Genomic DNA, 72,089 nt, shown 5'->3' with positions numbered 1-72,089 from the left:
TGTTATAGTAACTTTTTTTCTACCTCTACTTCTACCTCTGTGTTTGCCTCTTCTAACTCAACCAACTCTATTTAAGGTTCAACTTGGGCTTCTAAAAAAGAATGTATATCCATGTCAATAAAATCTATCCAGGGAATGGGGTTTTGAATGTATTCCAAGGCATCCATTACTATTAACCTAATGATTCCATGATTTTCTAAGTAATTATGCTTCCCTTCCTTTACTTTTGTGCTCATCCCTTTCATGGACTTAAGGAGAAAATGTGGGATGTTAAGCCTCTCATGGACAGGTAAGTTATCTAGGAAATAGAGTTGATATAGGAGCCTAAAATGGTATGCATAGACAATATTTAATACACCTTCACAATAAATGTATTTAAGCATATGATATGCAACCTCATCCCATGTGTGTAGTAGGCTTTCCCTACTGATCCCATTCATATCTTCTTTAAGTTTCTCATCAAGGAGGAAAAATCCTATTTTTGCACTAATTTCTTCATGTCTCTCTTCCTATCCCATTTAATCCCCTCATGAAGGGTAGTGGCTCTACTAATTAGGTCTTCATCAATATATATGATCAAACCCTTAACTAATTAGTTCTTCATCAATATATATGATCAAACCCTTAACTGCAGTGAATATTTCAAGGCCTTCAGAATGTTGCAGTTTTAGATCAAATTATAAGGAAATCTCATCATCATAATTTCTTAATTTCTCAAAGAACCCTGGCCAATTATAGTTCTCCAAGATATCCCTAACCTCAAGGTTCTGGTGATTCCAATTTTTATTTGTGGGTTCTCTTCTATTAAATCCCCCTCCCATGGTATGTCACAATTTCTCACAAATTTGGTCAAGAAATGTTTTAAAGCGAGTATTGGTTCTATGTTGCTAGATGAATTAGGGCTTCCTATGGTAGCAATGGATCATGTAGCTTAGAGAAAATGTGCATTCTTCAAAAATAGAGAAGAAGAGGACTTTTCAAGTAATTAATCCATGTAATTCATCACCATTTTCCAATTTGTACTCTTTAAAAACAACAAACTACTTGGTTGCTTCTCTATTTGACTTATATGTCTAACACAAGAAACTCTACTTGTTAAATTGAGGCAATTTCCGCACTTATCCCTATGCAAAATGTGAGTGTGGGAATGTTGAGGAGACCCCTGCCTTTTAACACATTAGAGGCTTTTGTGGATGTTCTAGGCAAGAATTTTATACCTTGTAACAGTCAACCTATATCGTGTAGCAGTTTGCATAGAAACGTTTGTAGGGTCTTATAGAAAACAGTTTGGAAGCCTAATAACTATATCTTGCTCATGTGGCGATGGCAGGTATCATTGGGAATTTTAAATAACGTTGCATGCAAAACACAAAGTAATAAGCTTAGAGTGATCCTAATTTAAGTGGACTTATTATCGGTGGTTGATGAGATGGGGCTCAATGCACAATGCGTGATTTGATCCCCACCTACTTCTTTCCATCCTTTTCACTTCACGTCTTTTTCTATCAATAAGTGATAACCGTTTACTTTTCGAATCATTTCCAACTTTTGTTTTATTCTCTTCCACACTTGTGGGTGACTTGGAGAAAAGGTAAAGTCTATTAAATTTGGATGAGACCCCTACTAGATTAATTTGGCTATAAATCCCTCTGTCCTTTACACTTTTAACATTTTCTCATGCTTGACAAGCTAAAAGGGCTAGGTTAGGATATTCATACCTGGTGCCTTACCTTTGATGCTTATGCAGGTGATGTTGATGATTTTGTGGGTGACATTGATGCTTCTACAGGTGATTTTTATGCTCTTGTTGTTGGACAGGAGATCCTGTAGCAGCCTACATGAGATCCTGCAACTACTTAGCGTGATTTTCTTAAGCTGGGAGTTGTCATCAAAACTTCTCCTAGAGGTGTGGAAATTTTTATTGTGCATTGTTTTTCTTCAAGAGTGCTAGAGACTTGGTCCTGTGGGGTTTTTGAAGCATGCTACAGGATTATGTAGTCCACTATAGCAGTCATGAAATTTATTCATGCTCATAATTTTATTCTTCTGACTCATTAGAGAGTCTTGATAATTCAAGGAGAGGTTGGTGGTGAAGTTGGAGATGTTCTTGATGGTGACTAAGATGGAAAAGTTGAGGATTTTGAGTTGTTGTGGATAGAATAAAGGGTAAGATATGTTGGTGGAATGGATGGGTATCATGAAGCATTTGATCATTTTTCCTTGCTTGTATGTAGAGGGAATCTTCAATATGTATTTTTACCAAATCTTGGTGATCTTGTAAAATTACAAGACTTTCTGGTAGCAACTGAGGGGAAAAAAGACTTGGGTATGTTGATATGATGTTGTAGATGTTAGGTAATAAAGGAAAATGGTGTGGGGGTGTTTCCTGAGCCTTATGAGAATACATGACATGATGTTCTAGGCCAGATGTGCAGGTTGGCCTATTTATCCTTCCTTGCTAATGTCCCTCTCTGATACCTACACATACATCAAGGTGAGGTAAAACATTTTCTTCATTTTTTCTTTTATTTTTTCTCATAAAATATTTTCTTCATTTTTTCTCTATTTTTTTCTTTGTTTCTTTTTTCTTAAGGCCCACTAGTTGACTCATTGAGGATTTTAGCTATTAGATCTACCCTAGGTGCCTCAAGGAAGGTTTTCACCTGGGGATCTTTATTATTTTTTTCTTCTTAGACTCACAAGCTACCTCAGAGAGGTTTTCAGCTAATGAGCCTGCCTCAAGTGCCTCATAGGAGGTTTTCACTTTATGTTTTTTTCCTTTTTTCTTTTATTTTTGGGTTGTTAGAGGGCTAATGGATTGGGAGCTCTAATGCCCTCAATCAAATTTAGTTTATTTCTTATTTCATCAACAAATGCAACCCTAAAGAGGGGATTCTTATATAATTTCAATCAATGAACATTCACCAAAAGTGGAATCTACTCTTCCTCTATTTTTTTGATTTGGACTTAACCATTATCATAGAATTTTACAACTAGATAAGGTCCCAACCATCTATTCATGAGCTTACCTCAAAGTCTTTAAACCTAGAGTCATACAAGAGGACTCAATCTCCCTCTTGGAAGACCCTAGTCTTGATATGTTTATCATGCCAAATTTTTCTTTGTAAATGAACCACTTTAGTATGAAATAAGGCTTGCATCATGTATCCATAAAGTGCATTTAATCAAGGCAACTTTTCTTCATGTTCTTTGGTGAGATCCAAGTTAAGTTAGGTTTCCATACTTAGTGTGTTATACTCGAACTCAATGGATAAAAAGGCTTTCTTTCCATATACTAGCTTAAAGGGGGTGAATTCAGTCGTTGTCTTCTAAGTGTTGTTGTAGGTAAAAGTGGGCTCAACAAGTATTTTTTCCCAATCATTTATGTTGTCTCTAATCACCTTGGCTAGTGTGCTTTCCAATGCTTTGTTAGTCACCTCTACTTGCCCATTTTCCTAAGGGTGATATGATGTTTCTTCATGATCCCCTCAATCAGATTGGAGGTGAACTGGGAGCTTTTCTCTATCACTTATTCTCTTAGGAATCCAAACTTATAAAATATGTTTTCCCTTAAGAATTCAACCACCTTCTTCCCAGTCATTTATTTTACAACTTTCACCTCAGCCCTCTTAGTCAGGTAATCCATACACGCGATTATGTATCTCTTTTTTCTGGATGGAGGATCGATAAGACCAATGAATTCCATGCCCCACTTCTCAAATGGCTCAAAATTCATTGTGAAGGAATTGCATCCCTCTGAGTAGGTTTCCCCATTCTTTGGCATTAATCACATTGTGTTGTGTATATTTGGCCATCCTTGTGAAGGGTTGGCTAATAGTATCTTTCTTGCATGATCTTATAGGTAGTCCTCTTGGAAGCAAAATTCCCCCCATAGGGTCCATAATTACAAGTTGAGAGGATGTAAAATACTTCATCCTCCGTCACACATCTTCTCACGATTTTATCAAGCCCCAAATTGAAGAGGCTAACCCCAATCCAAATGTAAGAGACACTCTTTCTGACAATTCTACTTTTCTCATTCAAGGATAAGTGAGGAGGAAATTGGCCCTAATAAATTAACTATGTCAGCGAACCATGGAGATAAGAGTGAGAACGCAAATAGATGTTCATTATGGAGCATATCATCCACCATTTCTTCATCTTCTACTGGCAAGGCTAGTCTTAAAAGAAATTTTACAGAAGCGTTCTCTTTTCCTCATTTTTCGATAATAGATAGATCATATTATTGCAGTAACAGTAACCACATAATTATGCGATCATTCACATCTGGTTTGATCATCAAGTACTTATTTTTTTCATGATCAGTATGTACAAATACTTGATATTTAGTAATGTAATGCCTAAATTTGTTCAAAGAATGCACAAAAGCTAAGAGTTATTTATCATTAAATGTATAGTTAAGCTCAGATTTGGACAAATTCTTGATAATAAAATAAATGGCATAACGAATTTTACCCTCAATCTTCCCTAGTGTTGCCCCAACTTCTTTTCTGATGTATCTGTATAGATATGAAAGGACAAAGTCCAATTTTGGCTTCTAAGGGCTACTGTAGTCGTCTATTTTTCCTTGATTTCCTTAAATTCCTTCTAACATAAATTTTTCCAACAAAACTCTAAATCTTTTGTTAGTAAAGAAAATAAAGGTGAACCAATCTTGCTAAATTTTATTATGAATCTTCAGTAATATCCAACAAGACCTAGAAAACTTCTAACATCTTTCTGTTTTTTAGGAACATGAACTTTTTTATGATGGAAATTTTGTCCCCAAACCTGCACACAACTCCTTCCAAAACTTGGAAGTAAACTTGGAATCTTTGTCTGGTATAATCTTCTTAGGAACAATATGCAACCTAATTATCTCCTTGATGAAGATCTTAGCTACCTCACTCTACCTGACAACCACAACCATGATGGAATCATGTTGCTTCGATGTTCTTGGCAAACTTGTAATGAATTCCATGGAAATGACCTCCCATTTCTACTCTGGAATCGGAATAGGATGCAATAAACCAGCTGGGTGCTTACACTCTACTTTATAATTTTCGACAGTCCAAGCATCTAGCAACAAACTCAACCACTTCTTTCTTCAATTTCGTGCAATGGTATAACTTCTTAAGTATTGTCAATATCTTATGATATCTCAAGTAACCTGAATCCGACTTTACATGAAACTCACTCAAGATAATATTATTGAGCTCACTGTCATCTGGCACATAAATCTTGTTCCTAAATCTAACCAAGTCATTTGTCGTGAGGTGATAATCCTCATCCCTATCACCTACACCCTGTTGTCATAACATGTTCTTTAGCTGCTGATAAATGTCATCATGTTGTCCTACTTGCAAGATCTGCTTCTACAAATTTGTCCCATAATATCTCAAAGTTGAAATATGATTCACTTGCACTCTCCTACTAAGAGCATCTGCACCCCGATTCTCCTTGCCCTTTATGTACCTAATCTCAAATTCAAATTCAGTAAGGGTATCCAACCATCTAGATTTCCTAGCATTCAGATTAGGTTGGTCAAACAAGTACCTTATTCCACTGTGATCACTCGTCAGAATAAACCTCCTACCAAGAAGATAATGCCTACACATATGTAAGGCATGAAAGATAGTTGCAAACTCAAGATCATGAGTCACATAGTTACGTGCGTTCTCATTCAGCTTCCTTGACTCATAGAATACCACATGTCCTTCCTACATCAAGACTCCACTAATTCCTTTCTTTCAAGCATCTGTACAGAATACAAACTCCTTATTAGGATATGCAATCTTTAATACTAGAGAATTTGTAAACAATGCTTCAACTGCTCAAATCTAGATGCACACTCCTCAATCCATTCAACTGTCTTTCCTTTTCTCTACAAATATGTAATAGGATAGGAAATCCTTGAGAATTTATTGATGAACTTCTTGTAATAACGTGCTAGTCCCATGAACGATCTGACCTCATCCAAATTCCCAGGAGTTGGCCACTCCATGATAGCTCTAATATTTTCTAGATCCACTGTTATACCTTCCTTGGAAACAACATGCCCCAAGTAATGAACTTCGGTCTAAAAGAAACTGCACTTGCTAAGTTTGACATACAACTAATGTTCTCTCAACAATCTCAATAATGTTGTCAGGTGCTATGCATGCTCTTCCTCATTATTAGAATATACCAATATATCAACAATGAATACCATCACAAACGTGTCTAGATAAGGATGCAACACACTATTCATCAATCATGAAAGTAGTTGAAGCATTAGTAATACCAAAAGAAACCACCAAAACCACATAATGCACATACCTGGTATGGAATGTGGTCTTTTAAATGTCTTCTTCTTTGATGTGCACCTAATGATATCCTAATCTCATATCAATCTTTGAAAATATTGTTGCTCCCTTCAGTTGATCAAACAATTCATCAATTTGTGGCAATGGGTACCTGTTCTTGATGGTCATCTTGTTTAACTACCTTTAATCAATGCATAACATGAGAGTACCATTCTTCTTCTTCACAAATAACACTGGTGCACCCCAAGGTGACACACTTCACTTTATGTATGCTTTATCAATCATTTCCTTAAGTTGCTATCTCAATTCCACCAAATCTAGAGTACTCATCCTTTAAGGTGCCTTTGATGTTGGTGTTGATCCTAGTACCAACTAAATAGAGAAATACACTTCCCTACAAGGCGGTAACTCTAAAATATCTATAGGAAACGCATACTGAAACTGCTGCAAAACAGGATACCTCTTCAAGAATTCATCATCCTCAACATCCTTCCCTTTGTCACTGGAAACATGCACTGCAAATAATACACACCCTTTCCTGCAACTATGCTTTGCCTACATAGTTGTAACCATTCTCACTGATGTAGGATTATTATTTCCCTAGAAGGTTCTCTTTTATCCATCATCATCCAGGCACTCAATAGCCTTCTCATAACAGTCTACATTGGTCTTGTGAGTAAAAAACCAATCCATGCCCAAAATCATATTATATGATCCCAATGGAAGCACATTTAGATGTGTTGATGTAGGCATGCTATTCAGCTCAAATGCACAAGCTCTCATCCAATGATGAACTCTTTTCTTAGTCCCTGTAGCCAAATACACCAACCAAAACTCTGCATGCACTTATTTATTCAAGCTACACTTATGCACCAGGTCAGGACTAACATAACTATAATTAGATCCAGGATCAATCAAAATGAAAACAACTCGTTCATAGAGCTCACCTTCCATCTCAATAATGGATGCTTGATGATCTGCCTGCCTATTACAAGTGTTGCATAGATCCTAGGAATGTTATTACCAACATCCCCAATTTTATGCACCTTATAAGCACTATAGATCTGGGTTCTACCACCCTAGTACAATGGACAATCCTTCTTGTGATGATATTTTCCACAAATCCAACAATGCAATGGTTCTCTGCCACTACGTTTATTTTGTTGCTCTCTATCCCTTCTCAGCTGCATTAAACTTCTTGTAAGGAGCCACATTTTATTTATCACTAGCATCCTGAGGTATTTCTCACTTCTGACACCATTTCCCTTTAGCCTTCTCATTCCCTTTCAAATCATGCTTAGTCTCAAACTTACGCTTCAATTACTCATAACAATGCTTCAACTTCCCGATTACTTCCTCCAATGATCAAGGCTCATCATACTCAATCTGATCTTTAAATGCTAAAGGAAACCCACTGATGAATCTTTGGACCTTTGTCTTCTCATCCTTGAGGTAAGGCACATACCTAAACAACTGCAGAAACTTAGTCATGTACTCTTCATATGTCATAGAACCCATCTTCATCTCATTGAACTCCTTAGCCTTTCCATCATAGTATCTCTCAAACAAGTACTTATTTCTAAAGAGTATTTTAAACTCATTCCAACTCAACTCTTTTACCTTGATGCCTCTAACATGATTTACGTCTTCCCACCAAATATCTTCTTTTCCTATGAGACTAAAAATAATTATCTTGGATTTCATATACTTTGTATAATCATGCAAGTTGAAGAAATTCATCATCCCAAGCAACCATGCTTCTACATCTTCTGGTTTCTTCATATCTCCATCAAATGTAGGAGGCTTCTCTTTCTTGAACTCATCTAGAAAGTATTGCTTCTCACTCCTCCTATAAGGATGATGGTGGTGATGAAATTGATGTATCTTTGAACCAGAACTAGAATAGAACCCCTAAGCACTACCTCTCTTGTCATATGTATCCAACCATCTGCTACCTTTGACTATGTCATCCACGTCCAACCTGTATCCTAATCGATACCTACTACCATATGCCCCTTTAGTCCTTTCCTTTTGTCCATGATTGATCGATGGTTGTCCCTGTATATTTAAATTTGATAGACTATGAAGGATATTGCATTAACCTCAACTTGCTTTTCCTTAGCTCTGGCAAGTCTTTCTTGTGACTCAATTATCTTGTCATTATCTACCTTGCAACTTCTGATTTATGCCTTCAAACTTCTCAGTGTATCTACTATGTCAGGAGAGTACTCATCTCCTTGTTTCTCATCTAATCTATATCGAGAGTCACATGAGCTATAATCCACCATTTTTCTCGTTATCTCTGATCTTCTTTTTCTTACAAACATGACATGTTAGATAAACCAAATAGAAACATGATGAAACATACCTTAATGAATTTTAGGGGAGTTTATCTAATCTACACAAATTAGTCCATATTAGCACTATATATATATATATATATATATATATATATATATATATATATATATATATATATATATATATATATATCTGTGTGTGTGTGTGTGTGTGTGTGTGTGTGTGTGTGTGTGTGTGTAATTTCATCATCCTATCAACATCTCGCATCATGCATGGTAACCCAACTATAACACCGACTATATACATGACAACCATAGACACTACAATGCATGCTTAAGAATCACATCCAATCCAAGTGTTTGAACCTAGAAGCTTTGATACTACTTTGTAACCACCCTTCTCAACATTTACCCATTGTTACACAGTATTTTTTCACGCCTCCTGCACTTCCCTGTGTCATGCCCCGGAGTGCCCGAAACTTGGCCATTATGCAATGAACCCATCCTGATATGCAGTCCGGATCCTCCCTGAAGACTTAATGAAAACATGGTTAGAGCCTTCCCTAAAGAAGTAAGCTCAAAACCATAATTTCAAGACTAGCACAACTGTGACATTGGAAACTCATGCTGATGGAAGGTTGCACTATACTAGCCTCGCGCTGGTAGCATGGTTTTTACTTGGATACTCGCGTTGATCCCTAAAAAGAAATTTTTCCCAAAAAGGACAAGAAGCTTCGTGATCTAGAGGCTTCCAGAACGAAGAGCTGCAGGTTGATTTTTGTGGATGTGGTTGAATTCCCCTAATATTTCCCTTTGATCTTATCCCTATGAGCTTCCTCCTTGAGATGAGGACCTTCCTCTATATTTGGATAGATCCTAACTCCCTCTCCTTGCCTATATATTCATCCTCTCCCATTCCCAAATGGTTGGTATCTGATTATTTGCACCCTTATGCTGAGATAGTGCTTACATGCTATTCATTTTGGCTTGGAGAAGGAATGATTGGAGAGCTTGAGCTTGAGCTTGGAATTGGACATTCACTGAAGGAGGGCTTACTAACATCAAGGCCTAGGTTGTATGCTTCCTATTTTATTCATTAATATATACAACTATTGGTTCACTTTCCTTAAATGCTTGTGTTAATGCATCATTTATCTTAATGCTTCTTGATATGTTAAGTGGATTATATTCAATTATGCTAGTTGTACTTGTATGCTTTGTTGTGTCTTTGGCCTCTTATGTAGGTATTCAAATGATGTGAACAGTAAGGATTGAGCCTGAGGAGCAAGCGATCAAGATCTTCAACAAAGGAGTACATTATAGAATTAGAACGAGGTAGGTCTCCTTCTTCTTCTCCCATTTCGATTGTAATTTAGGAAAGTGTCTTGTAGATTGTCATGTTGGTTTCTAGTCCCACTCATTGGGATAGATGGATCGTCTATATTCGCAAAGAGGATTTACCTAGACAAAAAAATGGTGACTCCACTAGGGAAGCTCTAACAATTTCATCCATTCCTTCGATCAAATTCTCTGATGAGTTTGACCAATCATCGATTTCTTGGCTTGTATGCATTACTGTAGATTTATGTAGTCACTGTTTTTTGCTTAAGATTGTTGAGCTTGCTCTGATATTGAAGATTTTTTATTTTTTCCTTATTTTCCTCGCCTAGCACATTTTCTGCTCTGACAGAAGTGTTGTCAGCACTGATTTTATTTACAGTCATGATTATTTGCCTTTCATCACCCTTTTTCCTTTAACAGGCGTGTTGATCCAAAAGGATAGAAGAAAATTAGGGTTTCTTCTTGCTTTTAGTGGTTTTCAACCTCTGCGAGTGATTTTCCAATGTAATTACAGTGTGTTTGTCTTGATTGACATCCTTGTGTGATTGAAATTGTCTCTTGGATTTTGTTGATGTGTGTTTGAGGCTTGATTTCCTTGTAGGGTTTCTAGGTCTAGGTCACCATTCACTCATCGCTTGGCTTGTCTCTATGAGATTGATTACTTCCATTTAGGGGTTTTTCTGCATTCAGGACACCATTTTCAAGTTTCTTTCATTTCATGTTTATGAAGTTATTTTCATTAGTGTCAGATCATTTTCGTACTTTAAAAATTGATTTTACTCCATTTTCAAGCATAGATTACAATTATTTTCTTTGGTAGAACTGAAAGTGAATGCTTGTTTTGATTTCATTGTTTCGAAAAGAAAAGTGAGAGGATTTCTTCATTCAAGTATTTTTTAAATGATTTGTATTTGAAACCAAAAGTGAATGAAATTTTCATTTGAGTTGTTTTGGACTGCACTTTTCCCTTTACTTGTGCATTAGTTTGTGTTTTTTATTCAAATTGAAAGGAAAAGAACAAAAACATTAGTGCATCTTAGTGAAAGAAAAGCGATTTTTTCTCATAGGATTGCATTTTGGCATCGCATTTGTTAGTGAAAGTGAAAGAGTTGTTTTCATTTTTACATATTGCATTGGAAAGTTAAGGAGTTATGTTTTGATGCATTTTGTTTGACTGGTGCATTGTTTGGTTGTATCTCTTCCTTCATTAGTTTAGCCTTCATCGAATGAAAAGATTTCATTTTTCTCATTTAGCTGGATTATAGGAATTCAGGTGACATCGTTGAGCCATAAAATTGAAACCTAATTCAAGATAAACTTAAAATTTAACTCAATTAACCTAAGGAGCATTTGTAACCTAACACAAATATCTAGAGGTCTAGGCTAGAGATGTGTTCCGGTGTCTTTAAATATTGTAGTTGTCGTTAACTGCCTGCATTGTATCCCGAGCGTGAAATCCCATTCCAGTACGGAAGTATATCAAATTTCTCTAGTACTTTTGGGTATATAGGAGGCACTTCAGTATGGAAAGTATATGGGAACGCTCTCACCGAACGGTTATGCATTAGACAGCGCTAACACAGACTTGTGCTCCCCGTACCATCAAGTATATATTGGGAGACCCCACTAGGTTGCTATCCTTTAGCCACAGGTAACCGAGTCAGTCACCTTGTAAATGTGATACACCGAACTAGAATTTGGGGAGATTAGTCATCGTACATCAAGTCCTTGGTTTCGTTTAAGTTGTATATAATGGTTCATGGATACTCGGTAAACCCTCTTGCCTAGCATTACCCATTTTATTTATTTGTTGTTTCGTGTCATAAAATTAACTACCAACGATAATATGTCGAACCCATGCAGTTTCTTCTTGGCCTCACATTAAGTAATTCCTTATAAATTTTAATTTTAATCAGCCCTCAATGAAATCATCTCTTCTCCTTCTTCTCTTGATAGAAAGACATCGTGGTTGAACCATTACGTTCACCTCACAGTTACCCTTCATCATCTGATACTGAAGGAACTTCATAAGGAGTCCATCCTAAACTTTCATAGTCACTTGAAGCTCAAGGCTTTGAACTTGGAATTTTCCCAAGTATCCAACCCCTTGCTTCTCGTCCCCCACCTCGAGATTCATTTTATCTCAAGATTCTGATCCAGAAACCCCTGAGAGTCCATAGAGGTTTGTTTTATACCCTCTGAATCCGCTTTTTGATTCATTTATGATATCTCTTCAACATCCTTATAGTCCATACGATTGATTGGGTGTTCCTTTGGAGGTATCTCCTTGTCCATCTCGGATTCCTCCTCGCCAATTATTTCCACCTATGGCTTCAGAAGGTGAGATTCCAACCTCTCTTCAAGGTCCTCCAGAAGTCTCTGCTACTCACACTCCTCATGTTGATAATGATTTCAAATATGACTTTCCCCTAAAAGGCTTTCCTTATGACGAAAGAGTTCCATCTCAACCACCTCCTGTGAATAGTGGGCCTATGCTTACACATGGTTACACAACCTTGGCTTAGCTAGTTTCAAGAATTCCTAGTGCTTCTTCATTATACAAAAATATAATTTATTCATCCAATGTTATGCCTACGTCTGATCCGTTCATTCCTAACATTACCTCTCACATCCCTGTGAAAACTGTTGTTACTTTAGTTCTGATTCAATCAAATATTCCGACACAGTCGTTACCATTGTTTCAACTTTCCATTCTGATGCAACCGACAATTTCAGTTTATACGTCTGTAAGTTCCTCGATTCCCCCTTCAAGTGGACAGAATGTGCCACCACCTCATTCACAGCCTGAGGGAGGGTATCCAAATATACCTCTTGTCTTGAGTGGAGCCCATGTGAGTGGATCACAACCTCACATGGTTGGACTAAGTCAACCTGTTAGTGGTATTCCTAATCTCGTTGATTCATTTATTCCAGCTGGGGCAGGTAATATCCCATATCAACAGCCTTATTCGGCTCGGATACCACTCCAACAATATTATGTTCCATATGGTTCACAAGCACTACAAATTCCACCTTATATTCTGCAAATGGGTCCTCATATGCAACCTCGTCAAAATCTTATTCTCAATGCATATGGTCAAATCCAAATTGGAACTTATCAGTACCAACAGGGAATTCCTCAAGGAACTATTCAACAACCTTTACAACAGCAAGGGAAACCTTTGGAGCAGCAGGGGCAACCTTTGCAACACAAAACGTAGTTTGTACAACAACCCAACCAACCCTTGAATCAGCAAGGTCAACCATTGCAGCAGCAAGGTCAGCCCTTGCAGCATCAAACCCAACCTATATATCAACAAGGTCAAACCTTGTAGACACAAGGCCAACCCCCACAGTAGCTTTATTACCAGGGGTAGCAGTTGCAACAACCTTACAATCCATATGCCATGCGCAATGTTTATCTGCCTTATGGTTATCAACGGCATATGGCCGGTCAATATCAACCCTACCCTGAGCAGAATCCACCTTATGGTTAAGTTATCCCTCATTGGGGGCAAAATCAAGCCCCTTATGGTCAAAATCCTCCACTTTGGGGTCAAAACCCTTACCAACAAGGTTGGAACCAGCATACTTGGCCTTATCAAAGGCCCTATATGCCTTTTAACCCGCAATTGTCGTTTCTAGTGACGTTGGAACTGCCCTATGTCTCAACGCTTACCAATGATCTGATCTTCATTCACCTTATTGGCCTCCAGTTCCCACTAAGATTCTGAGTGATTTCCCCAAATTCGAAGGAAAAGCTAAAGAGGACCCTCAGGCTCATGTGATGACATATCACTTATGGTGTTCTTCCAATTCCTACGTTGATGATTTTGTTCATCTCTGCCTCTTTCAGCGAACCTTGACAGGTGATGCACAAAGTGGTACATCGAATTGCCTCGAGGTACCTATGCAGACTTAAATTCTTTGGCCATGGCCTTCCTCACCCACTTCCAGTTACCGGTTCGTTATGAAACTGGTACCCACTTGTCACATATTTGAAACAAGATACTACGACCCATATCTCCGATCACATCCATGAATGTTGACGTCGATGTCACCTCATCAAGTTTGGAATCCATGATTAGTTTTTAACCGAATGGTTCACCAAGTCATTCATAAACAAAATCGTTGCAGATATAGCAATGGGAGGTTGTGTTACCGAGGATCAAGCCATTGCTCGTGCCTAGTATTTGGATTTGGTTTATTCCCAATCTGGCACACTATATGAAATTTTTCCTGATGCTCCAAGTCCATCTTCAGATCCAACATCTTCAAAGTCTTTGGACGTACCACCTGTTGATGGTATAATTGGATCAGTATCTAAAACTTCGACTAGAGCTTCTTCAAAGAAAAAATCTATTTTTAATACTAGTTCCAATCCGCCTTCGAAAAATCCCTCGAATCCTAGTAAAACCTCTGAGGTTAATGTCGTCCAGTATCCCATGTCAGACAAATCCTCAAAAGGTAAGAAGAAGGGTAAAGGTAAAACAAAATCTAATACCTTGAAATAGGATACTCCTAAGCCATCTATTGATGATGCCTATAAACGTAAGCCGAAATAACCTTGCCTCATTTGTGAGGAAGATCATTACACCAAGGATTGTCCCCATCGTGTGGAAGTTAGTTGTTTATTAAAAGGGGTTTTGGTTGTACTGAAAGAGTCATTTCCATCTCAGTAGACTTAGTTAGTATACCAGCCACAATCCTCTGCCTCTTCAGGTTCTCATATTTACATGATGAGTGGCATAGCACCTATCTCTGTTGCCACCCAGTCGAAAGATTATCAAACTCCTCAAAAGCATACAATGGAAAAGGAATCCACTGAAACACCTTCTACTTTCACTCCACCCATTTTTGGTCCTCTTCATATTGAGAGACCTAATAATGAATCTGTCATCCGACCACCTCTGAAAGGTGTGCTTCGGAAGTCATCATATAATCTAAACGCTAGTGTTGCTCAACATTACAGTATTGTTGAATATTTAGCTCAAGCACCCTTTGTGATGTCTGCCTGGAAGTTCTCAATACTTGTCCAATGCAATGGAAATCATTATTGTCTGCTATAGGAGGCATTGATCCTGTTGATTCGAACTTGATCACTTTCGATCTAGAAAATCGTGTTCCTTGTATTCCTCATCAAATTGCGTATTTTATTCAAGTCATTATAAAATGAAAGATAATTCATCAGACTTTCATTGATGAGGGGTCTTCCACCTGCACCATGTCTATTTCATGTTGGAAAGCCATCGTCTCTCCACCTCTTAATCAGTCCGTAAACACCTTAGAAGCCTTCGACGGCAGAGACTCCTGTCGAGTTAGAAGTGGAGGTCGTATATGCAAATCTAAATTACAACCTTCTACTTGGGTGAAGTTGGAACCATGCCATGTTTTGTGTGGTTTCCTCTTTGTTTTGGGTGCTCTGTTTTCCTCGTGAGGGGAAAATTGTCACCGTCAATCAATTGTCCTTTTTCTCTTCCAATGCTTCAAATGGCAATGTCTCATATGTGGGAAATACCGATATTCCATATGAGAGCATGGGGGTAGGTATTTTCAAAGGTTATGCTTTAATGGGAACTTTTTCTCTCCCACCTCCGCATGTCGCTTCAATCAACATGATCTCTATCTCCAATGATCTGCGGATCATCCCTACTCTAGATCAGGTTGATTCTTTTGGTGATGTTATGCCACTAATTCCTTTAGATAAATCCTATCAAGAAGTTGTCTTGGCTTCAGCGGCTACTTTAGGAAGTCATACTCTTCTCAGCATGCACCTGGATACGTATTTGCAATCTCCTTGGCTTGGTTCTTGGGATTCTCCTGATACCTTGAACGAGATATTCCCCACCAATGAGAGTATTGTTGAGATTATCTCTTTGGATGAAACTCCTTGGAATGATGCCCATCATCGTTCCTTGTTTCTTCCAAGTCTTAGAGAGATTCCTTCGTTTCTTGAGGCTTTTTTTTCTCATAACCCGATGCATCCATTTCAAACACTTGTTTTGGTGCACGAAGTTTTTTCCGAAGTTAATATGGGAAATATTTTTGTTACCTTGCCCATTGACATTTTGGTCCAATCTGAAATTGTCAAAATATTTCAACTGGGGGCATCGTTTCCTCATCATGAGATCAAGATTTTCTCACCTCCTTTTATGAGACCGCCTCACCGAGTTTTTATCATTTTCCCATTATTGCAATGGGGTATTCATTCTATGAATTGTAACTATCATTCACTCGGGGGGCATGGGGGCATAGCCATTTATGTGCATTATTCCACTTTTTGGCCGAGTCGATGCTTACATGTCATGCTAACGATGAAACTTTGGTTTCATTCTCTATTGATTGATTACCCGAGTCTGAAAATGGGCTCCATATGAAATTTTTATGCATGGTTCTGTGTAATTACTTTTGTACATTAGCAAGTGAATTCATTGGTGTGCATCTTTTGATTTTTTGGTGTGATTGTTTGCTTTGCATACATGTTTTCTCTGCTTACGCTGTGTTCCACTCGATTTGCATATGTCGTCAAACCATTATGTTGGTTTTACTGATGTTGCTTGTCATAGCACACGGAACTTATCCTCCACAGCTTGGGCACTCTTTGCCCTTGATGGAGAGTTGATCAATTTACAAGGTATTTTCCTGGGACGAACAACTAATAATATTGTTGAGTACAGTGCAGTTATCGAACTGTTATCAGAAGTAGCTTCTCTCATAATTAGAAATTTGGTTTATAAGTTAGATTCACAACTCATTGTGCTATAGTTAAATGGTCATTACTTAGTAAAAATTCCACAAATTTTTGCGCATGTATCTATGAGTTCGATTGCTGGAAAGAAATTTTGATTATATCACATATCAACACATTCCACAAAATTTGAATACATTAACATATGCATTAGCAAATTATCTTTTAGATAGACATTTGTGTCACTTATAAAAAAAATGATCACATCATCATGATATATGGACACATAAGTAGACAATAGAAGAATGCATATGTATATGTGTGTGTGTGTGTGTCTATATATATATATATATATATATATAGATATCGAGTCTGTCAAATATTTTTCATCAAAATCTCAAAAAATGTGTTCTAAAACACATGGATTTCAAACCCTACAATAGTGAAGATAAACACGACTAGGAAAAGGTTATTCACCCACATGATTCTCGCGATAGCATGAGACCGCTCTGATCACTCAGCATAACAACCGATGCAGTCTCACAGACACTCCTATTCTATGTCTATTGTAGCATTTTTTGGTTTTGGTAAGTTAGCATCAATTAGTCAAAAAATGAAAATCATTCCAAAAAATGTTAAGTTAGGATATGGACAAAAATAATATTGAATCAAAAAATGTTAGGGATATTTTGATGAACGAGTCCATATCAAATAAAATGTTAGAATAGATGCCTTAAAAAAGGAAGGAAAAAATAAAAAAATGTTAGATCAGAGAGAAAAGAAAAAATAATAAATGTTGAAATTGTTGCAAATCCAAATGCCACTACTCTCAGTCAAATTTTATTTTTACAAATAAAATGTTGTGTGCAGATTGTTTAATTGCCACACTAGTCCATAGAATCCAATTGTACGATTTAATCATGATTGGATTTGATTTAAATTGTTTGTCAATAGGTAATAAATAAAAGTGGCTCAACAGTTTAATCTGAGCCAATGGCAGCAATAAGAGATAGAAGTAGATTATTCATTAAAAGAAAAATGTTGAGTTGCTAGTCTAAGTGCACTCGGGTAACTAAGATTGAAAAAATGTTAGGAGTTAAGAGTAGGTAGACAAATGAAATACAATTGGAGCATGAAAGGATTTTTATCCTAAAATATAACATTGGAAATGTGTGCATATGGTGATGGTTTTATTAACCATAAACTCTAAGTATCAATGTTATTTTTATCCAAACTTCATTCATTTATTCCGTAATACCCCATACATGTCACATCCAACAGAACTCTTGGCCCCACCATCACTTCCGCCTCGCGTTGTTAAAACTCATTCATTTTATTTTTCATCTCGCACACTCTCCCGAGGTCTGATGGCTTACATCGTTCTTTGACCCTCATTCACTGTCCGAACTTTATTAGTGGGGGGCAGGGTCTGAACTAGGAAATTTTGGAAAATGCCCCCCAAAATTACTTTCGCTCCATCCTAGTCTTTCGGGACTTAAAATTATGAAACAACTTACCGCCCTAACTTACTCCTGAACGCAGTTTTCATTCGACCATTCTCCATCGCTCCTACATCATCATCCAAGTCTGCTCCCAGTCACTTCATCTATCCAATCAGTTGTCATCTATCCGTTATTCATTTAATTTGCCACTCCCACGAATTTATCCTCCATAGATCTGTTTTAACAGTCCCGTTGGATAATTAATGAGGTTTTAGCCGCTCATCAAACAGCCTCGCTCCATTTTATTCATTATAAGCCATGTTCCTCCACAAAAATCGTTACACAGTACATTTCTGAAACTCAATTCATCACTGGAGATTTCGTGCTTGTAGCCTAAACGACAAATTCATCATTCAAATGAATTTTCAATTCTGTCAAAAACCAACCCGACATCCAGGTCCACCTAATCCATTAACAGTTATATTTTTTTCTGTTATTATTGTGTTTCAGACCAATCCTTCCCATTCCATCTAGTTCAGCCTGCAATTCGCCAAACAAAATGCCTCCTAAGGGAAAGGAAATTGCAGAAATCCCAAATCCCCGCATTCATCCACAAGTTGACTTACATAATACTGCCCATGTCGACAGAGACTGTAAAATCATTGATTATTCCTCTCAATTCGATTTATATGAAATCTATTGTTGGATGGAAGACCAGCTAGTTGATCAGATAGATGAAATAGGACTTTAGGACTCCCACCTTCCTCACTACATTTTCCCACAGATACATAGAGCACCTGAATTTGTTAGGAAATGCCACGAATCCTATGATCCCAGTCAAAGAGCTATCATTTCACCTACACGAGAAATCCTCTATTTTATCAATGCTCAGTCTATTGAACAGATGTTGCAAGCCCCAACTATTGCACCAACCCATCCTTTTTCTCATGAAAGCCTCATAGAAACCTATCAAAAGCTAGATTTTACTAAAAGGTCTCAAACTCTTGAACGTTTCCTTGTTGTAGATAGCCCTTTGCCTAGAAGAAACCCTCCCTATGATTCATCCATGTTCCCAAACAGAATCAAGAAAATTACCACTATTCTTTCTTATTTGCTTGGTTACAATTCTGATTAATATTTTAATGAAGCCATCCTAGGTTTCTTATCTATCTTTTCTACTGGTCCCAAACCTATTGTTCTCTATAAATTTAGCCAATTTCTAGCTAAAACCATCCATGAACAATTTGTCCAGTTTAATACTGAAGAAGTATTCAAGTATGCTTCAATACTTGTATATCTTCTTATATATTTTCAGGGAGACAAGTTTCCATTCGCCTTACAGAAGCTAGATGAAGAAGGCAACCAACAATCAGTGATATTTTGGACTTTTGGGAATGAAGGAGAAGGAATAATTTACATATAAACAGTTCATAGAATTGTTTGTTCATTCAGCTATTAATCTTTAGAGTAGCACTCTAGTACCAAGAATCAGTGAGGAAAATGTGAAAGTGTTGCAGCTGGTTGATCAAGCCACCACAGGAGATTGGTATATTTACCAAAACTATACAGAAATCAAAGTCTATGGTTGTGAGCTTCCACCCTACAAACTTCCTAAGTCCCTCCCTATCAGAATTTTTGGATTGGAATATATTAGGCAGAGGTTAAATGCAGATGAAGTAAATTTTGTAGCTGCAAAGAAGAAATCACAATTCAAGCTAAAGGCTCAGGTTGGTCCTTTCATCTGCAACACTAGAGCAATAGGAGAAGAAGCAGACAGGTTATTGAAGGAAATGAAGTTTGGTCTCAGCTTCACTGGGTCTTATGACTCAATGGGAGTAATTTCAAAACTCAAGGTTGAAAATAAATTTACTACATACCACCATACATCTAAGCATGAAATAGAGCAGTACCAAAATCAGTTAGAATGGAAGGATAACACCCTTCAAGAAGCAGAAGAACCGAAAGTCTCTACTTAAAATGTACAAACTCCACTTGCACAGGAAAAGATAGCCAAGCGAGGAAGGGAAGAATAATCATCCCCTACAACTGAAGCATCAAGCCATGGCTTTAGAATTGTACATAGAAAGAAGAGACCTAGGATCTTTGTGAAGGTTAGTGCAACAAATGAGCAACAAAAAACAAAATTTGATGGACTTGGGGAGACATTTCTTTTTACAAAGTCTGGTGCACAGTCTACACAGTCCCCCACTCATTCCACTACTTCTCAGGAACATCAGGTGATTCAGACTAGTGGAACCAGTCAGAAGGACAAAGAAGATGATATCTTACATATTTTCAATGAAATTAAGAAGAAGAATGAGGAATTGAAGCTAAACACTTATACTGAATTCTGGAAACACTCTTCCAATTCGCAAGCTAGACTTATTTCAGTCTTTGACTCTGAGAAGGGTAAGATGCAAATGGATTTCTTACAAGCTCAAATTCCACAACCGAGGACTCCTGCACATTATCAGAAGCAATCCTCATTTGAGTTTAATGTAAAAGATGTACATCTAATTGACCAAATTGAGATGCACAAACAGACTAGCCAGATGATCTCTTCCACTTTAACTCATACTGCCATGAGTTTGTCAAAGTTGCAGGTCACCTTAGCCAATACACAGTCACAACTCAAGTTGGAAAAATTTTCCTCGCTGGCAAAGGACACCAAGATCAAATCTTTGGAAGAACTGGTGTTGAAGATGGGATATAATCCCTCAAATATAAATGTTGTAGAAGAACTTGTCAAGAAGAAAAATGTTGAGCTCTTAGCATTAATGAAGTAGCTCAAACTGCTAGCTTCTGAGGACCCAATGACCAAGGAGATTGAAGAAACTGAGACTCAGAAATCTGACATGATGAAGCTCATCGTGGAACTAAATATGCAGATAAAACAGATGGAGGATCAAATGGAAAAATTGGTCAAAGAGAAAGAGGAAGTTGTGAAAAGGACTCAAATTCCAATAGATGTAGTTCCTTTTTCAACAGTCTCTATAACCAGAGTTTCTACTTTAGGCACAACACTAACTACAAGTACAGCAGAAGGAGCTGAATAACTTGTAGAATTTGTTTAGAACCTGTCCATTCAGACAGTTGAAATTAAGAAGTTGCAGGATGAACTAAAGGAATTAAAACATATGAAAGCAGTTGCAGACATATCACATGCAGCCAAGTTGCAAAGGAAAAAAATTCAAATTGAAGTTTTGTAGAAGGAAATCAAAGAATCTTACCTTGGAAACAAACTAGGTTTGGCAAAGGAGATTCTATGGGAAGATATTACTGAATCAGTCAAGGATATTTGGCCCTATATCAAGATAATCTTTGATCAAAAAGACTTGTTGGAGAAAGCTCAGGAAGCTATTGAAACTATCTCCAAGGAAATTAAGGACATGCCAGAAGTTGCCACTGAGGTAATCAAGTTTTTGAATTCTAAAGACAGTTATGAGCTCGAAGAATTGGTTATAAATGATAGGACAACGACCATAATTGAAGTGAATAAAATCATCACAAAGAAAACCTCATTCTTCAGTTGGAGGAAAAATGCAACAATTTTAATGTCATAGTTCAAATATTTTTCAGTAGGTTAGAACCCTTGACCAGCAAGGGTTTTCCCTCTATGCTTGTGATAAATGACAAATTAATGCTCATTGAAGATTATGTTCGAAAGCTTCCAGAGGTAGGTACCAATGCAACTTCAATTTCAAATATAAGAGGTGCAGCAACATCAGGGGTTGTGCTAAATGCACTCAGAGATTCCTTTTTCATTCTAAATGAAATCAGACATATATTTCCAGTAAAACCTACTTTTACTAAATATATAGAAATGGATGAAGTTTACCGAAGAGTAACTAATTTATTTATCCAAGATAAGAAACACTGGGAATAGTTAACTGATTTACTTAACTCAAAAGAGGATCAAACAGCATTTAGTGTTTCCAGCAACAGTTCAATAGTTTTCACTTCCAAGAACAGGTCATCAATAGTTTAGCAGTTTTCAGCTTTTCCAGGAATAGTCATCAACAGCTCAACACTAAAATAGTGACAGATTGACTATCAGTTTATATTCTTGATTTTGTGTTGATCTATTTTTGTAAATTTCTTTAAGATGTTTTCTCAACTTTAAGATTGTATAAATAACTCCCTTCCACGAGTTATTAAGAGTTGCACCCTTGAAAGAAATATTTGTAAGCATTAAATGTACTTGCCATTTTCTGAATCATTAATACAAAGGCAAAGGATTCTGAGTTTTGATTCATACAATTTTGTGTTCCCTGTAAGTTTTTCAGTTTTCATTCATTGTGTTCTTTCTTCATATTCTTAAGTTTTATAGAGATAAATAGGTAGGAATAATTGTGTTTCAATTCACTCCTATAATCTTATGAAGTGATCACCTTTAAAGAGAATGAATTATATAAACTATTTGTTTAATTAATTCCCTCTAAATCATAAAATCATCAGCATCTTTTGTAATCTTAGGCATATTCTGTTAAACTTTCTAAACATTGTTTGAATGTTTTCTTACTTATGATTATTTAATTTTCTATTTGAAACTTGTAATAATCACATCATCTTTCAGTTTCTGCTCATCACTAAAAAAGTTATATCACTGTGTGGATTTTAATAGCATCCCTCTGTTTAAATATTAATACTATTCAAAATTTTAGGTATGACTATTTTGTATCTGTTTCATACATTAGTCCTCCAAAATTAAAACAAAACCCCCTAAAACAAATATCTTAGATGCCCTGGCATGATAGCTGACCATTATCATCTCAGAGATACAACATCAATCTGGCACAGTTGCTAGGGAATCAAATTTCATTAAGTTTTACTGGTTCAACAATATAATTCCTATTCCTTTAAGGTGATTAAAGGTCTAGATAGGTCAAGATCCTTCACCTGGCGACTCCACTGTACCAAACTGGAACCTTTTAAGCACAGTAGATCCCATTCTGAATCTGACACAGTTAGTCCTCTGTCAGATCCAGAAAGACTTGTGAGAAAGGCCAGTTCTAGAAGAAGACATCAACCATCTTCTTCTACTTCAGCCTTGCAGTCTGAAGAGATATTACAATTTGATCCTTATAGTATCATTCCATCCAATCCAGAGTACGCTCACTTATCACCAAGGGTTGTTGAACTTTTGGATAGGGGAGTTGATTTCAAATCAGCTTTCCTTATTCATTCATTTGAATCTCATCCAGAACCCCCACTTCCACCGGGATCACCTAAATTTGAGTCTAACCTAGGTGTTCATTTACCTGAATAAAAACCTACAGACTTTATATCCCCCTCAACTTATTCATTTCATTCCACCTCTGAACAACCTGAATCTTCTACTTCTAAACAACCTGAAGGGACCTTTGCTATATATTCAAATCCACTCTTTGAAACTGAAGAGGATATTCATTCTCAGGTCCACAAGTTGGTTATTAAAACTCCTTTAAAATCATTCAATAAGTCTCCACCTTCTTTATCTCCTCCTTCTTCACCCCCACATAGTAATTCACCCCTTCTATCACCATCTTCCTCTTCACTATCATCATCTTCACAAACATCTCATACATTATCTTATACTATGGCATTCCAACCCATTATACAGGCAAGATATGCAGATTTAGTTTTACCTCCAGTCCTTGATGCATTCCCTAATGGATATTTAAAGCACCTTCCTAGATATAATGGAGAAACTGGTCCCTCATCTGAGGGCCATCTTCAAGCATTTATAGACTTTGCAAATAACATGAACATAGAACAAGAAAATGTTTACATGAGTTTGTTTGTTCAGTCTCTTGAGGGAAATGTGAGGACTTGGTTTAGACAGTTACCTGAAAATTCCATTAGAAACTGGGAAGAATTAACAAATATATTCAAAAATCAATGGGGGGTGAAAAAATATGCTCTTTACTTTTTGACTGAGTTTGAAGAACTTAGAAGAAACTTTGGTGAACCTGTCTCTGATTTTATCAAAAGGTTCATCAAACTTTATAATAATATGCCCCTGATTGGAAACCACCTATAGCAGCAGCTAAATCTAGGTTTTCGAAAGCTTTTGAAGATGATTTTGTTGTGATGTTAAGAGAAAGAACTTCAAGGACTCTTGAAGATATGCAAACTAATGCTATAGAGGAGGAAGCAAATAGGTCTGCCTCAACCACTTTAAAATCTAGAGAGGAAAAGGCCCAAAGAAAACTTAAATCAAGTCAAGTGGCCTCTACTTCCTCTAAGACTAAAACTAAAGATTCTAAAATAGATGAGATAAATTCACTTCTTAGAGATCTATCGAATAGAATTTCCAGGATTGAGAATCACCCTAGAACAGTTCAACAAATGGTCACTCGACCCCAAAATCAAAATCAAGATCAACACAAAATAAATCGACCATTAAAAAAATTTCAAAGGCCTAGTAATGATCAGCAGGTTCCGACTCCTTTACTGATAGATGATCAACAGCCTGATGAAAATAATATGACTATCACTAAAGATATTAACAATATGGATACCTCTTTTGGTGAGACCATTATTATTCCTCTCTCACAACAAAAGCAGGTTCAACAATATCAAGACTCCTCTCAGGATTCCAAATACCATGCCTTCTTTGAATTCCTAATTGCAGAACTAAATAAAAGATATGATCTTAGGCCTAGACCTGGTCCTGGAAGACCTCCTAAGGAACATCCAACAATTGGACCTTGTACCAATGTTGTTGAAACTCAAACATATATTACTTGACCATTAAATCAGTCAACTGATACTGCTCAAATTGAAAAAATTGTTTTAAGTGCATTTAATTCTGAAAATGAGTTAGAAAGAGTTAAAATGCCTATACCACTTTCAGAACTTTCCAAAAACCCTGGATATAAAAATCAAGTCTCCAAATGGATACAAAACACCTCAATTGATGTTGAAAGTGATATTATTAGTCTTCAAGATGAAAAACCAGCAGTTGTCTTTGGTCCTAGCTCAGATATGGTAGATGAAATAGTACCTCCTTTCTATGTGACTATTAAAACCAATGATTCTATGCTATACAATTGTATGCTTGATTCTAGAGCATCACATAATCTCATGCCAAAAACTATCATGGATCATTTAAATCTCAACATAACTAGATCCTATCATGATTTGTACACCTTTGATTCCAAAAGGGTGCCTTATCTAGGATTGATTAAGGATTTAGTAGTCACTCTCACCGAAATCCCAGTAAAACGTGTAGTGTTAGATATAGTTGTCACAGATATCCCTCCCAAATTTGGAATGCTCCTTCCAAGGTCTTGCTTTGCCAAATTAGGGGGAACTCTTCAGATGGACATGACTTAGGCCACTATTCTAGTTTATGGGGGAGAGAAACTAAGGTTGTATAGAGAGGTAAGATTTGTGCACACTGTCTTCAAAATAGATCAACCAAGGAACCATCCCATTTATGCAATTGATCAAGAGTTTGGTTGTCTCCAACTCTCTTCAAACCAAACACATGAAAATCAAGTAAAAATTGAAGATGTAATTGAAAGACCTGTAACAAACCAGACTTATGTCTGAAAGTTATTATTTGATGGTTCTTGTACAAAGGATGGAGCAGGAGCTGGCGTAGTATTAATCTCACCAGAAAAAAAAAAAAAAACATTACACAATCATGTCTCTTGATTTTGAAGTTACAAATAACTTAGTTGAATATGAGGCTTTCCTTTTAGGAATGTAGTTAGCCAAGAGCTTAAAAGTACAAAATCTGAGTGTTTTCACTGACTCGGAGCTCTTTGTTAAACAAGTTAGAAATATTTTCCAAACAAAACATCCTAGGCTTAGATCTTATCGAAATGAGGTTTGGGATTTAGTTGAAAATTTCTTAAATGCTTTTAATTTGACTTATATCCCAAGGGATTAGAATATTCATGCAGATTCCCTAGCTGATTCTGCTAGTTCATTTAAAATCCCTCATCAAACTAATGTGCTCTATCAAATACAAGTCAAATACAGGCCATCCATCCCAGATAACCTAAAATATTGGCAGATATTCGAATATGATGAGTAGTTAAAATATTTTCTACGAGTTATAGATGATTTTCGGTTCTACAAATTGATGAAAATGGAACAGAAACAAATGAAAATGATAATTCAGATTTCAATTCGAAAATTTCTAATCATGATATCATTCAGTTGTCTAACAATTTTATTCCCAAAGGTCTCATTCCTTTAGAGAAATTGTTTGATCAAAATGATGTCCTCGGAAACCCACTGTCAATCTCTCCATAAGATGACATAGAGGAAGTAAACATTGGAACAAATGATGACATTAGGAGCATCAAAATTTGTGCATCCTTAGATCTCGGAATTAAAGCTCAATACCTTAAGTTATTTGAAAAATACAAGGATGTTTTTGCATGGACCTATGCTGATCTAAAGACTTATGACACAACATAAGATTCCTTTAAAACCAGAAGCAAAACCTTTTCAATAGAAAATTAGAAGGATTAATCCAACACTTCTACCAACTGTAGAAAAGGAAATTAAGAAAATGCTAGATGCCCAAATTATTCTCCCTCTTAGATACTCTAATTGGGTTGCTAATTTAGTTCTTATTAGAAAGAAGAATGGGGAAATCAGACTTTGTGTGGACTTTAGGAATTTGAATAAAGCATCATTAAAGATAATTACCCTTTACCCAAAATGGATCAGTTACTTCAGATGGTTTCAGGAGCAAAAATACTTTCCATGCTTGATGGTTTTTCAGGTTACAATCAAATAAATGTTGATCCATCAGATAGAAATAAGACAACTTTTACTACACCCTGGGGTACATTTATGTATTCTATAATTCCCTTTGGCTTGTCCAATGCTGGAGCAACTTTTCAAAGAGCTATGGACATAGCTTTTGTGGGATAGGTAAACAAATTTGTAGTCATTTATCTTGATGACATAACTGTTTTTTCTAATTCTGATCAAAAACATCTAAAGCACTTGATGAAGGTTTTTGACAAGTGTAGGAAATACAGAATATCCCTCAATCCTAAAAATTCATTGTTTGCTATCAAAGAAGGAAAGATGCTAGGCCACATAATCTCTAAAGAAAGAGTGGCGATTGATCCCAAACGTGTTTTTGCAATAAAAACATTGTTCTTACCTAGAAATAAGAAGGAGATCCAAGCTTTTCTAGGCAAGATTAATTTTTTAAGGAGGTTCATCCCGAATTATGCTGAAATTGTGAAAGACATAACTGATATGCTCTGAAAGGATCATGAAGTTAAATGGATTGTCTCTTCTAGGTATGCATTTGACCAAATCAAAAAGGCTATCTATGAAGCCCCAACACTGGCTAGTCCTGATTATACCAAGTCATTTAATATATTTTCCTTTGCCTCTGAAACAACCCTTGTTGTTGTTTTATTACAAAAGAATGAAGATTCCCATGACCAACCTATAGCCTTTTTCAATAAGGTTATGAGAGATGTCGAGCTTAAGTATGACATAATTGAGAAGCAAGCCTATGCCCTTATATAAGCTCTGAAATCATTTAGGATGTATGTCCTACATTCACCTATTACTTCTTATGCTCCTAACACTACTGTAAACATTGTTTTAACACAACCAGACACAGATGGGAAGAGAGGTAGATGGATCACTCAAACACTGGAGTTTGATCTAAATATCAAAACCACAAAGTTAGTAAAGGGTCAAGGATTAGCTAAGCTTCTAGTTGAATCCAACTGTAAATTATTGGGCATCAACTCTGTTTTGGAAATACAAGGGGTAAATTCACAAGAACCTTCCCAAAATTTGAATGAAGAGAATCTACAAGAATCTCCTCACCATCCTGAAGAAAAGAATCCACAGGAACCTTTACTTTCAAATCAGAACATTTCTCTACACATTGATGAGAAATTTCTTTTGTCAAATTGGTATCAATATACTGTAAATTTCTTGATCCATTTTGAATGTCCAGCATCATTTTCCAAAAGTCAATGTAAAGCTCTCAAATTGAAAGCAGTCAAATACTGTATCATAAATGAAAATCTATACTTGAAGGACCCACTAAATATCTTGTTATTATGTCTAAAAAAATCAGAAACTGAAGGAATCATTGATCAGTTTCATACAGGATTTTTTGGACATTATGCTTGAAGAGAAACAACATATAAGATATTAAGGGTAGGATTTTATTGGCCCACATTGTTCTTACAAGTGGGAGCAAAGGTCAGAAGTTGTGTCCCTTGTCAGATGTTTGCTAGTAAGCAAAAGCTAGCATCTCTTCCACTTATCCCAACAATAGTTTCAGCACCTTTCTCCAATGGGGATTAGATTTTATTGGAGAAATTCATCCCACTTCAAGAAATCAACATAGATGGATCCTCACTACAACAAAATACTTTACCAAATGGGTAGAAGCAATTCCAGTAAGAAATGTTGTTGATTCAATAGTAATCAAATTCATTGAAGAAAACATTTTGTCTAGATTTGGTTGTCCAACCCAGATTGTTACTGACAATGCCACGGCATTTTCCAGTGTTAAAATGATTGATTTTTGCCAAAAATATCATATTTTGTTACATCATTCAACTCCATATTATCCTCAAGGTAATGGTCTTGCAGAATCATCAAATAAAAGTCTAATAAAGGTGATCAAAAAGACTCTAGCATTGTTGGCATTATGTTTCTGGTATGGCTATATGTTACAAATGTTGTACTTGATGGCAACTCCCGTGGCATGGCCCTCATTTTGTTGAAAATAAAGAAGTACGCAGGAAATCAGATCATAAGGTGTGTACCCGCAGGTTCACCATGCAGGGACTACGTCCAGATACGCAGGGTAGCCATTCAGGAGGTGCGTCCCCCCAGTGCACACATTTCAAGGCAGATAAAAGAACACATGGGGTTTCTTATGTTTTACTCTTGGTAATTAGCCGACGGTATTGGGTTATTATGGTGTCGGCTCGTGGTATTGTTCCATGATTTTAGGAGGAGCTTGCCTATATAAAGCAAAGGAGATCACTTGGCTAAGCATCTTTTGCAATTGAATATCTTTAGATCTGAAATATTGGGTTATGGTCTTAAAAGCTTGATCTATATGAAAGGGAAGTTGAAGGCGAATCTGTGAAGGGTGATCTCTCGAGCGCATGATCAGATCTGAACAACTGTGCCACTCTGGTGGACTGCCTATTTGGCCCTAATCAGAAGGACGCAGGTGTTTAACAGAAGAGTTGCGTGGGTACACAGTGCAGAAACAGGAGATCTGCGTCGGGATGCAGTGCAGAAACAGGAGATCTGCGTCGGTACGCAGAGCAGAAAAAGGATACATGCGTCGGTACGCAGAGAAGAAGAAGAAGAGCTGCGTGGGTACGCAGAGCGACTAAGGTTCAGGTGCGTCCCTGCAGTGATAGTACGCGGCGCGATAGTATCTTTGGGTGTGTCCCTGCAGTGAAAGTACGCAGCTCGGTTCAAGGATCAGTGCATGGGCACGCAGTGCGGCAGAAGGATCTCTGCGGGTAGACGCAGGAAAGCAGAAGGTGAACTGCGTAGCGACGCAGGCCACAGAAGGGAAAACTGCATACATGTCTTAAAAAAAAAACTCTGTTGATTGAATTTTTCTGTTGATAAGGTGTTCTGGGTTAGTTCTGTTATTGCTGATCTGATAACTGTAGTGGATTGTAACTTTCATGTACTTGATGTTCAATTGATGCTTCATGAAAAGAAGTAGGGGGTTGTAGCTCCCTTCCAGGAGAGACTGGAAAACGAGAGAGAGTTGTAGCTCTCTGCAGGTTGCAGCCTGCGTACTGGTAAAGGACTGCACCAGTACAAAACCATTGTAAAAGGAGTTTCGAATTTGAAAGAAGATAGAGACATATTGCAGCAGGTGGTTTTCACCCACATTGGGTTTCCACCTTACATCTTGTGTTCTTTGGCATGACTATCTGTTTTTTCTTTGTTCATGCTCATTATTTTATGGTACTGACATGCAAAAATAATTCAAAGAACAAATAAGGAAGATTGATTAAAAGAATTAGATAATACTGATTCACCCCCCCTCTCAGTATTATTTCCAACAATTGGTATCAGAGCAAGGTTCTTCAGAGAAGCTTGATCGCTTGAAGGTAGATCGTTCATCATGAGCAACTACGAGAGAGAAGCATCAATCAGGCCACCGGTTTTTGATGGGACAAACTTCAATTATTGGAAGGTAAGAGTTACTACCTATCTTCAATCTCTTGGTACAGAAGTTTGGGACATCGTAGAGACAGGCTATGCTTTTCCTTCAGCTACTCCTACAGATGCAGCCGAGAAAAAGAAGTATGAAACAAATGCAAAAGCAGTCAGTACTCTATTAGGATGTATATCTCAATCAGAATTCATGAAGGTAATGCACTATAAATCCGCAAAAGAGATATGGGACAAAATTGTTACGAGTTATGAAGGAGACGAACAGGTAAAGCGTGCTAAACTTCAAACTCTCAGAATTCAGTATGAGACTCTCAAAATGTATAATGATGAAAGTGTGGCTAACTATTTTCTTCGGGTAGATGAGGTTGTTAATTGTATGAAAAATTTGGGTGAAGAAATAAAAGAGGCTATTGTGGTTGAAAAGGTCCTAAGGTCATTGTCCCCCAAGTTTGAATCTAAAGTATCTGCAATAGAAGAAAAGGAAAATCTACGAATTCTTACTATGTCTCAGCTACATGGAATTCTAACTGCTTATGAAATGAGAAAGGGAGGTCCATCAGACAGAAGAGAAGCTGCTTTCAAGGCATCAGGCAAAGGAGATTATTATGAAGCAAGCCACGTCCCAGAAGAAGAGGAAGAAGAATCAAATTTTGTCAGAAATCTTCAAAGGGGTTCTGGAAGGTTCAGAGGTAAGTTACCTTTTAAATGCTTTGCTTGTGGAAGAGTAGGTCATTATGCTGCAAAATGTCCTTATAAGGATAAAGGAAAGGAACCTGCTAGATGGAACAAGAAACAGAACGCAAATAAGAAAAGCTACTACACTCATGAAGATAGTGATGGTCTATCAAACAGTGATGAAGATGAACAAGGTAATGAATATAAGTTGTTAATGGCATTTGAAGATGATGATTATATGGATGCTGTAGATGTGGATAACCTTTATGATGAAATTACTAGACTCAAGAGATGTATAGAAGAAAAGAACATGATCATTGATACTCTACAATTTCAAATTGATGAAAAGGAAAAACATCTTGAAAAATTAGAAGGTGAAATTGTTGGTCTTAGAAAAGAGATTGAGAAAACAAAAGCTATTAATCTCAAGTTTGTCAAAGGATCTGAAACTTTGGATGAGATTATCAATGTGCAGCGGTCTCCTTTAAACAAGACAGGTCTGGGCTATAATGGAGAAACTTCTCAAGCATCCACCTCAAAAAGTTATCTTGATGCAGCAAGAAGAAATGAGCAAAAGAACAATGAAGATCAACAGGTAAAGCAGGAACGAATTACAAACAGAAACTATCAAGGGCAATCCATCTTAAGGGTGAACAAAAGCTACAACCAGCCACAGGTAAAATCTTCTCAATTTGGTTCAAGAATAGATGAAAATAGAAACTACAATCAGTTGGCTGGTAGATTCAATAATCGCAGAAGTTTCTTCAATGGACAATGTTTTTCTTGCCATAACTTTGGTCACAAAGCAGCTCAATGTGTTGCATATAAAACGATCATGACTAGAGAAGCTCAAAAGCAAAGAAGTATGACAGGGATTACAAAAAGGACCTATAACAACTTTTCGGTTCTTGAAAATGAAGTTGAATGTTCTATTTGCAATAACTTTGGTCATGAAGACTCTGAATGCAGGAGCAGGTTTCAGCAGAAAAAGGAACAAGCCTCAAGCACCAAAACATGGAGAATAAAGGAACCTCAAACAGAAAGATGTGGGATAGCATTTTATGCAGAGGGACAGGAAAATCTATGGTACATTGACAGTGGATGTTCGAATCATATGACAGGTGATAAAGAAAAACTCGAGTCTTATTCTGCTCTAGAAAAGGGAAAGAAAGTCTCTTTTGGAAATGATACTCCTGCAACTATAAAAGGAAAAGGCATTGCTCAGTTAAAAGAAAAGGTCAAGGCTGGAAATGTTTTGTATGTTGATGGATTGAAGCATAATCTTCTAAGTGTCAGTCAGATGTGTGATCAAAGAACCGAGGTTATATTCAGATCAAATGGATGTCTTGTTCGTGATCTTGATACAGGTAAAACAGTGATCAAAGGCAAAAGAACTCCAAATAATTTGTACATATTTGAAGAAGGACAACAAAAATGCTATCTGAGCAAGGATGATGAGCACTGGTTATGGCATCGGAGGTTGGGGCATCTAAGCTTTTCACAAATAAGGAAAGCATGCAAATATCAGGCAGTTCGTGATCTTCCAGATATCAAAATTCCTGACAACACCATATGCAAATCATGTCAGTTTGGAAAACAAACCAGAACTAACTTTCCAGAGAAGGAAGGATCAGCTAGCATGCCTCTTGAGCTAGTTCATACAGATACATGCGGTCCTTTCAGGAAAAGAACACCTAGAGGAGAAGAATACTTGATATTATTCATTGACGATTTCTCCAGGTTTGTCTGGCTAGGACTTATGAAGCACAAAGATGAAGCATTCGAAAAATTCAAATCCTTCAAAGCCTTGGTTGAAAATGAATCAGGTCACAAAATTAAGTGCCTCAGATCCGACAGAGGTGGGGAGTTTACCTCAAATGAATTTTTCGATTTCTGTGAAGAACATGGGATAAGAAGAGAATTCTCTACAGCTAGAACTCCTCAGCAAAATGGAGTTGTGGAAAGAATGAACAGAACAGTCCAACAAATGGCTCGTGCTATGCTTGATGAATCAGGAACTCCCGCAACTTTCTGGGGTGAAGCTGCACATGCTGCGGTTGTTATTCTCAACAAAACAAATGTCCGGGTGAACAGCACTCAAACTCCTCATGAGCTCTGGAGTGGTAAGACTCCTTCGGTAAAGCACTTCAAAATCTTTGGGAGCAAATGCTATATCAAGAATACTGATGAGCAACTTGGCAAACTTGAACCTAGAGCAGATGAAGGCATTCTTCTTGGTTACTCTCCACATAGCAAAGCATACAAATGCTACAATAAAAGACTTGGCAGAATTGTTGACAGCATTGATGTAGTGGTTGATGAGAAGGGATACATTCCTAGGCAAGTACATCATGAAGAAGAAGATGAAGGCTACCCCCAACGACAGAATAATGAAGAAGAAGAACCTCAAGAAGAACCAGAAGAGCAAACAAGAATAGAAGAAAAGACTCCATCCAGATATGTTCAGAAGAACCATCCAGAATCTCAGATTATGGGGCAGAAAGAAGCAGGTGTACAAACAAGAAGAACAGTCGCAGAAGCTTCAAGCTATTTGGCATTACTCTCCTCTACTGAACCACAAAATGTGAAAGAAGCATGCAAAGATGAATGTTGGGTGAAAGCAATGGATGAAGAACTTGAGCAAATCGAAAAGAAAAACACTTGGGAGCTAGTTCCTAGACCAAAGGATAAGAATGTTATCGGAACAAAATGGGTCTTTAAAAACAAATTGAATGAAAATGGAGAAGTAATTAGAAACAAAGCCAGACTTGTTTGTAAAGGGTATGCGCAGCAAGAAGGAATAGACTTTGAAGAAACCTTTGCTCCTGTTGCAAGACTTGAGGCCATCTGAATGTTCCTTGCTCTCTCAAGTTTTCAAAACTTCAAAGTATTTCAAATGGACGTGAAATCAGCCTTTCTGAATGGAGACCTGGAAGAAGAAGTATACATTGAACAGCCAGATGGGTTCATTCTTGGAAATGATCCAAAACTTGTATGCAGATTGAAAAAGGCTCTCTATTGTCTCAAACAAGCTCCAAGGGCTTGGTACTACCGTTTGGACAAATATCTTCATCAACAAGGTTTTTCAAAAGGATCAGCAGATAGCAATCTTTATATAAAAGTTGAAAATGACAAATTGCTAATACTTGTTGTGTATGTAGACGATATTATTTTTGGGAGCAATGAAGAAGCTATGAGTCAAAGCTTTGCCTCGGTCATGCAGAAAGAATTTGAAATGTCTTTGTTAGGAGAACTGACATATTTCCTTGGTTTGCAAATCCAACAAAAGGAAGGAGGAATCTTTTTATCTCAAACCAAGTATCTCAAACAGATTTTGAAGAAATATGGTATGGAAGATGCAAAACCAGTATGTACACCCATGGTCACAGGATGTAGCCTCAGTGCAAATGATGAATCTGCAGCAGTACATCAACCAACCTACAGATCTATGATTGGAAGTTTACTTTATTTGACAGGTACCCGACCGGACATCATGCATGCAGTTGGAATAGTTGGAAGATTTCAGGCAAATCCAAAGGAGACTCATCTTCAGGCAGTGAAGAGAATTTTCAAATATCTTCAAGGGACTCAAAATTATGGCTTATGGTATCCTAGAGATACAGATCTTACACTTCATGCTTATACAGATGCAGATTGGGCCGGAAGCGTGGATGACAGGAAAAGCACAAGTGGTGGTGCGTTCTTTATGGGTTCTAGACTGGTATCTTGGTTCAGCAAGAAACAGAGTTCGATTGCCTTGTCTACAGCTGAAGCGGAATATGTTGCTGCTGCATCTTGTTGCACTCAACTTCTTTGGATGATGCAGACTTTGCAGGATTTTCAAATCACTTGTACACCACCTATCCCCATCTTATGTGATAACACAAGTGCAATCAGCATCTCAAAGAATCCGGTTATGCATTCAAAAACCAAGCACATAACAATCAAGTACCATTTTCTCCGAGAGCAAGTACTTGAACAGAAGGTCATGTTGGAGTATGTTCCTTCTAAGGAACAAGTTGCTGATATTCTCACCAAACCATTGCCCAGGGACACTTTTGAATACCTCAGGCAAAATCTGGGGGTTGTTGATGCATCATCTTATTGTTGAACCTTTTCTGATTGATGGTACAGGTTCAGGGGGAGCATATAATGCATTGTTGGCATTATGGAGGATGTGCAGAAGGAGATCTTGGAAGTAGCTGCAATATGTCTCTATCTCTTTCATGGTGGATTATGGTTCTTTGCTGCAGATCTGGTTCATTTTCAGGGGGAGCATACCCCTTTGCCCTTGATGTCAAAGGGGGAGAATGAAGCTGAGATTTGTGAGGTTGCCATCAAGTCCAAAGGGGGAGATTGTTGGCATTATGTTTCTGGTATGGCTATATGTTACAAATGTTGTACTTGATGGCAACTCCCGTGGCATGGCCCTCATTTTGTTGAAAATAAAGAAGTACGCAGGAAATCAGATCATAAGGTGCGTACCCGCAGGTTCACCATGCAGGGACTGCGTCCAGATACGCAGGGCAGCCGTTCAGGAGGTGCGTCCCCCCAGTGCACACATTTCAAGGCAGAGAAAAGCACACATGGGGTTTCTTATGTTTTACTCTTGGTAATTAGCCGACGGTATTGGGTTATTATGGTGTCGGCTCGTGGTATTGTTCCATGATTTTAGGAGGAGCTTGCCTATATAAAGCAAAGGAGATCACTTGGCTAAGCATCTTTTGCAATTGAATATCTTTAGATCTGAAATATTGGGTTATGGTCTTAAAAGCTTGATCTATATGAAAGGGAAGTTGAAGGCGAATCTGTGAAGGGTGATCTCTCGAGCGCATGATCAGATCTGAGCAACTGTGCCACTCTGGTGGACTGCCTATTCGGCCCTAATCAGAAGGACGCAGGTGTTTAACAGAAGAGCTGCGTGGGTACGCAGTGCAGAAACAGGAGATCTGCGTCGGGACGCAGTGAAGAAACAGGAGATCTGCGTCAGTACGCAGAGCAGAAAAAGGATACCTGCGTCGGTACGCAGAGCAGAAGAAGAAGAGCTGCGTGGGTACGCAGAGCGACTAAGGTTCAGGTGCGTCCCTGCAGTAACAGTACGCGGCGCGATAGTATCTTTGGGTGCGTCCCTGCAGTAAAAGTACGCAGCTCAGTTCAAGGAACAGTGCGTGGGCACGCAGTGCGGCAGAAGGATCTCTGCGGGTAGACGCAGGAAAGCAGAAGGTGAACTGCGTAGCGACGCAGGCCACAGAAGGGAAAACTGCGTACCTGTCTTAAAAAGCTCTGTTGATTGAATTTTTCTGTTGATAAGGTGTTCTGGGTTAGTTCTGTTATTGCTGATCTGATAACTGTAGTGGACTGTAACTTTCATGTACTTGATGTTCAATTGATGCTTCATGAAAAGAAGTAGGGGGTTGTAGCTCCCTTCCAGGAGAGACTGGAAAACGAGAGAGAGTTGTAGCTCTCTGCAGGTTGCAGCCTGCGTACTGGTAAAGGACTGCACCAGTACAAAACCATTGTAAAAGGAGTTTCGAATTTGAAAGAAGATAGAGACATATTGCAGCAGGTGGTTTTCACCCACATTGGGTTTCCACCTTACATCTTGTGTTCTTTGGCGTGACTATCTGTTTTTTCTTTGTTCATGCTCATTATTTTATGGTACTGACATGCAAAAATAATTCAAAGAACAAATAAGGAAGATTGATTAAAAGAATTAGATAATATTGATTCACCCCCCCTCTCAGTATTATTTCCAACAAGCATATCATAAAAAGAGTTGGGACTCTCATCTAATTTATGCAATCTGAGCAAACAGGATTACTCCAAAGAGGTCTACTGGAAAATCTCCTTTTCAGTTAGTCTATGGGAAAGATGCAATTTTCCCTACCAACTTAGCCTTCCCTGTTTTAAAGTTTCTACAGGATTCAACTGATGAACCTGATGATTTTTCAAGGAGAATAAACCAAATTATTGAACTAAATGAAAACAGAGATGAAGTTCAATACAAATTGAAAAAGTATCAGAATAAGATGAAGAGCCTTTTCGACAGAAGAGCAAGGGAAAGGGACTTCAAGGAGGGCGATCTAGTTCTAAGATGGGATTCCAGAAGAGAAGACAAGGGAAAACATGGAAAATTTGATAACCTATGATTTTGACCTTTAGCTATTGCTGAAGTAAAGGGAAACAATACTTTTGTGCTACAAAATCTTGAGGGACTATATGATACAGGAGCATTCAGCTCAGAAAAATCATTGTATTTTAGTAGACATAGGGGGTCTTGTGTTTTAAGGAAGTTGGTTTCCTAAGTGTTAAATTAATGTAATTATTTAGGCTTTTGAGTGATTTTAATAATAATAGGAATTACTTAAGTATTGTGAGGCATATCTGTAAATGTTCTCAAATGTTGGAGAACATGAGAGATATAAGATAGTTGAAATATTTGGGAATCAGTTGTAAATCTTAGATTAGGAGTTGGTTTCATGATTTTAGGAACTAGGGAGAAGCCTTAGGGATAAAGAAGAGATTTTAGGATTTTGTTGAGAAAATTATGGATCTAAACCAGGAATTGGTTATAGAATCCTTTTGTATAAATGTAAGCCTAAAAGGCATAGGAAGGGGTTAGTGAGAAAGAGGTTAGCTAGTTAGGGGTTAGCTAATTAGGGGTTAACTAGTTAGAGAGTTACTAGTTACTTAGTTAGAGGATTTGACTGTAAGCTTATGGGCAGGTAGGAAAACAGAGGCCACTGATTAGAAAATCAGCCCAGAGAGAGAGACTCTTTATGTAAATACTAATTTATCAATATAGAGAATTTGATTCCTAAATTGTGTGGTGTGTATTGATTAATGGAGTTATGAATTGTGTATGAATTAGAGTTTCTGCATAGTATATGTATGCAGGTGGAGTTCGAGCAAAACATAGAGAAGAAGTGAGGATGAAGGATCATGTCAGATTGTTGAATCCGACTGAAGGATCAACGTGAAGTTCAGGAGTGATAGTGTTTAAGAGTAAGCGGAGTAAGTCCAAGAGGGAATTTTGTTACAGAACAACCAAAGACTGGAAACCCTGGAGGAAACTGAAACCACAGGAGAACCTTGAGAAACCACGTAAAGGTGAAGAAATTAAAGGCATGAAGGAATGAAGTAAACGTGCGCAGGTTAATATTCTAAGCAGACCCGATGTGTTTATCAGTGTAAGTTAAATTTGTTTGAGTTCCGAAGGATGAATGGAGATCGTGCAATAGTCGTTGATCTGGTGGAGTGAAATCAATGGTGGAGGTTGAACGCGATAAGGTGAGCATCGGTAAATGTGCCAAGGTCATGTATTGGTGGAAAGGTAAGGCTTATGTGTGTTTTGTGGAGTATTTCTATTATACGAGGAATAATAGAAATAAAGCGAATTAAGGTTTAGACTATTGGATAGTTATTGAAACATTTCCGCATGAAGTTTAATTAAGAATCCTAAAGCCTTAATTTGTGAAGGTTTGATACTAGGCAGAGAAATTAAAACTCTTGGGACATAATAGATTATGCATACTGTGGATGAAGTCAGCTTAGGCTGGCATCATTTGGTATCAGAGCAGAATAAGGAAATTTTGTGTTATGTTTTAAAGATGTGTATGCAGGCAAGAGGAGATCAGGTTATTTGAATCTGATAAGTAGAAGGCATGACATAAGATGAGAGTAAGTGATACTCTTAAGAAGAGATTGCAGAAGCATAAAGAAAACACAGTGATGTTTGTTTTCTTGAGGAAAATGGAGATTCACTCAAATGTGAAGAGTGGATAGAGACTGCTTGTGAAGTCATACAAGTACTGTTTTATTTAACTCTAGTTTGAGTTTTGCAGGTTAAAGACAGAGTAAAGATTGATAGAAGCAAACAAACAAAGAAAGTTGTATATGTTCTAAAGAACAAAGTGAATGAAAGACTGGAAAAACAAGTAGCAATGAACCTGAAGAATCCAACAAGTAGACAAAAGTGTTCTCAGAAGCAAGCTAAGAAGCAAGCTTTTGAAAGCTTGGAATGATCTTTGGTTTAAATATCATTGTTATGCAGGTAACAGCAATTAGTGAAACATCTCAACAAGAATATCACATCCCAAAGAGTAGTGATGAAGGAAGCCAGTAAAGGTTTCTGAGAGAGAGTGGCAGAACCTAGTATTTCATTTGTGTTTGAAATACAAGAGGACAGTTGTGTTCTCAAAAGAGCAGATGAGTTGAAGTCTAGAGCATGGAGTGCTCATATGGTTCCAGAGGAGAGAACCAGAGAGATGCCAAAACACTGAGCTCAGAGAGAGAAGCTTAGTGAGGTATCATGTAGCAGGGAGGACTTGCTGTTGCAGAGACTTGTACAGCTCATAGTGAGTGAGTGAGGAACTCATAGAGATGGAGAAGAAGATGACTACTGATAGTCATAGTAGAGGTTCTGAGGAAAACCACAGCAGAAGAAAAGTGAAGAAGGAGGATGCCAAGGCAAATGGCAAGAGAATGAGTCAAGAGGAGCTTGACAAGGAGATTGCAGAGATAAAAGAACAACTCAATGTATGAAGGATGATACTGGAGGAAAACCAAAGACAAGGTTGGGTCTTGAGAAAAAAGGCAGTAAAGTGGCATAAGCTACAGAGACGGCTACAACAGAAGCAAGTGAAGTGGCTAGTGAAAAAACTTAGAGAAGCTGAGTTGGAAATGGGAGTTGCATTTGTGAACCAGAACAGGGTGAGGTTTTGGGTGACAATGAAGATTGGAAATCTATGAAAGATCTTGAGGATTCAAGATAGAAAGAAGTTTACTTTGCTGAGGAAGGAATTATTGATGATTTTCTGAACTGTTGGGCAAATTCAGATCAGCAGGAGGATGTAAAACCTTGTATATTTGAATCTAATAATTTTGATGTGATTACAGGTTTTGCATAGGATGAGCAATCTTTTGAAGCTGTCAAAAGTATGGAAGAGTATCTTTCAGAAGATAAAAACTCTAAAGTAAAGAATGATGGAGAATGTCTCTTGAATGAGAAAAGCAGTGAATTATTGCAGCAGAAAGAATTTAGTAACACATTGATGTTTGAAGTTGTGACAACACAGGAACAAATTCTTGTGAAAGAAGGAGATGAAATTCAGTCTGAAGAGCTGATATGCAAAGCAACAGTTGAGACTGTTGAACCTTGTAATTTTCAAACTGATAATTTGTGTATAAATGCAGGAATCATAAGTAATGATGAAGTACTTATGAAGTGTAACAAAGAAATTGAATTGTTGGAGTATTTGCTGGGAAATTCAGAGTATGACAATATGATTGTAGAGGAAGGAGTTCACTACAGTGGAAAAGAGCAAGAAGAAATCATTGAAGCAGATGGTGAGGAGGAGAGACTAGTTGACAGTCTCATGAATTCTTTTGAGAATTTAAATCAGCATACTGATGTGCTGATAGAGGAGGAGAAATCAGAGCAGCATACTGATGTGTTGCCAAAAGAAGAAGAGGCACAGAGGCCTTATGATTTTTATTTTAATAATTGTTTTGTGAGTGCAGGTTTTGTTGCAGATGCTGGAGAAAATTTGGCACAGATGAGCAGCCAAGTAAAGATGGAAGAAAAGGATTCTATGGAAAATTTTAATCCATGGAACAGAGATGTTCAATTGCTGGAAAGAATGTTGGAAAGTCAAGATTTAATGCAGAAAGAGATAATCATGAAAAAGGATAAGGATAAAAGGGTAGTAAGAGTAAGAATCTGACAACTTCAAAGAGAAGATAATGAACAGCAATTTGAAGAGTTAGTGGACAGCAGCAACAAACTGAAACAAAGAGAAAGAGGAAGCAGTAAATGGCAGAGTATGGACCAGCCCAAGGATATGTTGGAGACAGAGATTGAAGAATTATGGCAATTAATGATGAAGCAGTCCAGAATGAGGAGATTGACAGCAACAGGAAGTGTGATCAATCAGAACTTGAAACTGATTGACAAGGAGAGGAAGATGAAACAAAAGACAGCTGACATACAGCAGCAGCAAAGGTGCAGAGCTTTCAGACAACTACAAACTAAAGTTTGGGACCCTGGAGGTTTCCTATCAACATATGAAGACACATGATCAGGAGATCATGAATGTTTTCTACCTTGGGAGTCTGATGCAGGAGCATTCAGCTCAGAAAAATCATTGTATTTTAGTAGACATAGGGGGTCTTGTGTTTTAAGGAAGTTGGTTTCCTAAGTGTTAAATTAATGTAATTATTTAGGCTTTTGAGTGATTTTAATAAGAATAGGAATTAATTAAGTATTGTGAGGCATATTTGTAAATATTCTCAAATGTTGGAGAACACGAGAGATTTAGGATAGTTGAAAGATTTGGGAATCATTTTATAAATCTTAGATTAGGAGTTGGTTTCATGATTTGAGGAACTAGGGAGGAGCCTTAGGGATAAAGAAGAGATTTTAGGATTTTATTGATAAAATTATGGATCTAAACTAGGAATTGGTTATAAAATCCTTTTGTATAAATGTAAGCCTAAAAGGCATAGGAAGCGGTTAGCGAGAAAGAGGTTAGCTAGTTGGGGGTTCACTAATTAGGGGTTAGCTAGTTAGAGAGTTACGAGTTACTTAGTTAGAGGATTTTACTATAAGCCTACGGGCATGTAGGAAAAAATAGGCCACTGATTAGAAAATCAAGCCCGAGAGAGAGAGACTCTTTATGTAAATACTCATTTATCAATATAGAGAATTCGATTTCTTAATTGTGTGGTGTGCATTGATTAATGGAGTTATGAATTGTGTATGAATTAGAGTTTTTGCATAGTATATGTATGCAGGTGGAGTTCAAGCAGAACACAGAGAAGAAGTGAGGATGAAGGATCGTGTTGGATTGTTGAATCTGATTGAAGGATCAACGTGAAGTTTAGGAGTTACAGTGTTTAAGAGTACGCGGAGTAAGTCCAAGAGGGAATTGTGTTGCAGAACAACCAAAGACCAAAAACCCTAGAGAAAACCGAAACCACAGAAGAACCTTGAGAAACCACATAAAGGCAAAGAAAGTAAAGGCACGAAGGAATGAAGTAAATGTGCATAGGAGCCGTTGGATCAGCTAGATCAACAGACGAGATTGTTTGCGATAAGCGGCCAGGATTAAGTCACGTAGAATGGAGTCAAGAAGATGAGCGGTGGAGATTAAGCCATGTGTTGGCAGAAGGACGGAGTGGTTTTCATAGGCGGAAGTGGTTTTCGTGCGGCCTCAAAATCATAAGCGATAATTGAAAAATGGACCCGATGAAGTTATGAACGATAACTTAATCCAGTTGAAGTCCGAAGGTGATCAGACCATCCGTTGAAAGGGTGATCAGACACATATCGCGTGTAAACAAGCACAGGGTTTAATTTGGAAATCGGACCCGATGAGTTTATATAGCGGGGTTAAATCTTCGTTGAGTTCCAGTGATCAGGACCATCCATGGGTTGACGGATCGGACGGTAATCGCGCGAAAAAGTGCGTGCAGGTTAATATTCTGAGTGGACCCAATGTGTTTATCAATGCAAGTTAAATTTGTTTGAGTTCTAGAGGATGAATGAAGATCGCGTAATAGTTGTTGATCTGGTGGAGTGAAATCAATGATGGAGGTTGAACACGATAAGGTGAGCATCGGTAAATGTGCCAAGGTCGTGGATTGGCAGAAAGGTAAGGCTTACATGTGTTTTATGGAGTATTTCTATTATACGAGGAATAATAGAAATAAAGTGGATTAAGGTTTAGACTATTGGATAGTTATTGAAACGTTTTTGCATGAAGTTTAATTAAGAAGCCTAAAGCCTTAATTTGTGAAGGTTTGATACTAGGCAAGGAAATCAAAATTCTTGGTACATAATAGATTATGCATTGATTATGCATATTGTGGGTAAAGTCATCTTAAGTTGGCATCACTATATTCCACTTATCATGTTAATGGAAGGTTTCTTAAACATTATATTCAGTATTGAGAATATGAAGTAGTTCTCATTACTACCATTGTAAAAATTTCAGTTTATTTTATTTTTCAAACTGTCAGTGTGAGTTTTCACAGCAAAGACTCCAAAGCCCGAGGAGAAAGCACATGGATCTGCAAGTTCTCTGCATTCTATAGGAGAAAGAAGCCCCCAGTTGGAGTCGATGTTGTAGCATTTTTTTGGTTTTGGTAAGTTAGCATCAATTAGTCAAAAAATGAAAATCATTCCAAAAAATGTTAAGTTAGGATATGGACAAAAAGAATATTGAATCAAAAAATGTTAGGGATATTTTGATGAATAAGTCCATATCAAATAAAATGTTAGAATAGATGCCCTAAAAAAGGAAGGAAAAAATAAAAAATGTTAGATCAGAGAGAAAAGAAAAAATAATAAATTTTGAAAGTGTTGCAAATCCAAATGCCACTACTCTCAGTCAAAGTTTATTTTTGCAAATAAAATGTTGTGTGCAGATTGTTTAATTGCCACACTAGTCCATAGAATCCAATTGTACAGTTTAATCATGATTGGATTTGATTTAAATTGTTTGTCAATAGGTAATAAATAAAATTGGCTCAACAGTTTAATCTGACCCAATGGAAGCAATAAGAGATAGAAGTAGATTAGTCATTAAAAGAAAAATGTTGAGTTGCTAGTCTAAGTGCACTCGAGTAACTAAGATTGAAAAAATGTTAAGAGTTAAGAGTAGGTAGACAAATGAAATACAATTGGAGCATGAAAGGATTTTTATCCTAAGATATAACATTGGAAATATATGCATATGGTGATGGATTTTATCAACCTTAAAATCTAAGTATCAATGTTATTTTTATCCAAACTTCATCCATTTATTCTCTAATACCCCATACATGTCACATCTGAAAGAACTCTTGGCCCCATCATCACTTTCACCTTGCGTTGTTAAAACTCATTCATTTTACTTGTCATCCCGCACACTCTCTCGTGCTCTGACGGCTTACATAGTTCTTCGGCCCTCATTCGCCATCTAAACTTTTTCGGCGGGGGGGGTCTGAACTGGGCAGTTTTGGAAACTACCCCCCAAAACTACTTTTCCTCCATCCTAATCTTTTGGGACTTAAAATTCCAAAACAACTTACTGCCCTAACTTTCTCCTGAATGTGGTTTTCATTCGACCATTCACCATCGCTCCTACGTCATCATCCACATCTACTCCCAGTCACTTCCTCTGTCTAATCAGTTGTCGTCTATTCGTTATTCATTTAATTCGCCACTCCCGTGAATTTATCCTCCATAGATCTGTTTTAACAGTCTCGTTGGATAATTAATGAGGATTTAGTCGTTCATCAAATAGCCCCGCTCCATTTTATTCATTATAAGCCTTGTTCCTCCACAAAAATCGTTACACAGTACATTTCTGAAACTCAATTCATCACTGGAGATTTCGTGCTTGCAGCCTAAACGACAGATTCATCATTCAATCGAATTTTCAATTTTGTCCAGAACCAAGCCAACATCCAAGTCCACCTAATCCATTTTCAGTTATATTGTTTTTCTGTTATTACTGTGTTTCAAACCAATTCTTCCCATTTCCGTCCAGTTCAGTTTGCAATTCGCTAAACAAAAAGCCTCCTAAGGGAAAGAAAATTGTAGAAATACCAAATCCCCTCATTCATCCACAAATTGAATTCCATCATACTCCCCTGGTCAATAGAGACTGTAAAATCATTGAGTCTTCCTCTCAATTTGATTTATATGAAATCTATTGCTGGATGGAAGACCAGCTAGTTGATCAAACAGATGAAATAGGACTTTGGGACTCCCACCTTCCTCACTACATTTTCCCACAGATACACAGAGCACCTGAATTTGTTAGGAAATGCCACGAATCCTATGATCCCAGTCAAAGAGCTATCATTTCACCTACAGGAGAAATCCTCTGTTTTATCAATGCTCAGTCTATTGAACAGATGTTGCAGGCCCCAACTATTGCACCAACCCATCCTTTTTCTCATGAAAGCCTGATAGAAGCCTATCAAAAGCTAGATTTTACTAAAAGGTCTCAAACTCTTGAACTTTTCCTTGTTGTAGATAGCCCTCTGCCTAAAAGAAACCCTCCCTATGATTCATCCATGTTCCCAGACAGAACCAAGCAAATTACCACTATTCTTTCTTATTTGCTTGGTTACAATTCTGATCAATATGTTAATGAAGCCATCCTAGGTTTCTTGTCTATCTTTTCTGTTGATTCCAAACCTATTGTTCTCTATAACTTTAGCCAATTTCTAGCTGAAACCATCCATGAACAATTTTTCCAGTTTAATACTGAAGAAGTATTTAAGTATGCTTCAGTACTTGTATATCTTCTTATATATTTTCAGGGAAACAAGTTTCCATTCACCTTACAGAAGCTAAATGAACAAGGCAACCAGAAATCAATGATATTTTGGATTTCTATGGTAATGTAGGAGAAGGAAGAATTTACTTATAAATAGTTCATAGAATTATTTGTTCATCCAGCTATTAATCTTATGAGCAGCACTCCAGTACCAAGAATCAATGAGGAAATTGTGAAAGTATTGCAGCTAGTTGATCAAGCCACCATAGGAGATTGGTATCTTTACCAAAACTACACAGAAATTAGAGTCTATGTTAGTGAGCTTCCACCCTATAAACTTCCTAAGTTCCTCCCTATCAAAATTTTTGCATTGGAATATATTAGGCAGAGGTTAAATGCAGATGAAGTAAATTTTGTAGCTGCAAAGAAGAAATCACAATTCAAGATAAAGGCTCAGGTTGGTCCTTTCATATGCAACACTAGAGTAGCAGGAGAAGAAGTAGACATGTTATTGAAGGAAATGAAGTTTGGTCTTATGACCCAATGGGAGTAATTTCAAAACTCAGGGTTGAAAATAAATTTACTGCATACCACCATACAGCCAGGCTTGAAATAGAGCAGTACAAAAATCATTTAGAATGGAAGGAGAGCACCCTTCAAGAAGCAGAAGAACATGAAGTCTCTACTTCAAATGTACAAACTCCACTTGCACAGGATAAGACAGCTAAACGAGGAATGGAAGAACAGTCATCCCCTACAACTGGAGCATCAAGCCAGGGCTTTAGAATTATGCATAGAAAGAAGAGACCTAGGATCTCTGTGAAAGTTAGTGCATTAAATGAGCCACATAAAAAATAAAAATTTAAAAAAAAAAAAAAACATTTGATGGACTTGGGGAGACCTTTCTTTTTACACAGTTTGGTGAAAAGTCTACACAGTCCCCCATTCATTCCACTGCTTCTTAGGAACAGCAGGTGATTCAGACCAGTGGAACCAGTTAGAAGGACAAAGAAGATGATATCTTCCATGTTTTCAATTAAATTAAGAAGAAGAATGAGGAATTGAAGCTAAACACTTATACTCAATTCTGGAAACACTCTTCCAGTTCTCAAGCTAGACTTCTTTCAATCTTTGACTCTAATAAGGGTAAGATTCAAATGGCTTTCTTATAAGCTCAATTTCCACAACCCAGAACTCCTGCACATTATCAGAAGAAATCCTCATTTAAGTTTAATGTAAATTATGTACATCCAATTGACCAAATTGAGATGCACAAACAGACTGGCCAGATGATTTCTTCCACTTTAACTCATACTGCCATGATTTTATCAAAGTTTCAGGTCACCTTGGCCAATACACAACCACAGCTCAAGTTGGAAAAATTTTCCTCACTAGCAAAGGACACCAAGATCAAATCTTTGGAAGATCTGGTGTTGAACATGGGATATGATACCTCAAATATAAATGTTGCAGAAGAATTTCTCAAGAAGAAAAATGTTGAGCTCTTAGCATTAAGGAAGCAGCTCAAACTTCCAGCTTCTCAGGACCCAACGACTAATGAGATTGAAGAAACTGAGACTCAGAAATCTGACATGATGAAGCTCATCATGGAACAAAATCTGCAGATAAAACAGATGGGGGAGAAAATGGAAAAATTGGTCAAAGAGAAAGAGGACACTGTGAAAAGGAATCAAATTCCAATGGATGTAGTTCCTCTTTCAGCAGTCTCTATAACCAGAGTTTCTACTTCAGGCACATCACCAACTACAAGTACAGCAGAACGAGTTGAACAACTTGCAGAAGATGTTCAGAACCTATCCATTCAGACAGTGGAGATTAAGAAGTTGCGGGATGAACTAAAGGAATTAAAACATATGAAATCAGTTGCGGACAGTTCACATGCAGTCGAGTTGGAGAGGACAAAAAGTCAAATTGAAGTTTTGCAGAAGGAAATCAAAGAATCTTACCTTGGAAACAAACTAGGTTTGGAAAAGGAGATTCTATGGGAAGAGATTACTGAATGAGTCAAGGATATCTGGCCCTATATCAAGATAATCTTTGATCAAAAAGACTTGTTGGAGAAAGCTCAAGAAGCTATTGAAACTATCTCCAAGGAAATTGAGGACATGCCAGAAGTTGCCACTGAGGTAATCAAGTTTTTGAATTCTAAAGACAGCTATGAGCTTGAAGAATTAGGTATAAATGATAGGACAACAACCATACTTGAAGTGAAGAAAATCATCACAAAGAAAAACCTCATTCTTCAGTTGGAGGAAAAATGCAACAATGTTAATGTCATAGTTCAAATATTTTTCAGTAGGTTAGAACCCTTGACTAGCAAGGGTTTTCCCTCTATGCTTGTGATAAATGACAAATTAATGCCCATTGAAGATTATGTTCGAAAGCTTACAGAGGTAGGTACCAATGTAGCTTCAGTTTCAAATATAAGAGGTGCAGCAACACCAAGGGTTGTGTTGAATGCATTCAGAGATTCCTTTTTCATTCTAAATGAAATCAGACATATATTTCTAGTAAAACCTACTTTTACTATGTATACAGAAATGGATGAAGTTTACCAAAGTGTAACTAAGTTATCTTCCTAGATAAGAAACGCTAGGAGCAGTTAACTGATTTACTTGACTGAAAAGAGGATCAAACATCATTCAGAGTTTCTAGCAACAGTTCAGCAGTTTTCAGTGTTTCCAAGAACAGGTCATCAACAGTTCAGCAGTTTTCATCTTTTCCAGGAACAGTCATCAATAGCTCAACACCAAAGTAGTGACAGATCGACTATCATTTTATATTCCTGATTTTGTGTTGATCTATTTTTGTAAATTTCCTTAAGATGTTTTCTCAACTTTAATATTGTATAAATAAATCCCTTCCACAAGTTATTAAGGGTTGCACCCTTGAAATAAACATGTGTAAGCATTAAATGTACTTGGCTTTTTCTGAATCATTAATACAAAGGCAAAGGATTCTGATTTTTTATTCATACAGTTTTGTGTTCCCTGTAAGTTTTCCAGTTTTCATTCATTGTGTTCTTCCTTCATATTCTTAAGTTTTACAGAGATAAACAGGTAGGAATAATTGTGTTTCAATTTACTCCTATAAGCTTCTGAAGTGATCACCTTTAAAGAGAATGAATTATATAAATTGTTTGTTTAATTAATTCCCTCTAAATCATAAAATCATCAGCATCTTTTGTAATCTTGGGCATATTTTTTTAAACTTTCTGAACATTGTGTGAAGGTTTTCTTACTTATGATTATTTAATTTTCTATTTGAAACTTGTAATAGTCATATCATCTTTCAGTTTCTACTCATCACTAAACAAGTTATATCATTGTGTGGATTTTAATAGTAGCCCTCTGTTTAAATATTAATATTATTCAAAAGGTTAGGTATGACTGTTTTATATATGTTTCATACATTGGTCGTCCAAAATTAAAACAAAACCCCCCAAAACAAATATCTTAGATGCCCTGGCATGATAACTGACCATTATCATCTCAAAGAAACAACAATGTCTATGATACTGTAGTGGTACGTCATCTATAGTCACATATTTTTGAATTCCCTTAGTAATCACTTCCATATTTCATTCCACTTCTACCATAGGATTTACTCCTTCCTCATATGGAGCATCCTCTATCTGATGTGCTATTGGCGACATGCAAGGAGGCCTTTCTGGTCTTTGCAAAATTATCACAAGTAAACTCTCAGATAGACTTCAAACAAAAAAATCATAAAACTTGAAAATTTTCCCAAAAACAAGTTTTACCTTCATTGGTCCACTATGCACCCGGTGGTAGAGGAAGATTTGGATTTCCTCTAAAGTCTATGCCAACATAGGAATAGTCATCCACGACGTTCAGTTGTTGGCGTAGCCAACCAAATAATGGCAGAGGGAAATGCATCTATTGACCTCTCCCTCCTCGAGGAATTATCTCATGCCATATGAGCATCCTCTAATCTTGTGGAGATGGATCATCCACCTTTACCCACTGGTATTGAAATAGGGGCACATGCTCCAAAAATAAAGTGACCAAAATTGACTTGAAGCCAAACTGCTTCAAGTTTCCCAACTTGCGTTTGGTCAAATGTCTCTTCATGTTGACCAGTAGTCCTTCGCACCAATTGAAAACTGTCGTAGTAACACAATCCACTATGTAATGGAATTGTGATTTCGTTGCCTCATGCAATGCATGCACCCCAATTATATGGGCCATGGTGTGTAGAATTGTCCTCAAGGGAATATTATCAATGGTTGTTATCTTCACCTTACTACTCACAGTTTTCTCTACACCTAGACAATGCCTTCTGATCAAGGTGTTGGTGCTCTCACCTCCAGTACAAGATCCGAAGAGTTGGACCCTTTCCCCTCTTCTGGACAATCCAGTGATGAAGTAGATATAAACTACTTCCAGCTTTCGTTCTTTATCTCCAATGATGAAGATCTGTCGATCGACATCCCAGAGTCCAATGAGAAAGTGTAACAGCTCATTTTGAGCTCTAAGTCCTATGGTTTGAAATAACTTTAGTAATCATAGTCCTTCAAAGCATTAACACATTCAACACATTGGGAAATTGGTGATCTTCTTCCTCATGGCTTATTTCCTTCCATTCAATGACCATGATTGTTGAAGTATCCTGCAAACAACCCATAAACATTGTTTAGATGCCTTTCCATGGATCAAAATTTTGAAAACCTTGATTTAAAGAGAGGATGTTTCATTGTATTTTCTGCTATGTTTCCCACGCGACTGTATAAATTATTTTTGCGCTGGTAGTGTGAGATCCTTGTGGGCTCAAGGGTGATCAACGTGGATCCGATGATCAGACTCGCGTTGGTTGCCCCCGATTTTAAAAATGAAAATCCTCCCCTTAACCAACTAAAATTCCTATGAAATGGCATGAAATAAGTATGAAAAGCAAGAGAAAAGGAAGAGCTCTTACCTGCAGCTGACAGTTTGTGAAATGGTGCCCTAGATCTCCCACACTGCTTGCCTGAAGAATCAAGGAAAATGGGGTAAAATGCACTCTCCAATTTACTCCAAGTGAAATGGTAAAAATGTTTTTACTTTTGGTCTATTTATAAGTTTTTAAACACATTTTTTCCAATATTTTATTATTTTTCTCGATATCAGTGATGTGTGGTTGTCTTTGTGCAGTTACAGGATCTTTTTGGTGGTTATAGTGATCATTTTTTACCGATTCAACAAGTTTTTGTTTTATCTCTTTTTCGGACTCGTTAAAAATAAACGAAAAGGAACCCCCTTAGAGTCATCTTTAAGCTCTTTTCTGACTCTTGAAATATGAAAATATCGTCGAGTACTTGTCTTTTCGAACTCGTTAAATTAAATGAATTGACGTCGTCTCAATATACGTTTACCCCTTTTTCAGGCTGGGATTGACTATTTACAAAAAAGGTACACCTTGGTCGACATGGTCAAGAGGTTCTCTCGAATATTTTTTTCTACCTTTTCGGGTTCAAGAGACAAATTATGAAAAGGGACATGATGGAGTTTTCTTTTTCATCTCTTTTTCAAACTCTATAAATATGAAAAAGACACCGAGTTATTCTTCTGTCGGACTCCTAAAAATTAAACGACAAAATAATTTCCACCATGACGATACCGAGTTTATCCTTCCTAGGACTTGTAAAACTTACTATGATGGATTCATTCGAAGAATGAATTTATATGACAAGCATATGATACCCTCTTCAATCTTGTGATAAAAAATAATTGGGGTACTCGCCAGAAATAGTGGGAAAAAATGGAAGTGAAATGCCGCTTGTATAGGCAGCATGTCACTCTTTAACATGACACTCATTTGTTTCTTGTGTCAGGTTTGGGATATCCTCACTCAGTCACTTGTCCTTCCAGGTTTGGGTGATCCGTTTTGCCTCTCATCTGACTAGTTTACTTCGTCATCATGACTCTTGGTCCTATGTTGAGTTAAATGTTTCCACACTCCAGAGTCGTGTTGCTGATATGTTCAAGAGAAGTCCTATCTGCAGTTTATTACCTATACATTGTTTGACCTTTTGCCACAGTCCTAGATCATACTTATTTATTCCACTTTATTCCTTGTTTCATGTTGATGATGAGGGAATCACTATGGCTCTCCTTCAACGGGCCACTTCCTGTCGGCTTCAACTCCGAGAAGATGACTTAGAAACCCCCTTCAGTACCTTGGAGCTTGCATGCCTTAATGGCAAGTTCTTCACATCCAATGACAGGTTTTCATGATTGGCCTTCGATCAGATGATTCCACGAGTGTTCGACTTCAGCTTCATTTTCACATTCACTGATTGTAATGTCATACCTTGAGGACAATTTTCATTATTTGTGGTTTCTCTTGTGCCTATTAATGGTCCACATCATTGGCCAGTAATCAGGTGGTTTTATAGCATCTTCAACCTTGACACATTCATTCGCACGTTAGAATTCATACTTTGATCGGGTTGGGATGGAGCGCAAGACCCTGAGTTTTTCCTATTATAACTCAAGTTGTGTGGAGTTATATATTGTTCATGATTGTACACATGTTTCTTCTATATGGATGGTTGGGACCATACCATGGGACCTTATATTTATTATGATGATGATCCTTCTATATCAGATGGTTGCATCTATCCCTTGGATCTTAGAACTCCAGACGATCCTTTTCATTCAAATGGTTGCACCCGTACCGTGGATCTTTTCACATGGTCCTTCTTATCTGGATGGATGTGTCCATACTGTGGATTCATGTTTTGATATCAGATATGTATATGTATATGCATCCTTTATTTGTAGGCCTCCTGATAGTATTTGTTCTCATCCTTGAAAAAGCTTGTAAAGCATCTCAGCCATCACTCCATGTTCTGCCTTCATGCTTTATGGGGCATCTATTACACAATATTTTCTCACGCCTCCTGCACTTCCTTGTGTCATACCCCGGAGTGCCCGAAACTTGGTCATTATGCAGTGTACCCATCCTGATATGCAGTTCAGATCCTCCCTGAAGACTTAATGAAAACATGCCTTGAGGCTTCCCTGAAGAAGCAAGCTCAAAACCCTAATTTCAGGACCAGCGCGACTATGACACTGGAAACTCTTGTTGATGGCAGCTTGCACTATACTAGCCTCACGCTAGCAGCGCAGTTTTTACTTGGATACTTGCGTTGATCCCTAAAAGGCAAGTTTTCCTAAAGAGGACAAGAAGCTTTGTGATCTAGAGGCTTCCAAAACGACAAGCTGGAGGTTGTTCGTTGTGGATGTGGTCGAATTCTCCCAATATTTCCCTTTTATCTTATCCCTATGAGCTTCCTCCTTGAGATGAGGACCTTCCCCTATCTTTGCAAAGATCCTAACTCCCTCTCCCTGCCTATATATTCATCCTCTCCCATTCCCAAATGGTTGGTCTCTGATTATTTGCACCCTTATGCTAAGATAGTGCTTACATGTTATTCATTTTGGCTTGGAGAAGGAGTGCTTGGAGAGCTTGAGCTTGGACTTGGACATTCACTCAAGGAGGGCTTACTAACATCAAGGCCTAGGTTGTATGCTTCCTCTTTTATTCATTAATATATACAACTGTCGGTTCACTTTCCATAAATGCTTATGTTAATGCATCATTTATATTAATTCTCCTTGATCTATTAAGTGGATTACATTCGATTATGTTAGTTGTGCTTGTATGATTTGTTGTGCCTTTGGCCTCTTGTAAAACTAGGAAAACCCCATGATAATGACAACAAATGAACCAACACAACAAATTCATATACCATGCATTCACACCTCAACTAGGAAATCACACATGCAACATGTTACTTGAAAAATCCTCCTGCTGAGGTTATTGTTCCAACCATCTCCTTGCTTTCCTTCACATTCCTTTGCTTGTCCTTTCTCCAAATCCAAGAGAATGTCGAAATGCTCCAAGAATACTTTAAGTGTGCAAGATTGTATGAGAGAGAGAATGAAAGGAGAGAGCCAAATTGAACTGACAAAATTTGTGAACTAATTCTCTTATGCATTTTTATTATTGATGTCTCATTTTTCTTCATTTTCCTTCATTTTCCTTCATTTTCCTCTAATTTCCCTTACATGCAAATTCGTGTCTCTACACCTTCATTTTCTCCTATTTTCCTTTATTTTCATAATTAAATGTTGTTTATTGCCTATTTTCCTTTGCCAATTTACGTAGCCATTATAAACCACAAGTGATGCCCACTAATGTGTTTACCCAACATTCATCTTGGAATACATGCCCCATGACCTTGGTCTTATTTTTCATTTATTATCCTTTATTACATTAAACTTTAACCAGGGGTTGTTACATATTTTCTTCTCTTGCTAATTTTATGTATGTAAAAACACTAAGATGAGGTTTAGTTACTTAGAGACCATTCTATTATTTATGCTACAGGTAAAATTTAGAATTGCAGGAAATAAAGGACAATAATAAAATCTAGATTACTTGCAGAAAGCAAACCATTTTAACTATGATCTAATAAAATAATGTCTATTCTACTATGAAGAGAAAGTAAACTCGCAACTAAAAGAAAGCATGTAAACTTTAAACCCTAATCTTGTAGGAAAAGGACAATTTCTACAACAACTAGGTCAAAGGATCTACTTGGTATCTTGGCTCTTAAAAATCATCTTCAAGGTCTTGGGGACATTTTAACACTTCAAAGAAGATTATCTATGTGTTGTTTGCAAGGTTAGATGAGTTTTGGATGTAAAATGCAAATTCTTATAAGATTCCCTGTTTGTTATAGTAAACAATCCAGTGAGAAGGGAAATGCACTAAGGATGTGGTTTGAAGAAAAAAAGAGATAGGGAGAGGCTAAAGGATGATCAAGAATTAATTTCCATGTCCTTATGTCAATGATAGATGGGTTTATTCAGAAAATGGACGATTGTAGAGTCCCTTGTAGCTTTGGAAAACAAGAAATTGTATAGCTACAACACACAAAAATGATGAACAACATCTAAAGATTAGCAATCAAATTTAATTTTAATGCATGAAAATAGGTAACAATTGAAAAAAATAATCACTGTTAGGAATACCATATATTGCTTCAAAGTACTATGCAAGAGGCATTGTAAACAAGCTAACTAATTAATTGTGCATAAAGAAATATTTAGAAATGAATTTGCAGACATAAATAAATGAAAAAGTGCATGAAATATAATAGTACAACAGGGTCTTGAGCACCTAGGGTGAGACCTAACCCAAGGAAGCCCTGTAGGAACAAAGATCTAAGAAACAAATATTTCTTTCATTAATCAAAAAAATAAAATAAAATAAAATAAATACTTATACTTGAAAAGTGTCAAAATGGGAACTTCTAAGCTAATTCTTCTACTAACTCGACTATTGCTAGCTTATTCTAACTTTTTTTGTTCTCCTAATGGCCTACACAAGCCCACTATTTATACAATATGAGCGAGGGGCAACCTCCTTAAAAGGAGGATTTATTTCCCTCCAAAATTCCTAAAAAGCAGGATCATGTTCCATGAGTGACCTTGTAGCTGTAGGGAGGAGTAATTAGTGCTTCAAGTTGTAGAAATGTTTATATAAATTGAATCTTCTCAAGAATACAACATGAAAATAAGAGACACAATTCTACTCTATTTATTTACGAAATGAAAATCACAATTTTGAACAACATGCATAGACATGCAATAAACAAACCCACAAATACACAGTGATTTCTAGGGGAACCCAACTGGGAAAAACCCCTCAAGACTCTTTGAAGTAATTATTTGAATAGAGAAACTATTAATATTGCTAGCTCTAGCTCTGGGATCAACCTGCAAAAGAATAATTGTTCTCTCTTCTCAATGAAAAACTATAGCCAACACTTAGACAATTATCCTCCAAATTTATTGTGCAAGGATTGATCATTGACTGCATGCAACACCTTTACACTCAAAACTAGTTTAAAATTGATGTTACACTACCATGTCATCTCCACTTCAGTTGAGGAATTTGAATTCCTTGCATGCACTAGCTATTTTGGGTTGATTAATCAGTTGATTGCCAGATCTCTAAGTTAGACGGTTGTCCCACTGCACAACTGACTCTATCAATAGTTAGAGGTCAGTTAACTAAATACAACTGCAAAAAAAAATTGAACAGGATTACGAAAATTTAGTAATCACACATGCATAACTGAACTCTGAGCCCTCTAACTCAAATTTACTGAGCTAACTGAGTGACAAGGTCCATGTAACACTAGTTAACTGCTTCCAAGTTGTCATGTTGAAGTGGAAATTCGATTTGCTCAATTTGACTAAGGCTAAAGTTAAATTGAGCCTTTCTTACTATATTTTTTCAACGTTCTCTCTTAGCAAGAAAGGTATTTTCCACCACCCATGTGCAGATGTGGAATTCGAATTTACCACTTGAAAATTCCTTTGTCAAGATGTCAACATCTTGCTCCTCACTTGGAATGTATTCTAGCAAAAAATTACCCTGTGCACACAATCCCGCAAATGATGATACCAGATATCAATGTGCTTGGACCTGTCATGGAATACTGGATTCTTAGAAAGATTAATGCAACTTTGATTATCAAAATATATCATTGTCAGATCCATCTCTTGACTAAATAGTCCCACAACTACTTTCCTCTTCTATATTTCTTCGCATGTTGCTTGGCTTGCAACCATGTATTCAGCCTCTACTGAGCTGAGTGCTGTAAACCTCTACTTCATGTTGTACTAGGAAATAGTTGTGAATCCAAAACTAAAGATAGCACCTAATGTACTTTTCCTATCATATGGACTCCCTACCCAATCTGAATTGGTGAACCCTTGCATCTCCACTCCCTTTATTCGTCTATACCATAATCCATTGGGTAGTTCCTATGAGGCACCATAACACATGCTTTGTTGTCATCCAATATAATTTGGTAGGCCTCACCATAGCTTGGCTAAGTTTTTTGATTGCATAGCACATGTCGGTCATGTGTTCACAAGATACATCAGTGAACCCACAAGCTACCTATAAATGGTAGCATCAACTTCCTCACCTGAAGAATCATACTCCTTCCTCTAATTTGTAGCTAGAGGTGTGTCCATGGGCTTACAATTATCCATGTGAAATCTTTGAAGTATCTCAGTAGCATACTTGCCTTGAGACACAAACAATTCACCATCACCTTGCCATACTTCCAGCCCAAGGAAGTAATGCATGAGGCCCATGTCTTTCATCTCGAATTCCCTTGCAAGATCCTCTTTGCAAGAGCGGATCAGTTTCTCATCACCTGTCAATATTAAATCATCAACATACAAAACAATAATAAGAAACTTACTATCTACCACAATGTGATAGAGTTTCTCTTCTACTTCACTTTTGGTGAAGCCTAATCCAATGAGATAAATATCGATCTAAGTGAACCATGCTCGGGGTGCCTGTTTGAGACCATACAATGCTCTCTTCAGTCTGAACACATGTGACTCCCGATCATATATCTCAAATCCTTCTGGATGCGTTGTATAAATTTCCTCCTCAACGACACCTTTGAGAAAGGCATTCTTCACATCCATTTAGTGGATCTTCAACCCCATCTACGTAGCCAATGCTAGAATGGATCTTATTAAGGAATATCTTACAACTGGTGCAAAATTTTCCTCATATTCCACCCCCTCTTTCTGAGAGAATCCTTTGGCCACAAATATGACCTTGTACTTCTCGATTCTCCTGTCAGCGACATGCTTCACTTCTTAGATCCATCTAGAACCAACCACTTATTTCCCTTTTGGTCTCAGCACCACCTCCCATATGTTGTTCCATATGATGGAGTCGTATTCTTCCACCATGGCATCAAGCCAAATAGGTTGAGAAATTGCTTCCTCAAATGAGGAAGGCTCTGTCTCAATGATCTCTATCATGGTAACCATGTAACCAGTGTACCTATCAAGTGACCTCTTCTACTTGCATTGTGATGTGGGGGATCCCATATTATCCCTAGCATTCTTCAAAAATCTATCATCTTCTTCAGTTATCTTTATCCATTCTCTGGAAGAATATAGTTGAGTGGGTGCCTCCACTCTGCCTCTTGTTTTCTCCACTACATGTGGCTGCTCCATAACCTCCTGAAGCTCATCCTAAGGCTCCTCCTATGGAGTTAGAAGCTCCTGCTCTGGTGGGATACTCAAATCTCGTTCCAGAGATCATCTCATAGTCTTGTCCTGGTCGAACTTTACATTTCTCCTTACAACTCCCATCCTCAATGAAGGAAAATACACCTTCTAATTGTGTGGAGTTTTGGTGTATCCTACAAAAACTCCCAACTTTTTTGTAGGCTCAAGTTTTTTCCTTGAATCCTTGGAGACATGACGATAAACTGAAGCTCCAAAAATTCTGAAATGAGACACGTCGGGCTTTCTCCCAGAGAAATCTTCCTCCAGTGTGATCATACCAAGTATTCTATGAGGACTTTGGTTCTGCAAGTAGATTTCTATCTTGCATACTTCTACCCATAGATGCAATGGAAGCCCCCGATCATTCAACGTGGCCCTTATCGTTCCCATTATTCTCTTGTTTGTCCTCTCATCTACCCCACTTTGTTGTGGGCTATGGGGTGTTGTCAACTTTCTTCAAATACCTTCTTTCACACACAAATCCTTGAAGGCATGCGAAAAAAATTCACGTCCATTGTCGCTCTTGAGATCCTTCACCTTATTCCCAATCTCCTTCTCCACCAATGCCTTGAATTCAACAAATTTTGAGGAAAAATCATTCTTCTTCTGCATGAAGAAGATCTAGCATTTTCTAGCGAAATCATCAATAAAAATAGAATATTAATTATGTTTTGTTGTGTAGGTTGTAGAAAAGGGTCCATAAACATCAAAGTATACTCACTCCAAGATTGAATCTGCTCTGCTATCTCATTCATTGAAAGTGGAATTGACATATTTCACCAATGTGCAATCCTTGCATACATCCTGCTGGGCAAGGTAGCCTTTAGGGAGACTAGTGGTAATTTGTTGCATGATTTTTAAAGCACCATGGTGTAGATGACCCAATCTCTTGTGCCAAAGTTCTCCAACATCTCGACTTTTCACTTTTTATTCCTTGTTGGTCAACGCAGTACAATTTCCCACCTCAATTTTGTATAGGATCTTGACTCAAACTCCAATCTGCTTCACTTGACTGTTAGTTATGTGTCTCAGAAAGGTTTTCCCTTTACTGAAAATAACATCATAGCCATGATCCTCCAAAACTACTATGGTGATCATTTTCTTCTTCAAACCAGGTACAATCATAACATCTTTGAGGCAAAGAGGAAATGATTTCTCCCTCTCAAAGGTGATAGTACCAATTTCTGTAGTGGTGTACCTCCCATCATCCCCCAATTCGATATGCATTTGGAGATCCTTCTCCTCCAAGCTACGAAAAAAATCCTTGTACCATGTCATATGGAATGAGACACTGAAATCAAGGTACCACACACTCCCCATAACAGTGTTGGCCATGCATGCTATTAGGGTGAAGTCTAATTTGAATTTTCAAGCCAGTGCTTCACCTGTTGCTCCTTGTGAAGGCTTCTTGTGCGGACATTTTGCTGCATAGTTCCCATATTTGTGGCAATGGAAGTATTTTATCTCTCTCAAGTCTTTCTTATTTCCATTATTTTGGATGGATTCTATAAGAAATTTATTTGATTCTATAAGAAGAGAAATTGTTTGGGTTTCCCCCTTGTGGGGTTTTCCCTTGGCTTGGAGCCTATATCTTTTGTTCTTTGTCTCTTCTAATCTTCATGCACTTTATGTTTTTGGAAATTGCTTGATGGAGAAGATATAATAAAGTAATAAAATCTAACAAACACTCACAATTAATTATCAAGTAAGAGGAATCAACCCTAATCTTCAAGCATATTTATTTCTCAACATGGTATTAGAGCTAAGGTGAAGGAAGTACGGATTGAGTATCATTGTTGTTGGAATTCTTATTGAAAGAAATTTTTGAAGCAATTATCTATATTCTCTCTACCTCTCCAATGGCTAGCCATATGAATAAATGCCTCAATACTCTTATAAGTCTCCTTCAAATTATCAAAGGTTGCATCATCAAGTTCATTTCCAAGCTATCTAAAGGAATCACGGATGGAAGTTTTTATTTTTCTCTTACCGATTCATTTGAATATGATACTACATGGGTCATCGACAATGGAGCTTCAAGACGCATGACAAGGGAACGTGGTCAACTCAAGACTATAAAAATGGAACTCTTCTCACTCAATGGAACTTGGAGACAAGAATAGCTACTCGGTCAAAGGAATTGGATCTACCTCCTTGGATCTGGAAACCGGTGGAAATATTCATCTCAAAAATATATTCTATGTTTGAGGTCTGAAAAAGAACTTTATTTCTATTTCTTGCTTAGAAGATAAAGGTGATTGGGCTACATTTTTTGATGGTAAATTTATCATATGGGCTAAGGGATCTAGTATTAAAAATTCTAAGACAATTGGGATTCATGAGGGGATGTTGTATAGACTTCTAACACCTCCTCCTCAAGTTTTAGTGAATTTAGATATTAGCCCTTGTGAACTATGGCATAGAAGGTATGGTCACCTTCAATATAAGATATTGCCACCATTGAATAATATGGTTACTGGTATCTCTGAACTAAATGAAGAGCATGAAGGAATTTGTAAGGGATGTGCTCTTGGCAAGAATGTGAAGAAACCTTTTGTAAAAAATGACACAAGATCCAAGGAAAATTTGGATCTAATACATTTTGAAGTTTGTGGACCTACGGCAAAGTAGTCTCTTGGTGGTCATCAATACTATGTAAAATTCGTCGATGATCACTCTAGAAAAACTTGGATATACCTCCTTAAGTCTAAGGATGAAGTATTTGAGAAATTTCAAGAGTTCAAGGTATAAGTGGAAAATTTGATAGAAAGGAAGATCAAAACCCTAAGATAAGATAATGGTGGAGAATATACTTCCAGTGAACTTCTAGTTTTTTGCAAAGAAGCGGGGATTAAAAGGGATCTAATAGTTCCCTACAACCCTCAACATAATGGTGTGGCTAAAAGGAATAACCCATCCATTGAAGAATGTATTAAAGCCATGCTTCATGGCTAAGATGTTTCCAAGTTATTATGGGGTGAAGCATTTGTAACTGCAATATATATACAAAAGTGAAGCCCTCATAAAATTATTAATGACTTGACCCTAGAAGAAGAATTCATAGGAAAGAAGTTGAGTGTTGATCATCTCTAAATATTTGGATGTCTCGTATACAATCACATTCCCAAGTACAAAAGGAAGAAGTTGGACCCTACAGGTATAAGAGGCATCTTTTTTTGTTATAGCACTTCGTCAAAAGCTTACAAAGTCTACATCAATGAAGACCATCATATTGAATTAAGTAGAGACGTTATATTTGACAAAAGCATTGCATACAATGAGTCCAAAGACATTTCCATTGATGCTGATGAGGAAGAAGAACCTATATTTGAAGAAATCTCAGGGAATGACAATACTCAACAACCTACAACTAATAATGAATAAATTGAAGGACCAAGTGAACTCGTGCAGCAAGTCATCATTCCAGAAACTTGAAAGAGGTCGGCTTGGTTAATATCTACTCTAAGGAAGTTGAAGCACATGCAGTGGCAAAGGGAAAATTCAAAGAGACAAAGAAGCCTAAGATATATTCAAGCTATGCAACTTATATGACTAAAATTATTGAAGAAGAACCTATCATTTATGATAATACAATCGAACATCAATAATCGAAGAATGCAATGCAAGACGAAATTCAATCTATAATGAAAATTTATGTTTGGGAAATTATTCCTAGACCTAAGACAAATGAGTTGTGACTTCCAAATGGGTATACAAAATCAAGCATGCAGTTGATGGAAGTATTGACAAGTACAAGACAAGGTTTGTGGCAAGAGGTCTTTCTCAAAAGGAAGGAATCGATTGTGAAGAAACTTTTTCTCCAACAGCAAGATATACAACCATTAGATCACTCATTTCTATTATCGCTACTATGGTATGGAATATACATCAAACGGACATGAAAAAAATGTTTCTAAATGGAACAATTGATGAAGAATTTTATGTTGAGTAGCCCAAAGGATTCGAAGTTCATGATAAAGAAACACACATTTTTAGGTTGAAGAAGGCTCTATATGGCTTGAAGCAAGCAACTAGAGATTGGTATGTTGGGATGGATAATATCTACTAAGACTTGGTTTTGTCAAAACTTTAGCAGATCCTAATCGCTACATTAGGGTGGTTAGGAATGAACTTGTGATCATATTACTATATGTGGATGACTTAATAATAATAGGTGTAGATCGTTGTATTCATGCACACAAGAAACAACTTGCAACTGAATTTGATATGAACGACCTTGGACTAATGCAATACTACTTGGGATTATAACTATGGAAGAAACTTGGTGAGATCTATCTTGGTCAAGGTAAATATGTGATCAAGATATTGAAAAGGTTTGGTATGATGGACAGTAAACTGATGACAACTCCAACGATCACTAATTTGAATAAGTTAAGGAGTTCATATTAAAGTATTGTTAATCCAACATCCTACCGATAGTTGATTGGCTCCTTGATGTATCTTGTGAACACTTGGCCTGACATATGTTTTGCCGTAAATGTTCTTATTCAATTCCAGATGGACCCTAGGAAAAATCATTAGATAGCAGCGAAACATATTTTGAGATATCTTTGTGGGACTATACATCACTGTCTAAGATATGTTGGTAATGAGATACAGTTATTTGGCTATAGATTCAAATTGGGGAGGTAGTGATGCAGATGGAAGGAGCGCTATTGGTGGATGTTTTAGCTTGGGATCTTCTATGATCTCATGGATGAGTAGGAAACAAGATTCGTTGTATTGAGTGGTGTTTAAGTCGAATATATTGCAGCAAGTGAAGTTAGCAAAGAAGTTGTTTGGCTTAGAAAGCTACTTTCATATTTGTTTGAAGGACCTTTTGACCCTACCGTTATACATTGTGACAATTAGAGTTGTATAATAAGTACCAATATACATTGTGACCATACATATCAATAATAAGTACCACTATATTAGAAGCTTGGTACAAGATGGGGTCGTGAAGCTACAATACATCTCCACAAATGAACATGTAGTTGATATATTGATGAATTCTCTTCCAAACAAGAAACTTGAGCATTTGAGAGACAAGCTTGTACTAGTTGATATATCCTCCATGGTTCAGAGGGAGTGATAAAGGACATTGTATTCGCCATGTGGCATGCACTAGATCAGGACTTTCAGTCATAATTCTAGTGAAGGCACTATAGGGAGAATGGAGGATTAGATAAGAATTTTGGACCAATGCTTCTTGAGGATTGGGGATACAAGATAGGAGTAATCCCAATGAGTGATACTCTTTGAGGATGAGATAGGGAATCCAAGATAAGAGTAGTCGAAGAGGCATGATATTCTTTGGGGATTGGGAATCCAAGATAAGAATAGTCATGTAAGGATATACTTGGTGAACATTTGAATGGGGTATTTTCCTTAAGAGGTGGTAGTGGTGGTGTACAAATGTATGGCTCTCAGGATTGTGCTCTAATCTAATGGAGAGTTAGAGCTTGTTAATCAAGGCCTTGCTATATTGAAAATTGATAATGTTGGTTATAATTTTGTTACTTGATGATGGCTAATAAATCTGAAATATTCTTATGAGAATATTTCGATTTTAGTATCCTTGTATCATTGTGTAAATATGAATACCTCCCTAGTTAAGAGGAAGTGTTGAAAAATGTAACTAGGTATGGTCTTCATAATTATCTTTGTACTTGTGCCGATATGTATTTCTTGTAAAAATCAAAAAGAATAAAAATAAAATTATTATTATTTTTTTTCTAGTCTAAGCATGTTCTTCATGTTTTTAGGGTTTATTGAGTCAAGCATAAATTGTGTCATGTGTCAAATTCCATTTTGGAAATATTTGTAACAAGAAGAAAATTATTATTTTGAGTCAAAAAGAATCATTTTGTCCCACAGGACTAAGTTAGCCTTGCCTTGTCAAGTCAATCTTGAAGAGGCCCAATTCGACCTCCTGGATGCTATAAAACAAAGAGACTTCGACCTCATTTGATCACCCACTCACAATTTGATTTTTGTGCAAGAAAGAAAAAGGATAAGTGTGAAAGCCAACGGAGAGAGAGAAGAACCCAAGGAGGGAAGAAAATTCGAGTTTGTTTTTTTTGCTTGTATTTATTCACATGTGCCAATTTGTTGGGGTTACTTTGTGAATTAAAGGTATAAATTTTGTTTCTACGAAGGTTCTACGGAAACTATGTTTTTTACGAAGGTGTTGGGGCAACTTCTACAAAGGTGTTGGGGTAACTCTACGAAGTTACATGTTTGAAATTTATGTCAAGAATAGGTTTGACCAAATTTTATTCTTATTGACTTGGTTTGGTTGGTGGAGATCTGGAGGAGGGATGACTTGGTTCCTTATGGAGGTCTTGACCTTGGGTATTGGATGTCTCACTTTGATCTGATTCTATAAGAAGAGAAATTGTTTGGGATTTTCCCCTTGTGGGGTTTTACCCTGGATTAGAGCCTATATCTTGTGTTCTTTGTCTCTTGTGATCTTCATGCACTTTATGTTTTTAGAAATTTCTTGATGAATAATATATAATAATGTAATAAAATCCAAAAAAAACCCACAACTAATTATCAAGTAAGAGGAATCAACCCTAATCTACAAGCATATTGATTTCTCAACAACCATCACATTGATCAAACACAATAAATGACGACATTCAACAAAAAAAATGCAATGAAAACATTATTTTTCATCATCTAACTTCCCCCTCTAAAATACAACCATGGGAGGCAATGAATCAACATTCTTCTTTATCAACAAATTACCCCCCTAAAGCACAACTAAGAGAGCAACGGAAATCAACATCTAATAAGAGGAACTTTGCATGATTGCATAGTTGATGAGGCACAACAATATGAATTCATAAAACATGTGTTCAAATTATTCCATGATCATCCATAAATCCAACCACACTCAATCTTGATGGTCAACACTAGTCCACAATTCATGCTTTCACATCTCTTCTATAATAATCCAAATGCAGGGCTAATATGGTACCAAGAATATTGATGTCTGGGTGATTTATTATGTTCCTCATAAGGATGTTGATATGTATTAGTTTATGGTTCTACAAAATTAAAGTTGTCACATGGAATGACATTATCAATCATTTCATCTCATGATCAGCAGGAGCATGTTCTTCCAACACCTCAGTCTGAATTCCTCCAACAAAGAATGACAACGCTCTACTCTTAACAGATTTGGATGTAGGGAATGAAGCAGTAGAAATATCATATCAAATACCTACTCTTGATTTCTACACTGTTGGGTTAATAGGAACAATTATTCCCTATCCATTCTTCCTAAGTCCTCCTCAGTTATATCCCATTTTTCTTAGAAAACAAGACCCAGTATCAGTGGTGTATTTTTCAAATCTAGGTGAAACAAAAGCATCAGAATCAATCTCAACAATAATATTCTCCTTCTGAGCATTCTAAACGAAACTTCCTTCCAAGTCAAGGTGTTGTTTTCACTCTTGCAAGTTCTGAATGAACTCATCACTCTCAATCAATTGTTGTGAGAAGGCATAATAACCTTGTTTCAAAGTTTGATATTGATCAAATAATCTATTGTTCTCTACTTGAATAGATCCTAATTCTTCATAAGGTAGTTTCATTGAGGCTTTTAAATAGAAAATATCCATAACTCATTTCAAAATTGCTCCTCTAGCTTGCAAAGTTTCTTCTTAAAAAAATAATTTTCTAAGTCAGACAAAGACTCAATTTTCTCCTCGAATATTTAAGGAGGTCAATATTTTCCAGAAATACAGTCGCACATGAGAAAACCTGAGAATATTCATATATTCTATGGAAGATACTATTTATTTTACATTATGAATATGAAAGTAGGAATATTCTTTATATATCCTACAACATATCGATTATACTAATATTATGATAAAATTCCCACATTCATCTGCAATATTCTGGGAATATTTTCCCATGGTTGATTCTAGATTGTCAACCTTCCTTATTTTCTCATCCATTTTAATTTGGAACCGATTCTGAAGTGTTTCATTATCTACTTGAAAAAGAGTTGTGAATCACTGCACCTAAAGGACCTCATTATGAACCTAATTGGTTGCCTTCTTCTCACGAATTTCCTGCAATCTTTTACCCACCTTGATAACACTAAGTTAGAATATGTGTTTCCATTAGCAACAAAAACAAAATTTCTACCAAAAAAACCTAATTTATGATAACAACAACAACTTTACATGTTTGATAGCACATAAGTCATACCAATCCACCTAGCTTTATATTATTAGCTAACAAGAAATCCTTTCATAACCACCAACCATAAGGACAAAAAATGCATTGCAATGTCAACCAAATGGAAAAATGGTCATTCTCTAACGGAAATGATTTTTGTAGGATTTTAACTTGTAAAAAAAAAATCCTCAAGATCTTAATCAAGCAATATAAAACTTTCAAACCCTTGCCATAGTCCCATGTTCCAGGCTGGCATCTAGTCCACGTAATTGATTCTTAATGAGGTGAGTGTGATAATTACACCAACACCCCCCCTCAAACGCAACTCAGGGAATCGAACCTAGGCCAAGGCTCGCATACCATGTTGAGGTTTGTTTCACCAAAATCCACATGCATTAGTAAACTTCCAAACCTTTACCATAATTGAGTGGGGGATTATTCCCATGTTCTCAGGGTGGTGATTAGTCTAGGTAATTAATTCCCAATGAGGTTAGTATGGCAATGAATCCAAAACCCCCCCTCAAACACAACTCAGGCAATCCAACCTGGGCCAAGGATTTGATACCATATTGAGGTATTCCATTACACCAAAATTTGCAAGTTGAATTTCCCTCCTTTCTCAATTACCAGAAGCTCAAAGTTTTGAACCATCTTTCCGAGTGCGAGAGCCGAGATTTGCAAAGCTAAGATGATTCCATGGAAGCTCCTCCTTCCAACACCAAATGGAAATAATTTGAATATTTTACATTAGATTTGATATTCCCCTCTCACAGAAACATCTCAGGGATAAACTCCTTGGGATTCTCCCACTACTCAGGATTGTTTTCCAAAATCAAGGAATTCACCAGGATTTTTCTCTCGATCAAGATGTCATATCCATTAAGAAAGTATTATATTCGTGTGTTTTATTCTCTTTTTTGGTATAGAGTGAAAATAAATGTTTTTACTCAGGTATTGATCAGATATATTGTCATATTTATTTCTAATTTTTCTAGATATGATTGAAAATAGTGCAACCTCAATGTCCTCTTGAAGTAAAAATCGGTTCTCCAGAAGTCCCTTCCCTCACACAACATCCTATCCTTCTACTGATCCATCCAGTGAATCCCTCGTCCTTTCAAAATCTAGATCCACTTCTCTTCTCTTATAGAGCTTTTGGGTCTTCCATTTTACGTTATTGGAGTTGGCATCACTTCTTGGCATATGATTGTTAAATGAAAGGTTGAATGATACAAGGCATTGGTGTCGAGTCATTTATATTTGAGAAGATGAGATGATAACTGGAAAGGGAAATGCAATATTGTAAATAAAGCAATCCATTTTCATAAATTTTTCTTCCATAGGACGTCTCTCAGATTAATGGTTGACTGGTAGGCTCCTAAGTAGAAATTGTTCTACAGGGAGAATAAGGCATATGACCTATTGATTTTCACCTTAATACTATGTAAGAGTATTATATTACTCACAATTGCAAAAGTGCATAATATACCTCCATTATATAGCAATGGAGGAGGCCCAATGATGGTTAAAGATAACTATGACAATTGGGTAGATACAAATCCCTATGTGAGCTTACAACTCACTATAGCTAGTTGAGAAAGAAAAAATTGGAAATACCAACTCTGCCATCTAGGTCATTGCCCCTTCCCTCGCCCCTAGCTCTATCTTCCCCATGAACCTTGACCTCGGTATCTATTTGTCAGCAATCATGCTTAAAAACAAGCTCATTCTAGAAGAGGAGTGGCTTACTATTGTAAAATTTACACTTGAGTTCAACTGCGTGTAAAGGCCTCGGTGAGACATTACAAAGATCACACCCCACCTCAAATTTAAGAGGAAATATCCAAGGTGTAAAGAGGAATAATAGTGGAACGTGAATGTTTATCAAACGTGGAAATTTCAAGTGACTTCACTAATTGGATTACATATGCCTAACACCCAAGGGGAAGACTCAATATTTATATGTACACCATATATTTTTATTGGCACATGAAAATGATGGTCATGAGAGTCAATTAAGAAAGGAACATAGATTGGGAATAAATCTTGTTGATGTTAGATGAGCTAAAAATCTCAACCAAAGGATTGGATTTGTATCTATAAAGGATTGCAAGCCACTTGAGCTTCCCTCCAAATCCAGTATGCTCACCAAGGAGAAAATAATGTCCACCACTATCAAAGAATTAGACTCTCCCAACATTGGTTGAGGAATTATGTTCATTTTATTACTGCGTAATTTTATCTTTGATTTTCTAGTGTTTCAGATATGTTAGCTTAGGTAGGCTACATGCCTCATAATATCTATGTTGTAATTTTGAACTCTTGTCACTGTGTCAATTTTTGGATGCTCAAAAAGATCGGGTTTTGTCATTTCTCATTTCCCTAGTGGTAGACTAGGGAAAACCATCTTATATGTCTCATTTTGTCTATATATATATATATATATATATATATATATATATACGTCAAGTTTTGGATGCTCAAAAAGATCGGGTTTTGTCATTGTATCATTTCCCTGTGTTAGACTAGGGAAAACCATCTTATATGTCTCATTTTGTCTATATATATATATATATATATATATACACATCAATTTTTGGATGCTCAAAATGGTCGGGTTTTGTCATTGTCTCATTTCCCTAGTGGTAGACTAGGGAAAACCATCTTATATGTCTCATTTTTTCATATATATATATATATACACACACACACACACACACACGTTATTCATAAATCATTAATTTTCATTTTCATTTCACAACTTCACTGCATGGAATTTCCCCTTGAGAAATTTCCCCTATTGTTTAGGAATTTCCCACTATGGAATTGTGCAATCGCCTTAGGTCCTTCCATTGACTGTATGCACCACCTGTACACATTGGAATATGCTAGAACTGATAGTACACTACCTTGGAATCTCCATCTCAACTGGGTAACTCAAATTCTTTGCATGCAACAATTATTTTAGGTTGATTGATTAGTTAACAGGTTGATCATTGAGTGCGGTTGAAGTTCCACTTCCACAACTTGACCTCCACTAGTTCTTCTGACAGTTAGAACTAGTTAAACTGATATTAACTCAAATCAATTGAAATAGATTGCTACAAATTAGAAATCAAACATACTGAAGTGAACTCAAGCTTCCCAAACTCGAATTAACTGATTTAACTTAGTGACAAGTGCCATGTCTCCTAGGTTAACTACCTCCAAGATTTATGTTGAAATAGAAATACAAATTTTCTCTAATTTGACCATGGCAAAGTCAAACTGATATTTTCTTGCTACATTTTAAACACTCCCTCTCAACAAGAAAGGGATTATCAACCACCCCTATCCTTCACCTGTGGAACTCAAACTTCCCTCTTGACAAGGCCTTTCTCCAAATATAAGCATATTGTTCCTCTTTCGGAATGTGTTTGGTCATTTTAGAGTGTCCTAAATTGCTATATTAATTGTTAATCCGGGAGTCGTAAACTGCTGAAGTGAGGTGCACTCTATATGCAAGATAACTGATTTCTTACTTTTTGTCATTTTTGATTTTTGGTTTGTTTTTGGGTTTATCTTTTGTTGATTCCCTAATGTGAGATGGCAATTCTAAAAGTCAACTATGGATATAAGTGTTCAAAGCAATGGTGACCTTTAAAATGATTTCCAACTTCAAAATTTTCAAAAAGGTTTTAAAACTTGCAATGATGAAACTAATTCCTAAAAGAGAATGAAAATGTATCACTAATCTAATCAAAAAAACAGTAAGCTAGTGACCATGAAACCCAGTATCCTTGCTGTTGTGTAAATATAAAAGAAACTGAACTCAAAGAAACTCAAAAGTTGCAAGCAAAGCAAAGCTAAGATCAAACTACATCAACTCATATTCTGACCCCTCACCATTTGTCTCGCTCTGGTTTTAGGAGGTAATCATAAATAAATTGAGCAATCTGATATCTAATTTGCAGGAAATGAAACTAATATTAAACTACACACTCATACTCCAATCCCTCACCATTTGACTCGCTCTAGCTTTAGGAGGTAACTGAAAATGACATGAGAAATTCAATAACTAACTTGCAGAAAAATAAACTAATATCAAACTACGCATTCATAGTTCAATCCCTCACCATTTGACTCGCTCTGGCTTTAGGAGGTAACTGAAAATGACATGAGAAATTCAATAACTAACTTGCAGAAAAATAAACTAATATCAAACTACGCATTCATAGTTCAATCCCTCACCATTTGACTCGCAATAACTATCTTGCAAAAAATTAAATGAACAAAACTGAAAGAAATAAACAATGCTGGAATTAGAACTAAGAAAATAAATCAGCAGAAGGACAAGATAATTCCATGTCATTAGTCATTATAAAGCTATGTGAAAATGCCTGGGCTGCCTATTAGAACCTGAAATAAAAACACTGATCAGTTAACAGCATTAGAAAGAATAAAAACTATGGACAGCAATCAACATGAATACCATAAGCAGTGCAATATATACAAGTAAACAATTATGGCATCAAGAACGTAAAGGAATAAAGCATGAAACTATACAATAATTAACAAAACCTTGGTGTGTACAGGGGCCCTCTGCACAACCTCGGCCAATCAGCAATCAACCATGAATTGTGTTTATAAACAGTGTATTCTCATGTATTAAAATGCAGTCATAACACAGAAATAAAGTTACGGCACAGTGGGCTCGTAAACAGTCAAAATTACATTCAAAAAGCTAGCTAATATGCGTATGAGAATGCTTTATTTATAACAGAGGATGACACAACTACTTTCCTAAAATCTGTGCTGGTAAAAAGACACGTGAATAACCACGTCCCAAAATCTAGCATTATGGTAGCCGTGAAGATTAAATCCAAGGAGGGTGGCTGTTAGATTCAGTTCATGGAGCAGTCCACAGGTGTTAACACGTCTCCTAAGATTGAGGAATGGCCACGCAAGTCTTCACGTGGTGAAAAACAGATTTCTGCCACCATAAGACACTTAGGTTGACCACCGCTTGACTATCTTTGACCACGGCCTTCTGTGAGGGATTTGGCTGAACAAATAGGACACGGTCCATGTCCACATCATTTTCAACTTGCCCATGTGGCCGGATTCGCCTGTAGACACCTGTAACATAGACTTCAACAAAAAGGTTGTGGAAAGTTGAGCTGGCTGCGGAAAGTGACAAGATTCCGCAGCTGAATGAGCAAAAATCTAGATCAAGCAGCAGAAACAAGACATAGTTAGGAAACCATTTTATATGCTCTTTTTAAACTAATATGTAATGATTTGACAGCTTAGGAGGTCCAGGTAAATGGGAAAAGGCTAGAAAGATGTACAGGGAAGATGCAAGTTTGGGACTCAACAGAATGTACTGCAACAACATAATCTGCCTCTACACACAATCCCGTAGATGGTGATACCAGATATCAATATGCTTGGATCAATCATGAAAAATAGGATTCTCAGTGAGTTTGAAACAACTCTAAATATTACAGTAAATCACAGTAAGATCCATCATCTGACTAAACAAACCAACAAGTATATTTCTCATCCAGATTGCCTCACATGTTGCTTCAATTGCAGCCATGTATTTGGATTCTGCTAAACTGAGTGCCAGTGATCTCTGCTTCCTGTTGTACCAAGAAACCGATGTGGGCCCAACACTAAAAATTCCACTTGATGTACTCTTCTGGTTTGATGGAATTCCCACCCAATCTGCATCTGTGAAGCCACACAGCTTCACTCCTTCTGTTCGTTTGTACCAAAGTATAAATTGGGTAGTGCCTCTGAGGTACTGTAGAACATGCTTAGATTCCCATCAAAACAGTTTGGTTGGCCACAGTACACTGCCTTGGAATCTCCATCTCAACTGGGAAACTCAAATTTTCTGCATGCAGCAATTATTTTGGGTTGATTGATTAGTTAACTGGTTGATCACTAACTGTGGTTGAAGTTCCACTTCCACAACTTAACCTCCACTAGTTCTTCTGATAGTTAGAACTATTTAAACTGACAGTAACTCAAATTAACTAAAATAGATTGCTACAAATTAGAAATCAAACATACTTAACTAAAATAAAGCTTCTCAAACTCGAATTAACTAGGTTAACAAAGTGACAAGTTCCATGTCACCTCAGTTAACTACCTCCAAGATTTATGCTAAAATAGAAATTCGAATTTTCTCTAGTTTGACCAAGGCAAAATCAAACTAAGATTTTCTTGTTGCATTTTCAACACTCCCTCTTAGCAAGAAAGGGATTATCAGCCACCCCTATCCTACACCTTTGGAACTCGAACTTCCCTCTTAACAAGGCCTTTGTCATATTATCAGCATCTTGTTCCTTTTTCGGAATGTAATGCAACAACATAATCTGCTTTTGCACACAATCTCGTAGATGGTGATACCAGATATCAATATGCTTGGATCAATCGTGAAAAACAGGATTCTCAGAGATTTTGATACAACTCTTATTATCACAGTAAATCATAGTAGGATCCATCATTTGACCAAACAAGCCAACAAGTATCTTTCTCATCCAGATCGCCTCACATGTTTCTTAACTTGCAGCC

The sequence above is a fragment of the Pinus tabuliformis genome, chromosome 5_1 (genome assembly GCF_031772625.1).
Source record: "Pinus tabuliformis cultivar Carrire ecotype Pingquan chromosome 5_1, CPIR1, whole genome shotgun sequence".
In the NCBI taxonomy this organism is placed as follows: domain Eukaryota; kingdom Viridiplantae; phylum Streptophyta; class Pinopsida; order Pinales; family Pinaceae; genus Pinus; species Pinus tabuliformis.
The sequence above is the reverse complement of the archived record's forward strand: the minus strand, read 5'-3'. Positions refer to the sequence as shown.